Source organism: Lactuca virosa, chromosome 7 (genome assembly GCF_052849685.1).
Source record: "Lactuca virosa cultivar CGN04683 chromosome 7, Lactuca_virosa_CGN04683_v6, whole genome shotgun sequence".
NCBI classification, from domain to species: domain Eukaryota; kingdom Viridiplantae; phylum Streptophyta; class Magnoliopsida; order Asterales; family Asteraceae; genus Lactuca; species Lactuca virosa.
This window is the reverse complement of record NC_136432.1, coordinates 286321386-286393474: the sequence shown is the minus strand read 5'-3', so window position 1 is coordinate 286393474 and position 72089 is coordinate 286321386. Positions and strand designations below refer to the sequence as shown.

The 72089-nt window shown below is 37.1% G+C and overlaps 3 protein-coding genes and 1 pseudogene across 3 annotated transcripts; 3 read left to right on the top strand and 1 right to left on the bottom strand.

The window, feature by feature from the left end:
- Positions 1-20879: 20879 nt before the first annotated feature.
- On the top strand, positions 20880-22292 carry LOC145127806 (uncharacterized). The gene is made up of 3 exons (XM_079062934.1): positions 20880-21013; positions 21215-21878; positions 21942-22292. The coding sequence occupies exons 1-3, from the start codon at positions 20880-20882 to the stop codon at positions 22290-22292; spliced, it is 1149 nt and encodes a 382-aa protein (XP_078919060.1).
- Positions 22293-39592: 17300 nt separating this feature from the next.
- On the top strand, positions 39593-40797 carry LOC145124566 (GPI-anchored protein LLG1-like). Its single transcript, XM_079059968.1, has 3 exons — positions 39593-39806; positions 39904-39963; positions 40232-40797. The coding sequence occupies exons 1-3, from the start codon at positions 39737-39739 to the stop codon at positions 40606-40608; spliced, it is 507 nt and encodes a 168-aa protein (XP_078916094.1). The 5' UTR covers positions 39593-39736; the 3' UTR covers positions 40609-40797.
- Positions 40798-40895: 98 nt separating this feature from the next.
- Positions 40896-42552, top strand: LOC145124565 (pentatricopeptide repeat-containing protein At5g66520 pseudogene; annotated as a pseudogene).
- A 24295-nt stretch (positions 42553-66847) lies between these two features.
- Positions 66848-70343, bottom strand: LOC145125872 (actin-related protein 8-like). The gene is made up of 12 exons (XM_079061279.1): positions 69880-70343; positions 69571-69650; positions 69382-69452; positions 69161-69228; positions 69020-69081; positions 68849-68946; positions 68685-68766; positions 68454-68596; positions 68169-68317; positions 67921-68057; positions 67666-67784; positions 66848-67169 (listed from the first exon to the last, which is right to left on the bottom strand). The coding sequence occupies exons 1-12, from the start codon at positions 70236-70238 to the stop codon at positions 67092-67094; spliced, it is 1446 nt and encodes a 481-aa protein (XP_078917405.1). The 5' UTR covers positions 70239-70343; the 3' UTR covers positions 66848-67091.
- Positions 70344-72089: the final 1746 nt, after the last annotated feature.

The following is a 72089-nucleotide window of genomic DNA, read 5'->3' as shown; positions in this document are numbered from 1 at the left end:
TTTTCCTACCTTTTTTATGAGTTGTGAAGTTATAATCGGATTTTGTGAGTGTGTTTGGAGTTACACTTCAGATCTGGAACCATTGATGGTTCCCATGGCATAAAGGTGCCAACTTTATGGCCATGGGAGACCCATGCTTCTTATATACCTCTTTTTATGGCTTTTGAGTCAAAAACCCCCATGTATGGACGTCAAGATTGGAACTTTACGTATAAAATGGACCCTAGGAGGCCATATCTATGGTTTTGATGCATTAAGACCCATTATAATCGACTGAATAGTTTTGGACAAATAGGGACTCGGCGAGTCGCTTGGGTCAATCGGCGAGTCGGGTCGCATGTTCCCCCAAATGTCTTCTGGAAATGTTCTTTGGTTGAGTGAAAGGAACACTCAGCCTGTTAGGGGGTTTGTTATGGACTTGAAGATCGAAGAACTCGACGAGTTCAAGGAGGAACTCGGCGAGTTCAAGGTAATATCCCAACCACATGAAGACGGACTCGACGAGTTCAAGGATGAACTCGGCGAGTCATAGACTGAACACCTTTATATGGATGAAGAGGAACTCGACGAGTTCAAGGACGAACTCGGCGAGTTGGTTGAAGACAGTCTGATGTGTTGTTGAAGGCGAACTCGTCGAGCTCTTGCTAGACTCGACGAGTAGGGACGGGATGGTAGCATTTTTTGGACATGGGGACTCGGCGAGTTGGTGGACCAACTCGACGAGTCGAGTCAACCATATGTTGACTTTGACCAAGGTTTTGACTTTGACTTTGACTTGGACGTGAGTGGCCCTTGTAAGGGTTATGAGTATGAATTGATAACTTAGAAAAGTTGTCGTGTAGGGATTGAGGAGTTGAGGAGAGTCGATTTCCACACCGAGGACAGCGCAGGCACTACACGACATTGAGGTGAGTTACCTTCCAGTAGAAGTGGGTCTAAGGCGCCAAGGCCGACCCACTAGTAGTTGATTACATTTGAGATGATTGTCTTTGTGATAATTGTCTGGTTTGCTATTACTTTATATGTTTTATGTGCCAGTATGATATGTTCTATGTGATAGTGGTAATAGGAGGGGAATAGTCCTCAATTCGGTCGTTAGGACCGAAGGGTAGGTCGGACACCCCAGACCTGTCTGACAGCATGATTATGACATGTTATTATGTGATAGTAGTAGGGGGTGAAATAGTCCTCGTGACCGGGTGAGATAGACCGGAGGGTAGGCAGGCACCCCAGAATGGCCTGACATGGGTAGGTCAGCACCCCATACTGGCTTGACATGGGTAGGTCAACACCCCAGAATGGCTTGACATGGGTAGGTCGGGCACCCCAGAATTGCCCGGCAGTATGTATGTTGAATGGTATGGGGTATGATGGGGGAACTCACTAAGCTTCGTGCTTACAGTTTTTAGTTTTGGTTTCAGGTACCTCTTCAGCTAAGGGGAAGGAGCCGACAGGGTAGCAGCGCATCACACACATATGATTTCCGCTTTGAGAACCCTAGGATTGTACTCTGACATTTTACTATTTGATGATATGATTTTCGAGACTTGTGATTTGTGACTTGATGTTTTGAAATGATAGCAACGATGTTTTCCATAAACTATTTTTATAGGTAATGTAATTAAACAAAAAAAATTGGGTCTTGATTTTGGGATGTTACATGTTCTTGCCGTCTTCATCGTTTTCATCGATTGTAGACGTTGGATCTTGATCCTTATTTTGCCCTAAACTCGATTTTAGTTTTACACATCTGATTCTTTATAGGTTTTAGTGAATCAACAACATGCAGCACGAAGATCCACACACTCTATCTATCAATCTTTCTAGCCGCATCAGATCTACAACTAAAATCCCTATCCTTTTCCCTCAAGACTATGAAGTATGGGCTTTACACTTCGAAGACTATGTTTTGGGTATCGAAGACCATGGAACAACAATATGGCAAGCCATGACAGAGGGAACTTTCATGCACATGGGAACTAGGAGAGTCATCAAAACTCAAGCAGAATACAATGCTCTTCTTATTGACGTTAAAGACATTCCTCAGGATGAAAAGGATAAATTGCTAAGCAACATCAAGGCAATGAGAATAATCAAGTTCGCTCTACCTACAGACACGTTTCGTCTGGTGAGTTCTTGTGAAACAGCGAAGGAGATTTGGGATAGGCTGAAAGAACTATGTTCTAGTGATGTTGATCTTGAGCATTCTGTTCAAACACTACTTCTGTCGGAATTTGGTGCCTTTGCTCAAAAGCCAGATGAGAAACTTGATCAAACTTTTAATCATTTTAATCATCTTCTAACCAGGATGTTAAAACACAAGATCAGACGTGAAAAGATAGAGCAAAAGGTGACGTTCATGAATAGTTTGAGATCGGAATGGAAAGCAGTAGTATCAACTGTAAAAGCTCATGAACAGTTTAAGAATTATACTTTGGCACAGCTGGTGGGTATTTTGAGATCCCACAATGATGAAGTGACGAAAGACGTTAATCTTGCTTCAAGTATGGGCTCTTTGGCCCTAGTTGCGAAGGGCAAAAAGGCAGTAGAAGAAGTTTATGAGTCTGATCTTTCAGATTGCAAACTTACGAAAGAGGAATACGCTCTAATGGTGTCAAATCCCAAAAAGTTTGCACAAAAGAACTTTGGACTTCTCAAAAATAGGAACTGGCAAGGGAATTACTGTTCAGACAAAGCAAAGGATGAAAGCCTCAACAACTCGCAAAAAGATGAGGTAAAGAAAGAAAAGAAGCTAATGGGAGATTTTGGCTATGACTGCAATTATTGTAATGGAAATAATCATTTGGCAAAAGAGTGCATGTTAAGGAGAACGAGTGAGAAGAAGGACGAAGAAGACGATGAAGCTTACTATCTTCAAAAGATAGAGGCGATTAGAAAGAAAAAGAGTGTTAATAATGCTAAGCCTGCTTTGATTGTGCAGGAAGATGACGATGAGTTTGGAAGAGTTAAAGTTTGGTCGACTGACTCGGAGGATGAAGAAGTTCGCAAGCCTACACATGGAGAATGTTTTGTAGCAAAGTATGAAGTCCCTGAGTACGAGGGAACGTGTTTGATGGTTCGCAGTGATTTCTCATAGCAAAAAGGATACGCTACTGATGGCGGCCAAGTCTCTAACAACTGCTTTGCTGCAAGGCCCGTTTCTAAGCAGATCAGTGAGTGCGAGAAAGTAATCAACAAGGTACAATTTGTTCTCGAGTCTCTTAATATTCCTGTTGCTTGGTATGAAACTAAATTAGATGATTTAAAATTTATTGTTTCCAGTTTTAGCGATAGCTTGAAAAGAACCCGTTTAAGTAATTCTAACTTAACTGATCAAATCAGCAGGGTAACAAACAAGAGTGAAGAGAGACGGATGTAGATTGAGAAGTTGGAGTTAGAGGTGTCTAGGTCTAGGGATGATGCTATTTATTTACAACGAGACAATCTAGGGCTTTTAAAACAAAGAAATATTTTCTATTTGATTGCTAAACGTCTTTATTTCAATATTACTCAACTGCATCTTGACTGTGAAATAGGCAAGAATATACACAAAATGATTTTGCCATTCTCGAATTGAAAGAGGAAGAAATCGATGTAGAATGTTATAAATGCGAATCCATTGTTTCCTCTGACGATGTCTCTGATTCTTACAGAATTGGACTGGACAAAATTAAAGCTTACATATAGTCCAAAGAACACAAGGATACGTTGAAACAAATTTTGAGTGAGAAAGATAAAGAGTAAATTAAATCTGATACTGTACAGAAATTTGACTCATTATGCACAAAATTGAGTTTTTAGAAAACATTATCGATGTTGAAAATGTATCTGAATTTGATGATGATAGTAACATGAGTGAAAAATATGTGGAGGATGAGATTGATTGCTCAGAATTTGTAAAAAGTGAATCTGAACCAAAGAAAACTTTGACTTCTGAAAATTCAGTTGAGTATGTTCGTTTTTATGAAAATAAAGGTTCATACGTTTTAAAAGAAAAGGCAACAGTTTTTCCGAAAGTTCAAACTGTTCCAAATCAGGTTTTCGCAACTTCTGGACTGAACAAAAATCAGACCACATAATTATCGTCCCTTGTAGAAGAAGATAATGCAAATGGATGCGATGAATTCTTTTGGTCGGCTCCCATTGATAATGCAGATGACACCAGAGGTCTTTCTGAAATGACCTCTCGGAAAACGAAAGGGAGATATGTGGCAGAACCATTGAACAAGATTAACTCCAGTTACGAGAAAGGCATTCTGAGTGGTACAAAAGTTGTACCGACTCAAACAACATCTGAACAGTCTGACACACCTGTTAGAAAAGCGAAACCTAGGGCTAGTATTCATAAGTCAGCTGAGGAATTTGTTGCTAAGAAACGTCAAAGAAATGCTAGATATCAGAAAAACTTAAAAGAAAGAAATCATTTCTAGAAATCCAAAAATTACAACTCTGTAAATCAAGAAAGATCTGCAAAACAGAATGCAAAAGTCTCTTCAAATCCGAATTCTAAAAGGTTTTCAAAAACACAGTCTTCCTATCCACAGGTTTCAAAATCAAAAGTTTTTACAAAACCATTGTTTTCAAAACAAACGAAACCTTTGGAAAAGACTAAAACCAGTTTTTCTCCAAAAACAAGCATTTTAAAATCTATCATTACATCGAAAGATGTTAAAGGAAAGGTGGTTTCGGAACCTAAAACTTCCATCAAGAAGTCCGAAACTCACTTAAAAAAGGAGGAAAAGAAGTTTGAGAAAAAGGTTGCCAGGCAACAAATTGCAACTAAACAAATACAACTTCCTTCTAAAAGAGATCCCAACGATAGAAGGTTAATTGTTTTTAAAGTAATGAAAGGAGAGAATTCAACTTTGATAAAGCGATCTTACTTGGTTGATGAAGCTATTGATGAGTTTTATACAAACAATCCTATGTGTGCATGCAACCCTAGAGTTGGATCTATGTTTTCACTATTAGTTATACAACTTTATGAACACAAAAGAACCCTAGCATACATCTACTATTTTCGAAATTGACATAGGAGAATAGAATACATACCTTTTGTTGTTGTGTAGTAATAACAACTAGTTCCTTGAATTTCCTTAGCTCTTGAAAGCAAGTACCACAAGTGTAGTACCTCTAATGGCTCACAAACACACTAGGTGAAAGGATGAATATGGGAGAGAGGAGAGAAGGATATCTTGCCCTAAAATTCGTCCTTTTTAGGGTTTCCCAAGGCTTTGACGAATTCTAGTGCCTTAGGGTGCTATTTATACTTGAGGCTAGCTAGGGTTTCAAGGTGGAAACCCTAATCCCTTAGCTTAGGGCCTAAGCAAGTCCATGGACTCCTTTCCTTAAGCCCTTGGACGAAAACTCCTAGATCCTTCTAGGATTTTCATTCAAGCCTTAATAAAGGTGATCCAATAGCCCAAAGTCTCAACTATCAAATAATTACAAAACAGCCCCTGTACTTTTAATTAATTCCTTTAATCCCAAAATTAATTCCTGATTAATTTCTGATTAAATACTAATTAATAATATGATTCCAAATTAATATATTATTCATATAATATAATAAATAAATCATATTTATGCCCTAATCAACCTCTCTCCTCAATTGTCATCCTGTCTAGTCACCCGTGTGAAGGCAACCCAAAAGGACCATGCTCACAATCGGGTCAAGTAAATACCAAAATAGTTATGGACTTAGACACTAATCCAACAGTCTCCCACTTGGATAAGTCTAATAACTATTCTGCGTATGACTTCAGAACCTGATCAGCAATCGTAGCTTCCAAAAGCGCTGTCAACTCTGATCTTATCAGATACGCGTGTCCTTTAGATAAGGGATCATATATTCCTCCATTCTACAAGATATCGTATAGACATGAGACATGGATTGAAATCATTCTCTCAGTCTATGTGTCGTTTCCCGATTTCCGATTTATGACGACTGACTAATTGAACAAATCAAATCAGTCCTGGCCCGGCCGAGCACTTTCCTTTGTCATCACTAAATCATCGAGGGGCCCACAGATATCGCTTTTATCCCACCTTGGGTAAAAGGAATGGATAAACTTCGACTCAAATGCTTGCTTGCACCTACTAATCGAATCACACACAACAATAAGTTTTATAACACCAAGTTACTGGTACGTTTACTTATTGTCAATGTGCAACCGACCAGCAAATAACAACTCACACGTCTCGGTTTCAAGAATATACAATGTTATCGTCTCACCAATCACTCGTGATAAAACCATGAAGTGATTCAAATGAGCGTGGGTTTAATCCAATACTCTAATCTTATCAAAGCACTCATGAACTCTGCAGCAAACTTGTGCTATGTCTAAACACTTTAGACAATCTACAGACAGATTCATGACAGTCTTCCTTCATACCTACTTCCAACGTATGACCGACTGTGGATGTTTGAATAACCTAGTCATTCTGGAAGTCAAAACATGCAAAGTGAAACGCAATAATAATATTAATCCTATATGGCCCCAAAACTTTTGAGCGTAAATAAAAACACTTTTATTTAAACACCATATTGATTACTCATTATTCATTGTTTACTGTTTCAGACAATCAACTTATTACTCGAATTATAACCATAATTGTCCCATGCTCCAAGCATGCACACTTTGGTTTCCTATGGTCCATACTCTGTGAAATAGATCAATTGAAAAACTTGCCCAATGAAACTCATTTCACAATCCCCAATTTTTTTTTATTATTAGTATAAGAATACCAAATTCTTGCCACTTTTAGAATATGTCAGATTCTAACACTTTATGCAATGATTCTTTCGTAATGTCATAGCACAAAAGTCACAAAGACCCGGCTAATGAAATTACTAAGTTCTCTATCAGAAATTGTTACAAAACAATTTTATAGATGTGATGTCTCTCACTCAAAGTACATTCCTTTGAACATCCTTTTGCATAAAAGTTTCTAATCTACATAGAGTCTTAATATCCAACTCCTATTAATGGAAACATTTCCATATTTGCTATATGACAACTTATTCTTAATAGAATCTTATCTATTCATAATAATGTCAATATAGTCCATCCAGTACTATACTTCCAACTACTCACAAGCGACAAATCCTCAGTGAACCTCAGACCGTCCTTTGATAGTTGTTTAATTATTTTAGTCAAAACCGATTCTAGTCCTTTTTCCCTCTTAATGCCCTAGGCATTTGGAAAATTTAGAATGGTCAAATATTATAACATATGCAATCGGTCCCATACCCGAAGCGTATTAGACACGATGCATAATGTCTCATATAAAGACGTGATACTTTATCAGCCTTCTGCCATAATATTTTATGTGCCATGTTCCCGCAATTCGAACTATGAAGAGGGATGCCGTAATCATAATCGAATTTTGAGAATGCACTATGTATCCTTGACTAAATTTATTAACATTTCTCGATCTAAGCTTTAGAATTTTGAAACGAAGTATAATATTCTCTCCCTTAATTATAGCAAAACAACTTTTCAACCCTTGCAACTTTGCAAAGTGAATCTTTGTTTTCTATAATTAATATTGCTAACTTGCAATACTTACCATAATAATCATGCTCCCACTAACATGATGATTATTTTCTTACCAGCATAACACTTATGCTCCCACTAGCTTTGATATGTATTCAGAAAACAATTGGACTTCTAGAAAACAATGCTTATTGAATTCCTTAAGTTCATATTTCTAATACCTAATGCTTTGATAAGCCTTTATCTAAGCTTTTTAAGCTCATACACATTTGCCTTAGATAGCTCACATGTGTGTCTAAACAATTCAGAATTTATGTTACTAAGTCCCAAATGTTCAGATCAATTGCCAAATCTCACAATTCGAACTATGAAAAGGGATGCCGTAATCATAATCGAATTTGAGAATACAATTTTCACAATTGCTATCTTCTTAAAATCTCTCTTAGTGAAAGCATTTCCTCACAATCATTTTCATGAAGGAGGAAAACCTTATGACACTTAGATTTTATGATGTATGTGTTCCTATCCATGTGAATTTGTCAAAACGAAAGTTTGCGACAAATCCAAAACATTATGGACTGAACTTGTTCAATCTTGATTTCTTGCCTCATGGTAACATGAATGCCCACCATGTCTTCCAAGCAACTCACCCTTTCATATCAATGTATTTTCCATTGATCGAGGTGCTTTGTCTTTATGCATTCAAATGAGAACTCATAGAACTCACACGCATAATTAACTCAATTGGAATGGCACAAAAAAAGAGTATGTCATCCACGATAGGCTTTAAACCTCAAGTCGTGTGCTAGTGATGATCAACTAGGTTTACTCTTGATTTGTTCTTGAAACTTTTCAAGACTTCCACTGACTCCTTGACATATAAGATTCTCTTGTCAAGAACCATTTCTTGACAAACAAATATTCAAGAGTTAGTGTAGCCTTTTGTCAAGTTCAACACTTCACACAATTGGTCCTGGTTGGTCTTTGTCTTATCCAAGACATCACAACTTACCAATTTCAAATGTGCAAGAATAAGAAAACTTTTCCAAATTCCACATTTGTCGAGTGTTATAAACCTACTTAAGACTTGTCACTCATGTCAGAATCTTGACTCTACGACTTGATATTGGAACGAAGTATGATTGACTTCTTGATTTAACCATTTCTACAATTCTTGATTCCTCTTCTTAGACATGCAATTGCACTAAGACTCACTTAGAGGATCAATTGAGATATGGTTCTTAATCATTAAGACTTATCATGAAACACAATAAAAGGTACTCTCCCTTCTTCTTAGAATAGAGAAACTTTTATCTTTCTGCCTACTTAATTCTTCTTATTCGTTCTGCTATTGATTTAAACTCTTTCAATCAACTCAGAATTATACTTAATCTTATAAGTATAATCATATTTACTAACCTATAGTAAATCATGACGAATATCTTTATCACTCTTGTGGTGGACTTGATCAACGCACAACCTAGTGTACTCGATCTCCTGGTCCTTCTCTTGACACTTTGCCAAAGAATTAGTCTAATTTCCAAAATATGAAGTTTCTCATTCATCACGCAACCAAGTTGTATGATTCCAAGTTTCTGTCCAATTGAAACTTGGGTGATGAGAATCTTCCTTTATTTGGCAAATCCTCGACATTTCACAAATAACATAATCAAGAATCACATCCAATTCAAGATTGCTAAAATTAGAAATACATAAACATCCATTTTCACATATGCCATTGCAAGGATAAATAAATAGGACGAAATCAAAATTCATTCTATTGCGGAAAAACTTGTCCTTACAATGCAATTCAAATGAAAACTATGCTATTTCAATTTCTAAGCAATCTATTCTAACTCTAAAGTAGTAGCTCAAAAATCCGATCTTCAAGCAATGCGATCGAAATCCATTTCTTCACGATCAGATTCAGCTTACTTCTTCCCTTAAGCTTCCTCTCTTTTCTTCGATCCTACAAAACATCAAAATGTAATCTTATCACATCATGTATTGAAAATCAAAGAATAGGAACTTATAGAGTTAGTTATTGGATTTTACCTGAAGTAGAGCCATACGTCTTGACTCTCCCATCTCTTAGATCTCTCAGGTAAAAAGGGCAGCTTTGTCTCCAATGCCCCTTCTCTTGGCAGTAGAAGCAGATGGACTCTTTTGAAATGGCACAAGGAACTATCTCAGAATTTACCTTTTACTGGATTTCCAATGTCACTATTTTCAATTTCCATTGAAGTTTGAGAGTTTGATTTGCCAGACAAATTTACTCGATTAGCACGCCAAATCATTTCTGATTCAGCAGCTATAAGCAAATAGGTCAAATCAATGAGGGTCACGTCATGGTCCATCATATAGTACTCTCTAACAAACTCACTATATGATTCAGGAAGTGACTGAAGAACCCAGTCAACAGCCAACATTTCTGAGATATCGACACCCATCATCCTTAACCTATCAATGTGTGACTTCATCTCTAAGATGTGTGCACACACAGGTTTCCCATCTTCGTGTTTACTTGCCAATAGGGCTTGAGTGAGCTTGAACTTTTCAAGCCTTTGAACTTGTGGGTTAGGGAGAATAATTGGAGGAGGTGGAGGAAGTGAAGCATGACTCTCATTTCCTTGATCGTATCGTGGAACGTCATTTTCATTTGGAAAGCTTGTTCCAAGGGATTTGGGAAGACCATAGTTGTCATACTTTGACATCTACAAAACGGGAGAAAATCCAAGTTAAGTTGATTAGAATCCTTGATGTGACACCCAAATGAAACATCAAGGCTAGGATCCAACACAATACTCTACAACCTAGAAGAGGGATGCCGTAATCTAGTTGCAGAATATTTGAAGGTAGGTAAATGACGATTTACCAATTCCCACCATGAAAAACGAAAAAGAAATTTAAGTTTTAAATGAATTGAAAACTCCTAGATCTTTTGAGATTCATTGAACCTTTCAATGGCATGTTTAAATCTCGATATGCACTTCAAATTTTGCGACTGGGATGCCGAGGATCGCAAACAAGTTTGTGAATAACCATGCGAACCAACATGGTGCACTCAATGTCTTCTTCACCTAATCAATGTGCCGGTTAGCCACACACGCTCCATTGATCTATGATAAAACATCGAACCACCCTTTGTCGCCAATGTCAATCCCAAATTAGTGTGCCGGTTAACCACACGCGCTCCACCAACGATTGACAGGGGCACAAAGTGTAATTCCATGGATTAGCATCACTTTCACATTTTATCCTAGAGTAACTAAGATTTGGGAATTTGTAAAAGCATTTAGTTACTTTGTACTTCATTATACTTATAATGGAAGGTTTCTGTCCTATCCTACCTCTTCGGCTAACGACCCTCCACTAGTCAAGAGTGCGGTGGGTAAGAGTGGATACCCATTCAATCGCCATTTTATAGGCAATTTCCTTAAACACCCCTTATAGACCAGCTTCGTGAATGAGGCCTAATAACGGTAAGACTGACTTTTACTCATATATAATATTAGACTTTTAATGTTACATATATAGTATAGGGTGTATTTTATACTTTTAAAATACTAGGTGGTTTTATTAACTTTCCAAAACCATAAGGGTGTAATTTGAACTTATTCAAAATACGAGGGTTTTAGAATTTAACATTTCAAAATTAAACTTTTAATCAACTTTTAAATTCCAAAACTTGAGGGCAAGTTTTGAAACTTTTCAAAACATAAACAAGAACATTCTAGATCAAATTATTAATAATAATTAACCAATTAATTAGTAATTATCTTAATATGACCTAATTCAATTTCTTGCAAGATAATCTATCAAATAATTCAAATAAATCAAGTTTATCACCTAAAGAAATGATTATCTAATTAATTTGACAATTATCTTTTACTTTGGTAAGGATATCTCTTAAATTAAACAATTAATTTAACCTAATCCCTTAAATCCCCTAGAATTCGAAATTATGGGATGGGATATTCAAAATCTTTAATTACCAAATTTAAACATTTAAAGGATAATTACAAGATATGGCAATATCCAAATCCCTAAAATTTAGGATCTAATCATGGGGAAAGAGGCAATTTCGAAATTCTAGGGTTAGACAACCCTAAAATCGAAATCTTGGGGCCAAAGAAAAAAGGTTTAGGAAATCTTACCAAAAATTTCGAAATCTAGGGTTTAGAAACCCTAATTTCGAAAATCAAGCCTCCAGGGTTTATTAGCCATAAACCCTAATATGTCAAGTTCATACATTTGAATAAAGCTAATTGAAAACAAAAACCAATGGCTCTGATACCACTGATGGGTTTTATACAAACAATCCTATGTGTGCATGCAACCCTAGAGTTGGATCTATGTTTTCACTATTAGTTATACAACTTTATGAACACAAAAGAACCCTAGCATGCATCTACTATTTTCGAAATTGACATAGGAGAATAGAATACATACCTTTTGTTGTTGTGTAGTAATAACAACTAGTTCCTTGAATTTCCTTAGCTCTTGAAAGCAAGTACCACAAGTGTAGTACCTCTAATGGCTCACAAACACACTAGGTGAAAGGATGAATATGGGAGAGAGGAGAGAAGGATATCTTGCCCTAAAATTCGTCCTTTTTAGGGTTTCCCAAGGCTTTGACGAATTCTAGTGCCTTAGGGTGCTATTTATACTTGAGGCTAGCTAGGGTTTCAAGGTGGAAACCCTAATCCCTTAGCTTAGGGCCTAAGCAAGTCCATGGACTCCATTCCTTAAGCCCTTGGACGAAAACTCCTAGATCCTTCTAGGATTTTCATTCAAGCCTTAATAAAGGTGATCCAATAGCCCAAAGTCTCAACTATCAAATAATTACAAAACAGCCCCTGTACTTTTAATTAATTCCTTTAATCCCAAAATTAATTCCTGATTAATTTCTGATTAAATACTAATTAATAATATGATTCCAAATTAATATATTATTCATATAATATAATAAATAAATCATATTTATGCCCTAATCAACCTCTCTCCTCAATTGTCATCCTGTCTAGTCACCCGTGTGAAGGCAACCCAAAAGGACCATGCTCACAATCGGGTCAAGTAAATACCAAAATAGTTATGGACTTAGACACTAATCCAACAGCTATAACTTTTCTTGTTTCTAAAAAGGCTTCACGTGGACCCAAACAACTTTGGGTTCCTAAATCTCTCTGATTTTTGTAGGTGATACGTGACGAACAGTTCGACTCCAAATGGTGTATTGATATTGGTTGTTCACGTCACATGACGGGAAAGAGAGAAGAATTGAGGGAATTCAGATCGTTGAAAGATGGAGGACAAGTCAAGTTTGGAAGTAATTCACTAGGGGAAATCAAAGGATATGGCATGATTACGAATGGGGAATTCTCGATTCGGAAGGTAGCATACATGGAAAGCCTGCAACATAACCTAATTAGTGTATCTCAACTGGTTGTAGGTAATTGGCTGAAAGTGTCATTCGACGATGAAGGATCTGAGATTATTGAAAAGAAGTCCAAGACAGTTCTTCTAAAGTCCAATAGAAAAGGCGAGATGTATCCGTTGAATCTAAATCCTATCAAAGGGAAGCTAACCATTTCCTTCTCACAAAGGCATCTTCAGATGATAGTTGGCTTTGGCACCGAAGGCTTTCACATATGAACTTCAAGGACATCAACAAACTCGTACTTGATGACCATGTGCGAGGACTTCCACTTTTGAAGTTTGATAAGGAACATCTATGTGTTGCTTGCACGATTGGGAAGCAGAGTAGGAAGAGTCATTCGACAATCATCAACACCAAAGTGATTGAGCCACTTGAACTACTTCATATAGGTCTTTGTGGTCCATCGGCTATCGAGAGCATTGGTGGTAACTAATACATACTAGTTATTGTTGATGATTTTTCCAGATTTACCTGGGTTTATTTTCTTAAACAGAAATCAGAAGCCACTTCCAAGCTTGAAGGACTTTATCAAGAAAATCGAGCTTCAACTACGAAAGTGTTGGATAAGGTGTCTAAGTCCATAACAATATTTGAGATGCACTTGACCCGACCCGGCATGGTCCATTTGGGTTTCACTTCACCCGAACAATTTGTATGGATAATCTTTTGAGAATAGTATGTTCATGATTTATTAATATATTATAAGTTATAATATATTAATATGAAATCATATTATTTAATTAGTATTGATCATAAATTAATTTAGAATTAATTTGGTGATCAAAAAGGTGACTAATTAAATATGGGCTCTTGTATTTATATATGTGTGGACTAATACTCATTTGGAATGGGCTTGGCATGCATGGGAGTCCATGGAGTTTTTAACCCATGGATCCTTGGAAAGGAAGAGTCATGGGTATTAGGGTTTACATGGGTGTAACCCTAATCCTCCACACTATATAAAGGAGCTTATGATGCTTGAAATGGTACTAGTTGTGTGTGAACAAGAGTGGTGGCCGATTTCAAGAGTGTGCATTATTCTCTCAAGAGTTTCCAAAGTTTGTGGTGATTTGTGATTTCCATTTGAGGCATCCACACTATTGGTGCTAGGCTCTCAAACTCCAAGCAATCAACCACTACTAAAAGGTATGTCATTCTACTAGTAATTTTATGATTCAAGTTCCCCATGCCATGCTAGTTAGGATGTAAACCTTGGAAATTCTTATTTGCATGTATTTTAGAGAAAACATAGATCCAAGGTTTATAGGGTTGCATGTACACCATAGGAGTGTTAGAATGCTCAAAACCCTTTAGTGGTATCAGAGCCTAGGATTGTTTTCTTGAATACTTGATGCAAACTGTGAAAAAAAATCGAAATTCTTGCTGTCTGGTCAGTGGACTCGCCGAGTCCATGGGGGGACTCGACGAGTCCATGTGTATCTTCAACTAACTCGGCGATTCAGTTCATGCACTCGACGAGTTGGCCAGTCAGAGTGCAGATTTTCGACTTTTGCTGCTGGAAATGGACTAGAAACATTACCCTAAACTGTTTTGGTGTTATAAAACTTGTTTTAGATGGTGTAATGGTTGTGCTAATCCATTTACAATGGCCAATATCAAAATTCCATGTTTATATGTGTTCATATGTTCTTGAAATTTTGATATGATATTCATGTTCTTATGAATTATTGTTAGATCATAGGAATTACTTGCTAAATTGTTTATTAATTAATTCTTGATCATTTATGTGTTTTAATGGAGTCCATAATTTGTCCTCAAGTTATGGATTTCCAAAGGTCACTTTCTTTTATGCACATTTAAAACACATAAGTTACATAAAAATAAAGAGTCTTCATTTTTATGAACCATTAATTCATAAGTTATGAAATGAAAAGTTTTGAATAATTTCAAAACTCGCCCTCAAGTTTTGGAATTTGTAAAGTCCCACACACACTTTAGTTCCAACCCTTAGAGTTTTAAAAGTTAAAACTCAACCCTTATACTTTATAGTATAAGTTAATAATATATATATATATATATATATATATATATATATAAGAGCAAGTCAGTCTTACCGTTAGTAGGCCTCATTCACGAAGTCGGTCTATAAGGGGGTATAAGGTTGTTGCCTATAAAATGGCAGCTTAATGGGTGTCCACTCTCACCCACCGATTCCTTGATCGGTGGAGGGTCGTTAGCCGAACGGGTAGGACAATGACTTTAAATTCTCATTAAAAGTATAATGATTATTATGAAGTAACTAAATGCTTTTATAAATTCCCAATCTTAGTTACTTTAGGAAAATGTGAAAATGGTGCTAACCCATGAAATTCACACTTTGTACCTTATCAAGTCGTTGGTGGAGCGTGTGTGGTTAACCGGCACACTAACTTGCACTAATAAGGATGGCAAAGGGTGACTTAATGTTTATCATAGATTGGTGGAGCGCGTGTGGTTAACCGGCACATTGATTAGGTGATAATATTAAGGGTACCAAGTGAATTCGCATGGTTATTCACACCTTGTTTTGTGATCCTCGGCATCCCAGTCACAAAATCTGAAGGGCACAATCGAGATTGAAACATGCCATTGAAAATTTCAGTGAATCTCAAAAGATCTAGGAGATTCAAATCCAATTAAAACCTAATACATTATTTCGTTTTTCATGGTGGAAATTGGTGAATCGTCATTCGCCTACCTTCAAATATTCTATAGCTTGGATTACGGCATCCCTTTTCCAAGTTATAAAATATTGTGTTGGGTCCTAGCCTTAATATTTCATATTGGGTGTTATATTAAGGACTTTAAATCAACTATCTTGAATATCTCCCAAAAGGTGTCTGGTTCAGACAATTATGATATTCCCAAATCTCTTGGAACAAGCTTTCCTAATGAATATGATGTTCCGTGGAAATCATATTTCTCTTCCTCCACCTCCTCCAATTATTCTCCCTAACCCACAAGCTCTTGAATAGTTCAAAGTCACTCAAGCCCTATTGGCAAGCAAGGTCTATGTGTGCTCACATATTGACAAGTTGGGAGAGTTGGGTGTCAAAGTCTTGAGAAAGTTGGTTGTTCAATCACTTCCTAAGTCACACAGTGAGTTCCTTTGGGACTACTATGTAACAGACTATAACATGACCCTAATGATCTTATCTATTTGCTTGGTGCTGCTGAATCAGCAATGATTTGGAGCTCTGGTAAAGCAAATTTGAATAGTAGATCAACTTCCCAAACTACCATGGACATTGACAATTGGTAACATTGGATATAAAGAAAAGCTTTTCTTCCCAATGGAAAGGGATTGGCCATAGTCAACTCGGTTGACCAAATGGTAAAGAGAAAGGCTAAGTCTGAGATAGTCCAGTGTACCATTCCCAAAGGGTCCATTTTGTTCTATTGCCAAAGGAATGGGCATTGGTTGCAAAGCTGCCCTAACTACCTGAAAGATCTAAGAGAAGGTCAAGTCAAAAAGTTTGACTCTGCTTCAGGTAAGTCCACTATCTAACTCTCTTAAGCTCCTATTTGAAGATTCTTAATACATTTTGATGTATGGCAGGATCAAGCAAAGGGAAGGAAGCTTAAAATAAGAGTATGCTGAATCTGATCGCGAAGATGGATTTCAATCGCATGGTTCGAAGATCGGATTCTTGAGCTACTACTTAGGAGTTATGATAGATTGCTAGGAAATATGTAATAGCATAGTTTCCATTTAAATTTGCATTGTAAAGAAAGAGTTTTTTCCGCATTTTATAAATAAATAAAAATTTTGTTTTACTTTATTTTATATCTCCTTGCAATGGCATTTATGGAAAGTTAATGTTTGTATGTTTCTAGCAATAATGAATTTGATTCTTTCATCTGTGGTAGTGTGTAAATTTACCAAATAAGGAAATATTCTCATCACCCAAGTTTCAATTGGACCGAAACTTGGAATCATGCAGGTTGTATTGCATGATGAATGAGAATTTTCATTTTTGGAAACTTAAGACTAATTCCCTGACCACATGTATATGTGAGTCAGGTGAAAGACTAAAGGATCGGGTACACTGGGTGTGTGCAGGTCAAAGTCCACCACAAAGATCGATAAGACTATTCGTCGTGATTTACTAAAGTTTAGTAAATATAGTTGTACCTACAAGTGTAAGTACAATTCTGAAACATTGGCAAAGTTTCAATGTATTCCAGGGCAAATGGGAAGAATCAAATTAGGTAGAAAGATAAAAGTTTCTCAAATCTGAAAAGATGGGAGAGTACTTTAGTATCATGTTTAATGATCATCTTAATGATTATGGAACCATATCACAATTTGATTCTCTAAGGCGATCGTAGTGCATTTGTATGGCTAAGAAGAGGATTCATGAATTGTTGAAATGGTTAAAATCAAGAAGATGAATGATACTCCATTCCAAAACAATTCTTGGAGTTATACTCCAAGATGGTAACCTTGAGTGACATAAAGAAGGGTTTAAAACACTTATCAAATGTAGAGTAAAATGTTTTCTACTCTTGAACATTTGAAATTGGTAAGTTGTGCTGTCTTGGATAAAACAAAGACCAACTAAGACCAATTGTGTGAAGTGCTTATCTTGATAAGAATCCGCACTGATTCTTGAATATTTGTTTGGTTGTCAAGGAATGGTTCTTGACAAAGAGAAACTTATATGTCAAGAGGATAGTGGGAGTCTTAAAGTTCTTGAAAGTTTCAAGAGCTAATCAAGGATAAAACCTATAGTTTATCACGAGCACACGACTTGAGGTTTGTAACCTATCGTGTTGACATAATTCTTGTTTCTGTGCCTATTCCGGTAAAGTTGACTATGTATGTGAGTTCTGTGAGTTCTCAATTGTGTGCATAACAACTTGGAAGCAATGGTGGGCCCTTGGGCTACCAAGAGGCAAGAAATCAAGATTGAACAAGTTCAATCCATATGGTTTGAGTTTGTCACTAACCTTGTCTTGTGATTACGGTGTTGACAAATTCACATGGATAGGAACACATACACCATAAAATCTAAGTGTCATAAGGTTTCTTTCCGATTCATGAAAATGATGGTGAGGAAACGCTTTCACTGAGTAGATTTTAAGTAGATAGCAATTGTGATATTTTCATTCTCAAAGTCGTTAGTGGAGCGTGTGTGGTTAACCGGCACACTAACATGGACTTGTGAGAAATGGAAAAAAGGTCTAAACATTATGATTACGACATCCCTCTTCATAATTGTTTAGACACACATGTGAGCTATCTAAGGAAAGATGTATGAGTCTGAGAAGCTTAGATAAAGTTTTGTCGAAGCATCTCGTATCTTGAGTCAAGGATATATATATATATATATATATATATATATATATATATATATATATATATATATATATATATATATATATATATATATATATATATATGAATTTTATGTTGGAATGGTTCAACATAAGGGAATTCTATATATATTGTGTTCTCAAATTCGATTATGATTACGACATCCCTCTTCATAGTCGATTTTTGAAAACAAGGCAAGTAAAAAATATTGTAGCAAAAGACTGATCTAGTATCAGGTCTTTATGTGATACATCATGAATCGTGTCCCATATGTTTCGGGTATAGGATCGATCACATGTGCTATAATATTTATTCGTTCTAAATTTTTTCAAAAAATGCTTAGAGCATTAAGAGGGAAAAAGGAATAGAACCGGATATGACTAAAATGATTAAGCAATTGTCGAGAACAATCTGAGGTTTACCTAATATTGGTTTCTCATGGACAGTTGGAAGTATGATGTTGGAAAGGGCCATATTGACATATTCTGAAAAGAGGTAGCTCTTGTTCAGAAGTGATAGTCAAAATGGGAATATGGAAATGTTTTTCATATTGGGAGTTGGATTTTAAGAAACTATGAGAACGTTAGAAACTTTTATGCAAGAAGGATATTCAAGGGAATGTACTTTGAATGTGAGACTTCGTTTCCATGGAATTGATCTCCACTGGAATACTTTGTAATGTCTGTTTCCAGGTCTCTGTGACATTTGTGCATAGTCATTGCAAGAGGAACAATGCATATGAGTTTAAAATCTAACAGATTACAATAAATGACAAGAATTTGATATCCTTACATTTACGGTAAGGATTTGGGATTGTGAAATGAGCATCATTGGAATCGTGTTCAATTGATCTACTTCACAAAGTATGGATCATAGACAAACATAGTTTTCATACTTGGAGTATGGCATGACTATTGTTTAGAAAACATAGTGTACATGCTTGGAGCATGGGACAACTATTGTTTTAATTCAAGTGTTAAGTTGATAAATCGAAACAGAATAATGTGGAATCAATATGGTGATGAATAGAAGGTGTTTTATTTATATTCATAAGTGCTGAGACCATATTGGATTCAATTATTCTTGTGTTTCACTTTGCATGTTTTTTACTTCCATAATAACTAGGTTATTCTTTCCGAATGACTAAGTTATTCAAACTTCCACAGTCGGTCATACGTCGGAAGTAGGTATGAATTAAGACTGTCATGAATTGGTCTTGTAGATGACTAAAGGTGTTTAGCCATAGCAATGGTTGCTACAACATTCATGAGTGCTCAGAAGTTCTGAGTATTGGAATAAACCCACGCTCACTTGCATCACTACATGGAATTTATCTCGAGTGATCATGAGATGGTAATATCATATAAGTCTTCAAACCTAGAGATATGAGTTGTTGCCTATGAGTTGGTTATGCATTGATTGCACGAAAATGCATCGGTAACTTGATGTTATAAAACGTGCCTTTGTGTATAATTCAACAAGTAGTAGAAACAAGTATATGAGTCGAAGTTTATCTGTTCCTTTTAGTCCTTGGAGGATTAGAAGCGATATCTGGGCCCCTCGATGATTTTGTTTTGACCTATGTAACGGGCCCGGTCAGAACCTAGTTGATGTGTTTAATTTAGTTCTATGTCAAACAAATCGGAAATCGGGAAACAAACAGCTGGACAATAAGTACGACGTTGTTCCATGTATTTGTCCGACTGATATCTTGAGAACAGAGGATTATATGATCACTTATCTAAAATGGCGCTTCATAGTTCAACAGAGTTTTGAGAGCTACGATTGTTGTTTGGTTCCTGAAGTCATATCTGCAAATATGTTATTAGACTTATCCAAGTGGGAGACTGTTGGATAAGGTGTCTAAGTCCATAACAATATTTGAGATGCACTTGACCCGACCCGGCATGGTCCATTTGGGTTGCACTTCACCCGAACAATTTGTATGGATAATCTTTTGAGAATAGTATGTTCATGATTTATTAATATATTATAAGTTATAATATATTAATATGAAATCATATTATTTAATTAGTATTGGTCATAAATTAATTTAGAATTAATTTGGTGATCAAAAAGGTGACTAATTAAATATGGGCTCTTGTATTTATATATGTATGGACTAATACTCATTTGGAATGGGCTTGGCATGCATGGGAGTCCATGGATAGTCCGTGGAGTTTTTAACCCATGGATCCTTGGAAAGGAAGAGTCATGGGTATTAGGGTTTACATGGATGTAACCCTAATCCTCCACACTATATAAAGGAGCTTATGATGCTTGAAATGGTACTAGTTGTGTGTGAACAAGAGTGGTGGCCGATTTCAAGAGTGTGCATTATTCTCTCAAGATTTTCCAAAGTTTGTGGTGATTTGTGATTTCCATTTGAGGCATCCACACTATTGGTGCTAGGCTCTTAAACTCCAAGCAATCAACCACTACTAAAAGGTATGTCATTCTACTAGTAATTTTATGATTCAAGTTCCCCATGCCATGCTAGTTAGGATGTAAACCTTGGAAATTCTTATTTGCATGTATTTTAGAGAAAACATAGATCCAATGTTTATAGGGTTGCATGTACACCATAGGAGTGTTAGAATGCTCAAAATCCTTCAGAAAGATGGTTCAGAACGTTCGCAGTGATAATGACTCGGAATTCAAAAACCACATGTTTGAAGAATTCCTGACTGAAAAAGGAGTTGCTCATAACTTTTTTGCTCCTTATACTCCTCAGCAGAACGGGATCGTCGAAAGGTGAAACCGGTCTCTGTGCGAAGTTGCGAGAACCATGCTGTCTTTTGCAAACTTGCCACTTTACTTCTGGGCTGAGGCTATCGGGACCGCATGCTTCACTCAGAATCGATCTCTTATCAATAAACGATTTTTAATTACTCCCTATGAGATTCTGAATAAACAAAAACCTAATGTCAAGTTCTTTCATGTTTTTGGTTCTAGGTGTTTTATCTTCAACTCTAAGGAACAACGGAACAAATTCGATGTAAAGGCTGACAAGGGAATCTTTCTGGGCTATTCTCTGACTTCTAAGGCATACCGGGTTCTCAACAAGAAATCCAAAAGGATTGAAGAAACCTACTATGTTACATTCGACGATAACTATCTAAAGCAGTTTCAGACATCAAATCGTCAATCTGAGGAGATCTATCCGGTGACAAATCCAATGACGATTCCTCTATCAAATCTCTACGAGGAATTCATGAACCTATTTGAAGAGCCGGAAAAGGCAATCTCTTTGGAATCAAAAGCAGTAGATAACAAGAAAGATGAACTAAAGAAGATCATTGATGATGCTGCCAAAGACCTTGAAAACGAGCCACAAATTCCGCAAGGCTCTGAAATTCCGCCAGCTGCGAATGCTCCAGTTCAGGGGGAGGATTCCACTTCAATCTCCACGTCTACACCTGTTCAGGGGGAGCATTCACTTCCTCAAGTTCACAATGCTATTCTGATACAAGGGGAAAATAAAAACCCCGAAGTCAGCCTAGAACCGCCATTTGAGGGAGAGAATCCAATTCCGAACGATGATTCACATATAAATTCCCAGGGGGAGAACGACAATGAGAATAACGACTCCGAAGACGTTCAATCAGAATTCGAAGATGTCAATGCTGAATTAGACCCAACTTATGATCCAAACTACCCACCATTAATAAAATGGACCAAGGATCATCCCAAATCGCAAGTGATTGGTTCGACCTCTTCTGGTGTTATCACTAGAGCTCAGCAAAAAGCGAATAAGACTGCATTATTTTCAAAAATGAAATTTTGCATGTTTCATTCGTTCATCTCCAAAATTGATCCCAAAACTGTGAAGATTGTTCTTGATCATTCTGATTGGTTGCAAGCCATGCAGGATAAGCTAAATGAGTTTGAGTGTAATAAAGTTTGGAGGCTGATTCCAACTCCGAAGGATGCATCCGTGGTAGGACTGAAATGGGTATTCCAAAACAAGCTTGACAAAGAAGGAAATGTAATTCGGAATAAGGCATGTTTAGTGGTAAAGGGTTATTGCTAGGAAGAAGGCATAGACTACGAAGATACATTCGCACCGGTTGTAAGGCTTGAGTCTATTCACATTTTTCTCGCCTATACAGCTCACAAGAATTTTGAAGTCTATCAGATGGATGTCAAATATGCTTTTCTGAATGGTGAGTTAGAGGAAACGGTCTACGTAGAGCAACCACCAGGTTTTTTGAACAAGAAATATCAAACCATTGATACATTTTGGATAAAGTTGTGTACGGTTTAAAACAAGCTCCTCGAGCATGGTATGAAACCCTTACCCGATTCTTAAAACAATCAAAGTTTAAACAAGGCTCAGTCGACCCAACCTTCTTTCGTAAGAAAGATGGTGACCATCTGATGATCGTCCAAATTTACGGATCAACCAATCCTATATTGACTGCTAAATTCTGAAAGTTGATGGAGACTAAATTTGAGATGAGCTTAATGGGTCCTGTTAACTTTTTCCTTGGTTTAAATATTAGACAGAGTTTGGAGGGGATTTTTATCAACCAGGAAGCCTACACCAAGTTGTGACTTGCGAAATTTGGAATGGTAGGAGATTCACGAGTCAAGGTACCGATGGCATTCGGAATGAGGCTAACACCGTCCTTGGACAAACCTGCAACGGATATTACTCTCTATCGGAAAATGATTGGATCATAAATGTATCTAACATCTAGTCGACCAGACATAATGTTTGTTGTTTGTTATTGTGCTAGGTTTCAGGCGAATCCTCGTGAGCCACACATGACTGTTGTGAAGAATATTATGAGATATCTCAAAAGATCATCTTCTCTCGGATAATGGTATCCGTCAAACTCCGGATTCCTTGTGCATGCATTCTCGGATGCTGATCTAGGTGGATGTGGTCTCGATCGTTAAGCACTTCTGGGGGATGTCAATTTTTGGATGACAAACTAGTAAGTTGGCAATCAAAGAAACAGTCTTGTGTGTCCCTATCAACTGCAGAAGCCGAATACATCGCAGCTACATCATGCACTTCACAAGTCGTTTGGATACAAAGCCAACTTCGAGACTATGGCATCAACATGAAGAGCATTCCACTCTATTGTGATTCAGAAAGTGTTATTCGGATTTGTCACAACCCAGTGCAACATTCCAAGATGAAACATATAGCACTGAGGTATCATTCCAAGATGAATCATATAGCACTGAGGTTTATGGTTACACAAATTCTATGTTTATGATCTTTAAATTGTTATCACCACGATTTGAGTGAAACCCAAAATCCGAATCCTATTTATGTATTGACGGTGAACAATAAATATGTTTTAGACTTTTTACCATGGAATTGACGACATTCAACCCTCGCGGTTTGTACCTTGAAATCTCATTTTTTTTTGCGAGATCTTAATGGAATGCTCTCCACCTAAGACATTTCTTCCCAATAGATCCAGTTTTTATTTTGAGATTTCGATCTTGTCTAGCCACTTAAATGAATCCTAAGCATACTTGTTATTATGGCTACACTGGTCAGACAAGTACTTCTTCCACACTTTCAGACTTATGTTGAGTTTCGTAGTTTGGTTGAAGAAAAGCCACCCATTAAAGCCTAATGAAAATAAGCCTTTCACTATTCCTCAACAAATAGATGACCGTAATTCAACGGGAAGCCATGCAAGCACTTCCGAGTCTCTCTTGACTCTGAAGGAAGAGATCGTTGCCCGAGATCCATCTGCTTTTATGTTAATTTTATATTGACATCACAGAATCCCATATATATTTGTTTTATTTCTTTATCTTCGGCACACTCTTGAACGAAAACCCTTGTAATTTTCCAACAGTCTGGTTTCACTTATTTCGAATGATTACTTTCAGATTTGGAGAACAGGTATTGGCAAGCTCTTACGAATGTGCAGAACTTAAACGAAGGTTTTTAAGGGATAAGATTTTGATTTGGGCGTGTGAAATTTTCAAACGGCTCCTGACGTCACGCCTGTCAGTTACGCTGCCTGACACACTCTAGTTGTCACGTCTTTTCAGGCTACTTTTGCAGGATTTGGAAGCGCCAAACGCCCGATTTCTCTCACCTGTCACACCGTATAAAAGGAAAATCGACGCTTCATTATCATTTACCACTTTCAAGCTTTCACATTCTCCGGCAAGAAAAAATCTCTCTCTCTCTCTCTCAAACATTGTTCATCTTCTCCGTCTGCATCAATGGCTGCTTCATCTGAAACTCCATTTATGGCTGACCAAACCGCTTCATCGGGATTATTGAACATCAAAGCAAACCAAAATATCATCTTGGATCTTGACTCATCCAAATACGTTGTCTCTCTCCAGCCGATGATTGAGTGTCTTCGTCACTCTCATTTGGCTCCGGCTCTCACCATGGCGGATAATGTCCCCTTGGTTCATCTATCTAGGGTGTGGCAACCGTCAAATTCTGGTCAAGTCAAAGTCAAATAAAGTCAACAAGTCAAACTGGTCAACTCAATTAACCTTGTATATTAGGGTTTACATTATGTCATTACTGTACAACTCGCTATTTTAATAAGAAGTTATCACTTGAAAAATTCATATGTTCCGAATTCTCAAACCCTAATCAGGGTAAGTGATGAGACTACTTGGTAAAACACTATCCCGTACCCCTCGGGGACGTATAACATTCATAACGAGGCTTAACGAGGGTTACACACCTTGCGTAGCGAAGCTAAACATCCAAAAAGGTCTCAAACAAAGTCTCTCTCAAATCTCTCACGCTATGTCTCTCTCCACCTCAAATCTCTCCCAAATCTCTCTAAGTATGTGAAATTTCTCCCAAATCTCTCTAATTATGAGAAATCTCTCCCAAATCTCTCTAATTATGAGAAATCTCTCCCAAATCTCTCTAAGTATGAGAAATCTCTCCCAAATCTCTCTAAGTATGAGAAATCTCTCCCAAATCTCTCTAAGTATGAGAAATCTCTCCAAGTATGTGAAATCTCTCCAAGTATGTGAAATATCTCCCAAATCTCTCTAAGTATGAGAAATATCTCCCAAATCTCTCTAAGTATGAGAAATCTCTCCCAAATCTCTCTAAGTATGAGAAATCTCTCCAAGTATGTGAAATCTCTCCCAAATCTCTCTAAGTATGAGAAATCTCTCCCAAATCTCTCTAAGTATGAGAAATCTCTCCAAGTATGTGAAATCTCTCCCAAATCTCTCTCAAAATCTCTCTCAACTTTTTATAATCACCCGGGGCATCCCGACCCTTGATTTAGTCAAAAACAACTCGAAAACGGAAGTTTATGCAAAAAACAGCTTTAAAGAGCCGAACCCTCTTAAGGAGCCGAACCCTCTTAGGAACCGAACCTCCCTTAAGGAACCGAAGCCTCCTAGACCCGAAACCTCTTAGAACCGAACTCCTCTTATAGGGCCGAACTCACCTTCAGTTCAGTGTACCTTCGGTCCTTCTTCCATGGTTCGCCTGCGAGACTGCTCGGACCGAAACCCCCCTCTCGGTTCTAATCCATCAACCGAACCAGCCTTCGGTTCTAACCCTCTAAGGACCGAATCTTCGGCCAGACTTCGGAATTTTCCATTTTCTTCCCGGTTTTCGACCCCGACCCCATTTTAAGCCCGTTTTTTGTGATTTTAACGCGGGATTTTCACCCAAACTCGTATTTTAATCCTATTTTGGGGGAAATCCTTATCCAATAATAAAATCTATTAAGTTAGATTTTGTGATAGAGTGTTGACTTTATCTAGAGTATGACACAAGTTAACACACATACCCTCATAGGACAACCCTCAGTCACTATTCCTCCTTACCTAGCCTACTATTTGTCCTTTGACACCCCTCCTCCAGCTGCATAGCTTCATCAAAAGCTGGAAACACTCAAATCACTCCCCACTTTACTCATTCACTCTCACCCAAAAAGCAAACACCTCTCTCTCTCTTTCCCTCTCTAGAACTCGAGATTTCAAGGTTGCTCTTGAGCTTTTCACTTCAGTCTTGGTAAGTAAATTCATCCTACATTTGAATACTCTACACTCTTTCACTCAAATCATGAATCTCTTATACAAATATCATCATATTTGTGCTTAGGATCTTCGAATCTTCAAGTATCTCCCAAGTGTTCTTGACTTGGAAACTTCTTCTTTTCATCATCCATCTTAAGAGATCACTCAAGGTGAGTTCATACCCCCATATTTTCATATTTTCTTCAAGTTTTAGGGGGAGAATACAAGTTAAAATGCCAAAAACTCAACTAAATTCAAACAACAGCTTTCATCAGAAAAGTTGAGTCCTATTCACGGACTGTTTTGGTCATCTTAAACTCAATATCTTTCAAAACTATTTAATATGCAAGTAGTTCAGGTTCATACCTTTAAAATGACTACTTGCACATATCCATACGATTTTTCTACAATTTATGGTGATTTTTACAAAACTGCCTATCATTTCAGAAACGAATTCAGACCAGTCTGTGAATATGGATATTTTCACACAAGTTAGAGACTTCCAAAAATCATAATAAAATTTATGAACAAACTAGACACGGTTCCTAAACTCTCAGAGTTTACGGATTTGGTTTTTGACTTTGTATGATTTTTCTATGACTTTTCTAAAACAGTGTAGGAAAGTTAAAAATAAGTTAACAGTTTACAATAGTCATGACACTTTGTAACATGTTGAGCAAAGTGTAACCTTTGATGATTTTGTATTTTGCATGTGTTTATCTGTTGTGATATGTTATATAGCAGAAAATACTCTATAAATTATAAGGGTCCTTTGTAATTAGAATTAATGCAAGATGAAATATACAAGTATAGTTATGCATTGGTTAAATTATTACATACACAAGAAGGGTCTTACTATAACACAAACGGGTTTCAACTACTACATGATAAACTATGATAGGTATAGTTTAATAAATTCATATCACTGTTTTAATACACAAAAGGGGGAATTCCACTCCCACCACAGAAAACGGTTTTTACTCAAACACTACACGTAAACTCGTTAATGTAACTTGTGAGACAATTCTTCATTGTACTCTTAGAGTGCGGGTTAAAAATTCATGTAAGTTATAACCAGAATCTCTTGTAGGGAGAGCGTGATAATTGTGTATAGATCTATATTGGGTTTGACACCCCACACCTTGCTGCTAGCTACAGCGGGACCTGCAGGTCTACAGGTGACAAAAGTCATAACAAAATTTTAACGTCTGACAGACGTTGTAACAGGTCATCCGGTTGTAGTATGGTTATAGCGACTCACATAGGGAGTTAACATCACTTAAAGTTTACGGGAAATTCTACTTTAAAAAGGAAAACAAAAAGGGGTTCTATCTATTTAAAATTGTATTCTTTGTTTAAATTACGAATACACACTCATGCATTCGGTCTTGGGATTTAAGACTACATGATATTTTATAAGGAAAATATTGGATTTTTCTTGTGTATACATTTCATTTTACCAATAAAGTTTTTCCAACATTTCACCCAAAAGCTTATGAACTCACCAACTTAATTGTTGACACTCTTTCAAAACTACTTGTATTCTCAGGAAACCAGTGAAACAGGTAATCAACTGCTTTTGAGGATGGGACGCCAGACGTCAAACTATATATTTTGTCATCATAATGTAATTGATTTTGAAACATGTAAACTCATACTATGATGTAACTTTTTCAATTATATTTATGATGGTTGTATTTACTATGCGCGCTATTATACTCGTTGTTGTGATACTATACATGAAGTCCTCCACCCCTAAACGTTTCCGCCATCCTTGGTTTGGGGGTGTGACATAGGGCATACTCAACTGCAAGTTATCAGGAAGGTGAGTCTGTGATTACCTTTGAGATCGATTCCCATAAAACATCAATCTCCAAGTTTCGATTCAGCCGATTGCTAGGGTTTTCTCAAGCTAGGGATCTGGTTGATCCAGAGTCAATCTCTTCTTCTGCAATTCTAGAGATGTTTTACCAGATGGGTTACTTGGGAAATCTCGCCATCTTATCCAAATTCAAGAAGCCCAACCTTCCTCCGATGTGGAATGGCCTCTTTACCCTTATTTTCAAAAGTTTTTCAGAGCGGGTCACAGGCTCAGACAGTGCAAGTAAGCTTTTCTACACTATTATGTACGAACTCTACCATGGAATCAACCTAGATTATGGTTCCATCCTTTGGGTACAACTTGTTTAGAGTACTCTTTCTACAACACGGCTATCCCGATCTTTCATACCTTAAACTTCATCGTATCCGATCCTACGAAGTTTGACTTTATTGGATCTCTTCCAAAGGCAATGCTCAACTGTGTTCCAACAGACAACGAGCTCATCAACAAGTATCGGAAGAAACCTGCATCAGGTCCTCGTCCTTTAACACCTGAAATGCAAAAGGATTTAGAGGAAGCGAACAAGCCTAAGAAGGGGGGGTAAGCGAAAGGAGAAGGCTGGTCCTTCCGAACCAGCTCAAACTCTAAAGAAGAAAGTCAAGAAGGTCGCTCGTAAGCCGCGATCATCCTCTCCAGTCGTTGAAGAGGATTTAGAGTCTCACATGATTTTCGATGTTCGGAGAACAGAACAAGTACAACATGAAACTGAAGATACAAGAGTCGGTTCGCAACCAATGGTATCGGAGCCCATTCCCACTCAGACTGCTACGAAGGTAACATCTCCGATTCATACTTCTGTTCCCTCACCAAATGAAACTTTTCATGTTCCTTCTCCTCCACCTTCTCCTACTGCTACTTCTACACCCATTTCCACACCGATCACTATTGCTCCATGTCCGAATGTATTTATGGGAGTCTCGCAACCACAGATCTCTATTGCTCAAACCGCTCATCTTTACACCGAATCCACCGCAACAACCACCACAACCACGAGTACACCACCAGTAACTGTCAGCGTATCTGATACGGGGGTAGGTGCTTCTGGTGTTACGATCGGTCCTAGTTCTACCCCAATCTCACCTTTACGCAATGATGATTCTGATACGATTTTTGGTGACGATCGGGATGATTTCCAAGACTTCCACTACAGCCCATTCAACGTTCAACCATCAAGTGATGACGAAGATGCACCTATGATGAAGGGGGAATTCAAAGCCCTCAATGAGAAGTTGGATACTTTACTTAAGTCTTCCAAATCATCATCTGGCAATGACTATTCCTTTGAGTCTGTCAAGGTGTTAATCGATATAACATCCAAAATTTTAAGCCAATTTAAAACTTTTTCAACCATTCAAAACCATTAAGTTATTACAAAGTGTTTTCAAAATAGTTTAGACATCAGAGTATCTCAGAAATCAAGATCATAAAAATCTGAGGAGGTGCACGATCACGCCTTCGACTTCCCGCGATCATCTGAGGTACCTGAAACAAAATCCAAAAACTGTAAGCCCGAAGCTTAGTGAGTTCCCCCAAAATACCCGCACAACAATAACACACATATAATAACAACATACTATGGACCCAATCAAACATCGGGTTGGAATGCCCCAGGCCCTCAACCATCAGGTTGGAATGACAACATACTACGAGTGTAATCATCCTCGGGATGGTATACCCTCGGCCCACAACCATCGGGTTGGAATGCCCACATACTATGAGTCCAATCATCCTCGGGATGGAATACTCTCGGCCTACAACCATCGGGTTGGAATGCCCTGGTCTGTTGGCTCTCACACAAAGAAGATAAGCCTCAACCCTCAATCAATCATGTGCACATATATCAGATAATCACATAACAGTCTACAGACAGACAAACCGATCTACAGATCACTAAGCATAGCAACATCCTATCTACCAAGATACCGATCTAACTGATCATAACCACATAGAACATCCTATCTACCAGGATACCGATCTAACAGATCACACTAGCAATAAAGCAGGATAACAATCCAAAGGGCCGGCCTTGGTGCCTTCGACCCTTGAGTATAGTGAGGAAAACTCACCTCACAATGTCGATCGGAACTGAAATATCAAACTCCCGGAACACGGCTCCAAACACCAACACCTATAACTACCAATGATCCACTTCCATAAATTCCCAAATTACCAAAATACCCTCAAAAGTCCAACTGGTCAACCCTTAGTCAAAGTCAAAGTCAACAATCAAGGTCAACAGTCCATGTTGACCCAACTCGTCGAGTGCAGCTTACTGACTCGTCGAGTTCCTTCAGAATTCAAAGAATCGTGAAAACTCAGTTGACTTGCCTAGTTTCCAGATAACTCGTCGAGTCCATGTAATGTCCAAAATGTCAGGAAAACCCTAACTAACTCGTTGAGTCATCTCACTGACTCGCCGAGTCCATGAAGAAACCAAAAGCGGCCAATCTTCATCCGACTCGTCGATTTGACCATGCAACTCGTTGAGTCCCTTCAGTCATTTTCTTATCCAGATGCTTTTAAGCAAAACCAAGGCCCCAAGTTGTAGATCTAGCCTCCTAGGGTATGGTTACCACGTAAAGTTGCACACTTTACGTGCATGCAAGACCTTAAATGCCAAAATCACGCTAAGGAAGAGATTTAAGACAAAGGGAAGGGACAAAGCTTGATAAATTCGATAACCTTATGACTATAGGGGCTTAGAGGAGTCCAGATCTGAAGTTACAGCTTCAGATCATGCTCAATACCAGAAATGACCCACAAATATGCTAAAAATGGCCTTAAACCCTTGAATAAGGAGATCTAACACTAGAATGATCAAGGTAACAACTTGGTGCCTTCAAATGGAAGCCAAGACATAGTAGGTACTGGATCTACAAGCTTCTCCTTAATCCAAGCTCTTGAGTCTTCAAGTTTCTTTCACTAGAACCACCTTTCAAGCTTTTACACACACAAATGAGGAGTATAACACGATTAGGGTTTTCCGAGGTTGAGGGGGGACGATAAGAGAGGCAGAGGGTGACTAATGAGCCTTTAAATAGGGTGCAAAACCCTGGAAATTAGGGTTTCACATTCCAGCTCCAAGTCGTCGAGTAGGCCCTATAAATCACGCGGCCTGATCAGCTTCTACATGACGATTTGGGGCATCCAACTCGTCGAGTAGGTCTAAGAATGTGAATATAAAGCTTTAAATTTTATACATGGGAGTCGGGGTGTTGCAATCGAGACTCTCACTAAGGAGCATTCCAAAAGTCGTGATGCCTCTACCAAAGCTATGGAAAATTCAGAAAATACTATTCGTGAGGCGACCGAAAAAGTCGAAAAACTAGTAAATGATGTAACTGAGTTTATGGTGGACTTTCGTCATTCGCCAGACAAAAATATTGAAGCTGCGAATAAGGTCATTACGAGTCTTGGCACGACTCTTCAAACCGATAAAGTTGCTCTTTTGAAGGTTTGCACTGAAATTCAGGCTGATAAAGCTGAGCTGCAAACTTCTATTACTTCCCGACTTGATAAGCTTCAAGAGGACCTTGCTAATGAGAATTCGCGTATGGATAAACTTGCGGTGAAAACCGAGAAGCTCAAATTTCTTTCTGTGCAACTGTCGCATGCACAACAAAAAGAATGATGAACTCAAGTCTGAAAAGGCTGTGATAAAAAGTTGTGTTGGAGAAGTTAACCAATACTTACTAAGTATCATCGAGACTCGTGATTCTTTACTCGCGGTCTCAGTTCGCCAACATCTGGCTGATAAACTTAAACCTGTCTTCTCAATGCTCAATCGTTAGAGGGTGTTTCAGAGTCTAGCTCTCTTCCGAAACAAGGGGGAGAAGTCAAGAAACCAATTGATGGTTTTGGTGAACATGAACAGAAACCGAATCCAAACGATCCGAAGGGTAATGAAGCTTCAGGATCAAAAGGCAAACGAAAGTTGATCGATGGTGATGAAGAAGAAGAAGAAGAGGATGAAGGTGACAAGCTCAAACGAAAGTCTCGTGATAAAGAGCTTGACGAAAACTTGCGAATTGCGAAAGAATCTGATGCTCGTGAAAAAGAGCTTCACGATGCACAGGTAACACTAGAAACGCAAAAGTCTCTTTTCCCTCCCTGGACCATGGAGTGGATTATGAACGAGGCTATCGACAATCCGAGTACTTACTGGTTGGAGCCAGTTGTTTCATTTGATCTGGAGAACACTTTGGATTCGCAGCGTGACCTACCAATAACTCCGAAGGCGTTCCTGTTTCGCTGTTTTGATAAAATTGAGAAAGCTCCCATTACAGACTATGCTGTCAACCATTCGCTTTTATCTTTCTACCTCAAGCATGGGAAGCCTCAATATTAAACTTGGAGTTCAAAGAAAATTACAGCTGTGAAAGTCATCGGGCCAATTGAAACGGAAAGCTTTATCAATGCTAAATTCAAAGTTGTCCGTGGAGCAAAAAGTTCAGTTTTTGAATTTACACTTGCAGACTTACTGTGCCTTAACCCATATGACTGAATTTCCTTGTTACATCTCTTATTAAAGAATGAAAAAAAATTCTAACCCCTCGTGGCACATCTAAAAAGGATGTTGATCTCCTACATCACAAAGTTGTGAAAATGGATGTGGAGATAGCGGTTGTTTTACGAAAGAAACCAACTGTACTACCAAAAGAAGCTCTGAATGATGTCTCCAAGATGAGGCTGGAAAAGATTGAGAAAGATAATTGGTGTGTGGTGTTCCAACAAAGTTCAAGAGATGGTACGAATGTTCAGAAGTTTTTATTCTGTTTACTAGACAAGCATCTTTATTCCACACACTGTTTGAACTATGTATTGGGAATAACTGAACAGTACAGAACGAACGATGTTGCCGCCAAGAAATGCTTCGCAGACATGATCAAATGGTACATCTCAGTTCGCAACACCTTTCTTGGTTTGATGCCGAAACTTTTCAAGGTTCGGAAGCGTGTTCAACAATGAAGAATCTTCCTTCCTTAATTGACACAAAGGGGGAGATTGTTGGGTTATTTTATGATTGTGTCAATTGTATTGTATGATAGAATAGTACATTTTGTAATGGGTTGGGTCTGTCCACCGCTTATTAATGATTATAGGGTTAGATTATTTATAGTGCATGCATGCACCGTAATTAGGTATCGATTGTATTTACCCTACTTTGCCTTCAATGAGATGTTCATATCGAGCTCTTCTAAGGCATTGGTTTTTAATCATTAAGCACAACTTTGATCATTGCTCTTACTGTTTTGATTCATATTACTGTTCTGAATCTATCGATCTATTCTTTATTGTCTCAACAGACACGACTCCGCGTATCGTAAAAAGTAATTTTTTGACAAAATACTTTTTAGCCTTAGCGACCTAAACGAAACTCGTAGTAGACGTTAAACCGAGAGTGCACATATAGAGAACGTCCAAATCTAACTTCATTAGAGGAAGTTATGATTTTTCTAAGATTTAGCGTAACAGTATACAGCCCGGATATCGAATTTTAGATCGATTGAATATTAGCCGCCACAACCTAAACGAGAATTGAATATCTCGTTAATAAGATCTCAACGATATAAAGTCAGTCGAAAACGGACGTCGGATGACAAAGTTATGAATTTTTAACGGACTTTAACTGTCTAAGCCTGTTAAAATACAACTTTAAAAATAAAATCAAAAGTAGTCGACGGAGTCTAAACGAAAGTTGTAGATCACGTCGCTACCTACGAGTGGATATAAAGAACATCAAAAATGGAGCTCGTATGCGAAAGTTACGGATTTTAGAAAATAAATAATTTTTGGATTAAACCTCGAAGTGCCACGTGGCAAGATCTGGGCCACTACTTCCTCCCTACGACTTGGAACAAGATTGCAACACCTGGAAAATTACGACTAACGTATTGCTATTTTACTCATTACGCCCCGCGTAATGTTGAGTACGCCCAGTGTACTGGGCACTCGGCAGCCTATAAATAGAGCTCGTTTTTCACTCATTTCTCCACACCTCTTCAACCCATTCTCTCTCAAACATCCCCAAAGCCTCTATTTCTTTACCTAGCACCTCCTAGGTGTTATTAGCGAAGCCCTGATCCAGAAGGCCCCAAGAAGAAGAGCTTTCGGCTCAGAAGTTCTGCCCGCGCAGAGCCCGGTTCCTCGCTAAACTCCCTTGTAAGTGAGTTATGCTTACCATAATTTAAATTCATTATCGTTATTATGAACCTATAAACAAGATTTATCAGTGATTCCAAGTCGTTATACTGATTGATCTACTTATCGGGATGATGTCTAGGTTGTGATTTAGTGAGGTGTCAAACCACTGCTAGGCACGGTTATCTAGATAACCATCCCTGACTTAATTTTCTTGTTGTTTTTACGAACTGAGGTTCGTGATGAAACTTATTCCATTCCCCTCATTTGATGTATTTATATGAAAGATACATTTTGCTGAGAGATTAAAGGGGTATTAGGCCACTAGTTTAATTACTGTAAGACTTGTAATATTTCGTTATGCTTATGTTTTTGTATTGACGATGACATCCCAATGTTTTAACATAAATACATTTCTTCGAAAATGCTTTGATAATATCATTATCATGTTTTCTGGTAACAAATTCCGTAATATTATTCTTCAAAAATGATACTCTGATTTTTAAATAAGCATAAACAAATTGGTCTTTTCTCGCCGTGAAAATAGGGATGAGACAGAATCCCCGAGCTATCAATACCAAATAACATCAAATTAATAGTTGGATTCCAATCCATAACTATTAGTCCATAATTAGGGTAAAAAGACCATTTTACCCCTTACCTAGTTTGGACCAAGACTTAGGCCCAAACCTAGAATCCAAAAGGCCCAAACTACAACTAACCGTTCAAGGCCCATGCTTGGCCCAATTTTCCAAATTGGGCCCAAACCCTTACATGGGCCTCACCCTAAAGCCCACCAATTCTCCTAGTCCAAAACATTTGCACTCAGATGGCCCAACGAGACCCCCAAAATCTAAGCCCAAAGAATGGCCCAAACTCGAAGCCCAAAAGACTGGGTACGCGGGGCGTACTCAGTTGTACACTAAGCGTACACACTAAATGGCTTGTACGAATCGCGTATAGACTTGTACGCCCAACGTACTCACCCATTCAGTCAAAGCTCACTTTTAGCACTTAATACTTAAGACCAGAAGTCTAAACCACAAATCAAACCCTTAATAAGCACCTACAACCATAAAGTCACTGACTTGGTGACTTTGCATGCCCCAAAGGGAGCCAACTTCAAGATGTAGCACTCTACTTTCATTAAATGGACATAATCTCATGCATGGATGATTCTAAACCCTAAAGATGCCAACTTTATGGACCTTGAACCTTAGAAACACCAAGAGTGGCAACTCATAGCTCCTGGAGTGGTGTCAAACCACTAGATCTCATTCATGGGGCCAAAGAGGGTCCAAAACTCATATAAACTAAAGCTAAGCTTCTAATGAACAAGATCATAGCTTTTTACCTCAAACAAGCTAGAAATGGAGTAGAGAATCAGGATCCACAAGCTCTTCCTTGATCCATAACCTTGTACCAAACTCTTTCTTATTGATAATGAGCCAAAACACACTAAAATGCACACAATGAGCTCAAAAACACAATGGAAAGGTCTTGGGTTTCAAGATGAGGCTATATGGACGATGAAGGCTGAGAAATGAGGGTAACATGAGCCATAAGTGTGATTATATAGTGTCCAAACTCTCCAAATTAGGGTTTAAGTCAGACGTACTACACTGGGCGTAGTTTGACATATGTTGGGTGTAGTGTCGTAGCCAACCGCGTTCATTAACCCATTATGCTGGGCGTACCCCATACTACGTTGGGCGTACGGAGCCAGACACACGTTTCTTGCATTAGGGTTTCTGGAAACCTCCTGAAGCTGATAAGGATAATTGTTTCGAATAAATAAAAAATTTGAATATTTTATTATTCAAATAAGGGTAAATCCTTGTGATCCCTAGCTATAAATATGACCCCTTGGGACTTTAAATTCGTGGTTCTCACTTCCCTAAAGGCGCCGAACGAAAAAAAAAAGACCTCTTCTCCTCTATCCTCAATTGTCTTCTAGTTCTAGGGTTTAGGAGTGAGCCATTAGAGGCATCATCTTTTTGGTGCTGGTTTTCCAAGCTTTTCAAAGGAAGGATTAAAGTAACTTGTTTGCTATAACAAGTTTGAGGTATGTAACCTTGATTTCTTAATTTCGAAATTGCTAGGGTTCATGTTAATTTTGTTATTCAAAGTATGTTGCCTTCAAAGTGTAAGACGTAGATCCTTTTAGGTTGCATGTTCCCTTTTGTAACATCCCGATGATGAGATATTTTCAATTTTAACCCTATGTATGAAGGAATATTCCATTTTGACCCTTGTGCTTGAGAAATATTGCAAGAATGACCCATAGTGGCATTTTGGTGATTTTGGCCAAATCAGTTAGTGCGTTGGGCGTACGTTGTGTACGTTGAGTGTACTGGGGCGGACCCTAGTACGTTGGGCGTACACCGCGTAAGCAGGGCGTACGTGATAAATCCTCAAACCCTAATTTTTAGGGTTTCACCCATATATAAGCATCATTATCACCTCATTTCTCATTTCTTCATCAGCCTCCACCTGAGAAAACAAGCCTCTAGCAAACTCTAAGGGAGAAGAGTGCATTTTGAGCTCATTTGTGTGCTTTGGTGGTGTTCTTGAAGAATAATGAGTTAGTAGAAGGACTTTGGAGCTTGGGAGAAGCTTGGATCTGGGATTCTCCACTTGCTAGCAACCTCGAGGAGGTAAAGCAGGGACGAAGCTAAATAGTTACATGAGTGGGCCTTGGCCCACCCTACTCCAACTTGAGGGTATATATAATTATGTTAGTAAAAAAAATTTGGGCTATAAATTGTAAATTTGTAACGTGGCCCACCGTCTAAAACATTAAATTATGTTTATTTTTTTTAGCAGCAAAATCTATTTAGCATTAGGGATACATCTTGCCGTCATCTCCGTTAAATAAGGGTATTGAAACCTAATCGCAATTTGTATCAATAAGGGTATTGCAACCTAATCGCAATTTGTATCATCATTCTTATGTTCCTATTGCATTAAAACATTTTAAAGTTTAAGCTCTAATTCACCGAGTGTTACCGGGTTTGTATTTTTTTTTTTTTGTTATCTTAATTAATCAGTTTGTTTTATTTATATCTTATGCAAATTTTAATTGACTTGGTTATGACCAATTTAGCAGTAAGGTTTGCGTTGATTTTATACTTTTATCGTATACATATTTTATAAAATAGGTTGTTAATTGTTGTTATGAAATAATTATTTGAATAATTGTACTGTTTTATTGTATTACATATAAGTTTGCTTTGTATAATAATATAAGATTATGTTTGTAATTGAATTTTTATGTGATTAGTAAATTTTGTTGAGCAATGGGAACAAAACAAAAAAAAATTAGATTTACTTTTCACGCATAATGTTTTACCAAGAGGTGAAGAGAAAAATACATCATCGTCATCTTTACCGATTGGGAAACCTTCAGAAGATAGTAACCCTTTATCCTCTTCAGGAAATTGATACAAGGTTCAATGAAAAAGTTGTAGAGCTTTTAGAACTTAGTCTTGCTTTGGATCCAAAAAAGGGATATAAACGCTTCAATTGTGATACTATTTGCAAACCTGCAAAAAAAATATATTATTATCTTGATTTCACAGAACAGGAAATAGATGTTCAAAATTTTCAGTTGAAGCACTTTGAAACTTATGTGAAGGATCATCCATTTTTGGGAAACTTCTCAACTATTGTTGAAGTATGTCGAGGCTTAGTAGAGACAGGAAAAGCAAGTCATTACTATCTTGTTGACAGATTGATTCAGCTTGTGTTGGCCCTTCTGGTGTCTACTGCACAACTACTGAGCGTGCATTTTCCGCTATGAAAATTATGAAGAATAGACTACGTAATAAAAGATGGATGATGATTTTATTGTTGATACTCTAGTTCTTTACATCGAAAAAGATATCGCTAATATTTTCAGTTTAGACTCTATTTTAGATTATTTTAATGATGTAAGAGAGCGTTGTGTGCAACTTAAATGAACAATTTACGTTTAAAATGCATACATTGTTACATTTTGTTACTGTTTGAAGTAGTTTGCGACTACTTTATATTTTGTAAATTATTTGGCATGCCCTAAAACAAAACCCTGACTACGCCACTGAGGTAAAGCTTATTGCTTGATCATATTATCTTGTAGATCTAGCCATTTCTTTATTTAGGGCATTTTAGTATTTTACTCTTGCTACATATCTTCTATTGTACGACCACTTCATCTCCCACTATTATAGATATTTTTGGCAACAAGTTCCATATCTTCTTAGACAAATTATAGATATTTTTGGCAATGAGTTCTCCATGACTAATCTTTGGGATATGAACTTCTTTCTCGACATTTTTGTCTCAAGGGATAAAAAAGGGTATGTTTTATCGTAGGAAAAATATTCTTATAAAATTCTAGAGCGTGCCCACATGTTTAATTGCAAACCTGCACGCACTCTGACTAATACCTCAACAAAACTCGACCATATCTCCCCTGTCTCTCTCTGACATGACATTATACAAAAGCCTATGTGGTGCTCTGATGTACCTCATATTCATCGGTCATGACATCACTTACGCAGTTCAACTGATATGCCTACATGAATGATCCTCGTGAGTCCCACATTACTGCTTTAAAGCAAATCCTACAATACATTTAGGGCACTACACACTTTAGATTGCAACTCGTTGTCTCTCTCATGCGACGTCTTATTACTTACTTTGATGTTGACCGGACACGTTACCTAAATACCAAGTGATCCACATTGAGCTATTTTGTATTTCTTGGCCCAAATTTGCTTCATTGGTCATCGAATAGGCATGAAACCATATCTAGATCTAGTGTCGGGGTTGAATATCGTGAGGTTGCTAATGTTGTTGCCGAAGTAAGTTGGGTATGAAACTTGAGGCGTAAACTCTATCAACGTATGTCCATCAATACCATTGTCTATTGTGACAATGCTAGTGATGTGTATCTTGGTGCCAATCAAGTACAATACCAACGGACCAAAACATTAAAACAGACATCTAGTTTGCTCGGGATATGATTGCAAGCTACTTGTAATGGGTCATGTTTGTGATCTATATGTTGCCTCCTTTTATGTTGTTGATTGATATCTTCATCAAATGGCTTCCTTTTACTTTATTTTTCTTGATTTCCGGTCAAATTTGAATGTCATGCCGTTCAAACCGCAGGGATGTTAATATAATTATTTGTAATTATCTATGTATAATCCGTCTAAAATCGACAAAATGAGATATATTTTAGTTAGAATTAAATTTTGTGCCGAATTGAAAAAGTCCTTCCGCCACACCGCGTGAAACACTACTGGCTTCCATGTCCATTTCCTGGATCTGACTGTGCTTCGCTGTCTTTCTCAAATTCCTCCTTTCCTCTCTCTCTCTCTCTCTCTCTCTCTCTTCCCGTAGTTGAAGTAGAAGAAGACTAACAATCATAATATCAATCTTTTTGCGGGAGTTCAATTGGTGCATCTTTAAACATGAAGATTTCGATCTCACTTCTTCTTCTGCTCTTCTGCATCTCTACTTGTTTCTCTTCTCCCGTTTCAGGTTTGTTTCTTTAATTCCGATTTTCATTGTGATTTAATGGTTCTACGTCTGATCTTCACCTTTAACCCCTTCTTCGTCGCTTGTTTTCTGTGTACAGATGGTGTATTCTCCTCTGATTTAGCTTCAATTGGAAGAAACCTTCTCCAGGCCAAGAAACGTATGCTCTTTTTATTCTGCATAATCTGTTTTGAACTCATCAGCTTGTTCTTACTTCTAGTTGTTTTCTCTGGTTTTCATTGTTTTAATCACCAAATCATCTGGTTTAATTCGATTCTCAAAATTGGAGAATGAGGATGAATGATTCGGGTTGATCTATAAGTTAGGGTTTTGCAGCACGAAATTAGCTCAATTTCGATTCAAATCCATGCTCTTGATATATTGAATTTGGCTTTGATTGAATCGATTGGTCTTACTTTTACTTGCAGCTTGTCCTGTAAACTTTGAGTTCATGAATTACACAATCATCACCAGTCGTTGCAAAGGACCACGCTACCCTGCTGATCTCTGTTGTCAAGCATTCAAAGACTTCGCATGTCCTTATGCAGCAGACTTAAACGACTTAGAAAACGAGTGTTCTTCAACAATGTTCAGCTACATCAATCTGTATGGCAGCTATCCACCTGGCCTTTTTGCTAGCTTGTGTCGCGATGACAAAGTAGGCCTCATCTGCCCTGCTTTAGCACCAGGAACAGCAAGGAATGGTGTAGGAGCTGATACCAACAACAGCCACATCATCCGCAACCCATCCTTACTACTCTCACTAACTGCAACTTTTCTTATCTTATTCTTCCGGTGGTTTTGAAGGCTCAAGAATCAAGATTGCCTCTTCATGTTGCCAAATTCCTGTAAGTTTGTTTTGAGTTATTTTTTTAATGTTGTATCATCGATATTAGATAGCCCACGAAGGAGATTCTTTTTTTTATTTTTATTGTTGTATAATTATTTAATATCTTCCCTTACCCACTAAGAAAATTTGGTATTTTTTTTACAACGAATGCATCTATTATTACAATTGGTCTGTAATCAATCATGCTATATATGTGTGGTCCTACTTTGCTATATATAAAACGATCTTTCATCTTTTTGATTCTTGGATAATGTTTTATGTTTATATGGCTGTGAACGAATAGCAATACTTTAAATACCAAAATAAATTTCCCCTTAGAAAGACTAAAGAGAATAAATAGTATGACAACATGCGTAACAGTGCCTGTCAGGTTGTTGCAAATGTGCAACAACGTGAAAGAAACCAGACAATTACACACCCAGTTTGTGGTGTCAGGATTGATCAAACGTAAGATTAATACAACGAGGTTAATCGAATCATATTCTGCGTGTGGCGAAATCAATGAAGCTTTGTCTCTGTTTGAGAAAATCCGTTTTCCAGATGTATATGCCTACAACATGATTATCAGATGCTTAATGTTAGTTAATCGCCAACATGAGTCACTTTTACTTTACAACAAACTCTTAGAGGAAACCCTAACACCCGACAACCACACATACACTTATGTTCTTAAAGCTTGTTCCCAATTAAAAGCTCTTTCCGAAGGTAAACAACTACATGCGCGAATCATCAAAGATGGAATAAAACCCGACACTTATATCCACAGCTCGATGATAAAAATGTACGCAAATTCAGGCGACACGGGGTCGTCTGAACGCGTTCTTTCCCAATTCCCCGACGAAAACGTGTCCGCAAACAACTCCATGATCACTAGCTACATGAACCTGGGAGAAATTCAGTTCGCCCGCCAACTGTTCGATAAAATGTCTACAAGAGATTCAGCAACTTGGAGCGTGATGATAACAGGGTACACCCGAAACGGTATGCACGAGAACGCATTAGCCGTCTTTCAAGAAATGGTAGCGTGTAAGATTCCAATGAACGAGTCGAGTCTTGTGAGCGCGCTTTCTGCATGCGGGCGTTCGGGAGCACTTGATCAGGGTCGATGGATACATGGTTATATCAACCGGACGTGGGGGGAAATTAGTGTTAATCTTGGAACATCAATTGTTGACATGTATGCGGGGTGTGGATGTATTGATTTTGCTTATGAAGTCTTCAAAAACATGTCTTCAAAAGACGTTGTGGCCTATGGAGTTATCATTTCAGGGTTTGCGAAACACGGGTTGGCTCACAAATGTTTTCAACTTTTTGATGAAATGGTTGATAATGGAATACAACCGAATGGAGTTATATTTGTAGCCATACTCACCGCGTGTTCTCATGGAGGATTTGTAGAATTGGGTCAATCATATTTCAACCAAATGACAAGTTTATATGATATTAGACCATCGGTTCACCACTACGGGTGCATGGTTGATCTTTTGGGGCGTGCGGGTAGGCTAGATGAGGCGGAAGAGGTTATAGCAACAATGGTGGAAGAGCCAAATGTGGTTATTTGGGGTGCATTGCTTGCGGCTTGTAGAATCCATAAAGATTTTAAGTGTGGGGAATTGGCTTTTAAGCAGATAGTGGCGTTGGAGCCATGGTCTGGTGAGCGGTATAAGCTAGCAAGTCACGTGTTTGCAGACACAGAAGAAGAACAAGAACAAAAACAAGAACGCGTACATAAATTGAGAAAACAACTTTTGGATAGAAATTTAGAGACAAGGCGAGGGTCGAGCTTGATTGAGGTTGAGGGCCAAGTTCATGAGTTTGTGGCAAGTGATATCGATCATGGAATGTATCAAGATATATATGGTTTGTTCCAGGGATGAATTTTAGATGTTTCTTTTTTAACTTAATGGGTTTAACGGTGACTAATTTTAATTATGGACTTTCTAATTTCTATAGATATTCAAAAATACTCTTATATCCTCCTTAATAAATAAAAGTTTTTTTGTCACATGTCAATCTCTCATGAGTTTTGACACTTGTCATTTTGTGGTATTTTTGAAATAAATATTATCCACTTGTCAATTTTTGGTTTGTTTCAATTTTTAAAATTAAATTCATATACTTATATATGTAAAGTAATAAATATCATATTAAATTGCAACAAATACGTTTTCATTTCTTATTTTAAAGTTGTACATTAAAAAATATTTTCCGTTTACATTTTCATTTAATATTTAATATTTTTTTAAATCAACTCGTGTAATACACGGGTCTCACAACTAGTTTATTAACTTACAATTTAGATTAAAATTTTTATTTACACCAATTTTATGAATTGGAATGAATATAGCACGATAAAAAATTTACACCAGCTTTATGAATTTGAATGAATATAGCATGATGAGAATTTGAAATATCAATTGTGTAATTCTTGTTTTTTCTAGAAAAACAGAAATTTCATTAAAAGCTAGCAAAAAATGTACAATGATCAGTTACATATGTGTGATTTTCGTTGGTGTATTTGAATGAATATGGACGTAGTAAATAGCTCGTTTCAAAGTATTTTATCCTTTAACTATTTTTGTTTGTTTTACTTGGATTATTATTTAACTAGGAAAAGGTCCGTGCGTTGCACGGGTCATTCTTTTTAGAAAAAGACGGTGAAAGTTGTGTGACGAAATTAAGAAACAATAAACAATAGGGACTAATATTATCAAAACTTGAAAATTATATGGCCAAACTCTAAAAGCAAAAACATTCATGTTGAAAGATTTCTTAAAAAAAAAAAGACGGTGAAAGTTGTGTGACGAAATTGAGAAAAAATAAACAATGGGGACTAAAATTATCAAAGCTTGAAAATTATGTGACATTTTTAAAAAAAGACGGTGAAAGTTGTGTGACGAAATTGAGACTATACATTTGGGTTTTAGTTACTAATATTTAGACAAGGTAAAATCGTCATTTATTCTTGTTCGGATAGTTTGGACAATTGTTTGTATCCATCATTTTATTCATACACCAAACTTTTTTATATACATCATTTCATCCATACAACAAACCTTTTGTATACATCACTTAATGCATGCATATATCATTTAAACTCATTCAACACTTTACCATACAAGACTTAATGGGGAAAAAACACGTCTTGAGAAGATTTACAAAGTTGTGCTATAGTTTATTTTTATTTTTTTCATACCCGAACATCCAAGACTTGACTATAACAGTTTTGCTAATAGTTCATTAACTAATCATATCATAATATAATTTTTTTTTAACTTAGCAGCAAAAGACTAATTAAAAACATCTCTAAATTACATTGGGAATATAAAGCAAACGAATACTAATAGAGATAACTAAATAAGTTAAAAAACTTGAGAGGCCTCAATGTTTTCTCATTTCTTTTCGTCAGCGTGCTTGATATAATGTATGCGGTGTTTGGCACAATGCCTCCGGTGCTTGGCGGAATGTCCATAGTGATCGACACAATGTTTGCGGTGCTTGATGAGCATATATGTGAACGGACCTATGGGCCATACCAGTTGATGATATGTAGAGTAAAGTCAAATATGTAGATGATAGTATTCGTAAAATTTACACAAATTAAATTTAGTCGGACTCATTAATAAAGTCATTCCTTTACGTTAAGTATGAATGGTCACACTTTAACTATAAGATTTCATTATTCTAGAAATGAGATTTTGATTTGAATCTAGTATTTGGATATTTGAACATTAAGATGACAACTATTATATTGTTTTGATATATTGGGATATGATCATCATATCAATACTTGTTGTATTATATATTAATATGTTTAATCCATGAATAATATTATTATTTTGAAAGTTCATAGTCGGTTATAACTGTGGGAGCAATTATGAATTAAGACTAATATGAATTGGATTGGTTGACTCTCACCAGATGAAAGTAGGCAAGTGGTTGTAACAAATATTCGTAGGTACTTGTCAGAGAACTAGCACTGAACAGGCTTGCATCAAGGTCACCTCATATATCGTTGTTATAAGTGATATTTGATTAAAAATGTACTATCTTTGTATCTTTAACACCTGAGATACATAGTGAGACTTAAGTGTAGGGAGTGTTGTGCTTTAATATGGTCAAATGTTTATCTTTAATTGGGTAGTTATAAAAGTCATTTCTAGGTATGGTGTGAACTATGCAAGATGCTTATATAGTCAATATGAGATTTGTTCCTCTTATGTGTTAAGGTTTAGAAATTTAACGGGTGTTACCCAAAGTCGAACACCAAATGAGATTGATTGTGATCCAAGTCTCATGCTCAACAAGATGTTTGTAACAAAGGAATAACTGATAAACTTACCTTATACATCAACTAAAGTTTTGATCTTTTGGGAATTAGATGTTGATGAATGACATTCTTCTTCATGTGTTATTGGGGCGGTGAAATGTTGATAGACGTTCACCATTGTCTATATCAATCTGTGATGAGTCTTGTGTAAGTGGGAGATTGAAAGATCTTATATGCCCACGAGTCATGTTAGAATGATATTGTGAATGACACATGATCCTATAAGGTCACACATTATAGCAAGTTACTACTAATTAATTAGTTATTAGAGTATTTTTGTTATTAATAAATATCAACACTTGTATTTAATTGAAAAAACATTGTTTTATAAAAATAATATTTTCCAGCATATTGAGAATTCTAGGAAATAATAATAATAGAGAACAAAACAAGCTAAATATCATATGTTATGAATATAAATGTTGTGTACAACTTTTTGGGCACTTGAAATAACCATTTAGTTAAGATGCAACTAGCTAGTTATGGGTTAAGTAATGAACACTCCATCTTTTAAATTTAAACTAATAGTTTAAATAAATAAATAACTAAAATAATTGGATTCAATTTAGAAATTTAAAAATTATAAAGAAAGTTGCATTAATGTATTAGATATACATTTATTATTATATTTATTACATTTATGTAAATGAAATTTAATAAAATGGAAAAAACCACAAAATGACACATGAATATAATTTAATCTAAATTTACCACAAAATGACATGTGGCATAATGCATAAGAGGATGACAAGTGGCAAAATTATTTTCATTTATTAGGAAGGATTTCTATGGTTCATTAAAAAACTAAAAAACCAAACAAAAAATTAGGCAATATATGATACACAATTAATAACAGAAAACATTAGGGGGTTGGTGTTTTTTTAGGAAAATAAGAGCAACAATTTTATAACTTAAGTAACTATTCCAACCTGTTTTTTAGGAAAATAAGACACAAAAAACAACTATTTTCAACCCTTTTTAGGTGGATGATGAGCCCACATCTTTCTCCCTCTCAAAGTAGGTCCACAACAACTTCATAATTCCAATAACTATTCCAATGTATATACCATTTTACCAAACGGTTGTATTTATCAACTAGAATTGAATAGCACAATTGGATAGAGATGTGATTATTCATCATGTTTTACGATCAAAAGGGTATCTAAACAGTCAATGGCCTAAATTCAAACAACAAAGACCCAAAACAGGGCAAATATTATATGATGGTGGCGCATCTAAACAAAAAGTTGCTCATAACAATGTATGATATGCTATCCAAACACGCAAAAGTTACATTGTTTGACCAGCAGACAACCAAATTATTTAACTTCATGTAAATATGAGGATACTTGATGGCCCTATCATCACTTTCTTTCCCCATGAATCCAACATGTGGGAAATTGTAAATGATCCGATCAAATTTTTACATTTGAAGATCAATGGTGACATCTAAACAGAAAGTTGCTTATAAGAATGTATGATATGCTATCCAAATAGGCACAAGTTACATGGTTTAAGGATACAGTTTCATATTGATCTTCGGTTGCAAAAGTTTGATCGGATCATTTACAATTTCCCACATGTGGGATTCGTAGGTAAAGAAAGTGATAATAGGGTCATCAAGTATCCTTCTATTTACATAAAGTTAAACAATTTGGCTGTATGTTGGTCATTTTTACCTTCTAATATTCAAAAGAAATATGTAATTATATTGATCATCACTTATAAAACATTTTTTCCCTTTTCCATTTCTCATTGTAGGACACATAAGTCTTGTTCATGGTTTTCTGAAAAATGCTAGTGGTATGTTGCTTGCGGATTGCGAAATACATATCAGCCACAAGCCCACATGCTCCATTTGAGTGTTGGGATATTGAAGGAACGGCTACTAAAAGCTACCTAAAGTTGCTTGAATGTGTTGACTTCAACATTGAAGACTATCCCTCTTATAACAAGGGAGGGGATGGTAGAAATTCTTACCAGCTGTTTCCTTGAGAAACTCCAGCACGTTCAGGTTCATTATGTGTTTAAAAGCCAAGAACTCAAGCATTTCACATTATATTCAAACTTGAGAAAAGTCATCAGAAATAATAAATGCATTAATGATGGCTAAGAATCCTTCCTGGGTTATAACAAAGAGCAAGAATGGGGATTGTTTTAGGATTCTTAGAGACTACTTTCATCGTGTGTTGTCGACGAGTGTGAAAGCTGGTGACCATGTGCAAGATATGTTGAAAAGGGATTTCAAAGGAATGTTATGACATGCCGAATGTTATTCCATCATGCAATTCATAAATCATAACGATCCTTTCAAATCCCCTTTTCGGCACATCTTGCACATGGTCATCAGCTTTCGCACTTGTTGAGAACACAAGATGGAAGTAGTCTCTAAGAATCTTGAAACAATCTCTATTCTTGCTCTTCGTTATAACCCGGGAAGGATTCTTAGCCATCATTAATGCATTTTTTCTTTCTGATGACTTTTCTTGAGTTTGACTACAATGTCAAATGCTTGAGTTTCTGGCTTTTTAACACATAATGAACTTGATCGCGTTGCATTTTCTGAGAGGAAACCGCTTGTTGTTATTGTCTCTTGTAATGAAATCACTTGACGTTGTCTAATAGTGTGAAGGGCTTGATTCTTGACTTTTGAAGACAATATGAACTTGAAATTAGAACACTTCCCTAGTCAGATTTTCTACCATCTCCTCTTTTATTGTGTTGTAACGAGGATCATCTTCAATCTTCAACTACTGGGCACATTCAAGCATTAATTTTAAACAACTTAATTTGAGTTTCCAGCTCTTCCATATGCCAAGAGTCTAACAGGTGTGAAGTCTTATGTATTACATGAACTTCACTATTTGGAAGCAACATGCCACTTGTGTTGAAGGTGAAACCACATACTAAGCGTTTTTTTGCCTTCTACAAGCAACACCAAGATGGTGAAACGAAAAGGAAAAAGAATGTGCTATAAAGGCGGAGTAGTTTACAGATGCATGTTTAGACAACAATAATGATGGATTGTTTGAAATAGAGAGTCGGATTTAATTAAAAGTTTGAAAAGCCAACTTGCATTATATATGATTACTTAATTAGGTCAAATTTCATATGAAACTTCATATTGATAGAATACACTCAATGTAACAAAAGAGCTTAAAAGTTACAAAAGATTTCAAACCTTATATTTGCTCTCTCGTAGTTCTTGGTTAGAACACCTGGTAAACTCGACAGTATGAGAATAATTGATTAATTGCACCAGTAAAAACAAACAGTAATTGCTAAACGGTTTCTCATTCTTCCTTACCCTCCTTTCTCCCTGTTGTTCTTTCTTTGTTCTTACTAACGTCCATTGACTATGATTTGCAATACGTAAACTATAAATTTTAAATTTAGGAGCAATTAACTAGTATTACCTTAAATAGTTGTGCATCGTTCTCGTATCCAACCATGTATTCGAACATCCACGTTGCTTTCTCTTTTATGGTTTCTTTAGGGTTTTTGCTCACTTATAATCCTTTTTCCTTAGGCCACAAGGCAAACAAGCGACGTTTTGAAATATGGACCGGACCAGTTGGCCCGGGAACCGATTTTTTAGTATTAGCTAAAACGCAATAAGTTGATAAGTTAATTTTGAACATTATAAATTTTGTTTATACATGTAAAATGACTAAAAATTTAACTTTACATATCCTCGTACTTCCTTTTTCGTTTGTATGCATAACAGTTAGTTTTTAAATTATGTAATGATATATTTTACCACATTGTGAATTAATATTGCAAGCTCCATGAAAAAATTATACTAACTAATGTCTTAACTAATAAGAAAGCTGGATTGGATTCATCGGAAAGACTTTTCTCTCTCAATGGGAGACGGATGGACGGAAGTTCGGCACCGGAAAAAACCAGGGATTCATCGGAACGATTCTGACATAACAAGCTATTTCGTTTCCAACATTCCCAATGGTACGACAAAAGAAGAGTTCAGGAGAATATTCAAGACATTTGGGACGCTGTCAGACGTCTACTTTGGAGGAAGAAAAGGAAAAAATGGGAAGAACTTTGGCTTCATTCGATTTGAGAATGTTACAGACAAGAAGTTACTAGAATCAAAACTGAATGGTATAATTTGCAGGAACTATAAACTGGAGATAAATATAGCGAGACATGAAAGGACAGAGAAACTGCAGCCACCCAGTGGGGTGAGAAGATGGAGTCGTACTCACGTGCCGATCCCAGTCAAAGTTAGAGGAGGATTCACGGGTGAAAAATCATATGCAGAAGCTCTTAGTGGTGGTGACAAAGTCAAAATCCTCCTAAAGAACCTACCACCCAACCTTGCGCCTGTTCGTCTAGTTATCAATGAAAATATGGTGCGTTGGTTGAAGGGGTCCACTCTCATCGGTGAGGTGAAATCATTAGACCATCTCGGACATCTGCCGGCATTGCTCTCTATTCATTGTGACATGGATATGAAGGTCAAATACGCGGGAGGTATGAAGGCCATTCTTGAGTTTGGATCATCGTCTAAAGCTAAGGATTTCCTGTCGAACGAAAAAAACTGGAAAGATATATTCAACTCTATCAAGCTTGGTGGAGAGAATGATTATAAATTTGATCGTGTTGCAAATGTAAGAATTGTTGGATTGCCTATAAGGTTATGGAGTGAACCAAATTTCTCTGCCATTGTGGAGAAGTTCGGGAAGATAATTATTCCGTTTGATCATATTGGGGATAGAATGGACCTCTCAGTAGTAAAAATCGGCATCCTTACGGAAGAAAAGAAAAAGATCAATGAAGTTATTAAGACTGAAGTTGGTGAGGAAACGTTCGACATTGGTGTGGTTGAGTATGAAGATGAACCATGGTTTCCCTTCAAGTTCGATGATGTTGATCAACCATATCAATCTGAACCTGAAGATAATTCTGACGGGGACACAGAAGTTGTTGAATCCGACAAAGACGACGGTGTGCATGGTTCTAATGAAGATGAAGATGGTATTTCAGATACATGGATGGATGATATTGAAGATGGTGAAATAGTTGGAGATGTGAATAGGAAAAGCAATGGAATCAGATGTTGTGGGATCGCCGGTGAAGAAGTCTCTTCCGATGGCCCGGACGCAGTAGCAGTCCCGCACCAAGCGCCTATGGCGATCTTGGAATCCGAAAAGGCGTTTACTTATTCCAATGAAGTGAAAACGATTCTGATTCCCACTGATACTGGCCTAACTGATGATAATGAAGCATGTGGAGATAAGCCTAAGGAATTCGATCGGGGCACAGTTGGCCTGGCCATACAGGATGCTTGTAAAATGGATAATCCGCTATTGGGCTCCCCAAGGCCCACTTCGCCCACCTCCTTCCCTTCCATATTAGCCCAGTCAGGTTGTTTTGGACCTTTTCCATATAACAAGCAGACCCCTTCCCCCACTTGTCAAACATCCCAACTGCAAGGTATCAATATTGGGCGTTCGTAAAAAAAAAGGTGATTCTCTCAAGTCCTCTCCCCGACAAGAGACTTATGACAGTACCCTGTCCAAGCTTTATTTCGCGATGGAGATGGAAACGAATCAACGCCTGACTCTCATCGGACTGAGATGGTACCAATCTCTTCCCTCAATCAACCTCCAGATGCTAATAAATCTATTCAAATTAACGAAATCGAAGCAACAGCTGAAATTGGGGCTATGCTTGGATTTGAGATCGATGCCAACAATGAATTGTTGGCAGGAATCCTAGGAGTATCAGGTGAGACAAGAACTTCCAAATGAATTTTCTATCCATCAACATCAGGGGAATAGGGGAGAAATATAAGGTGGATTGGATTCGAAAATTGAAATCAAAGTATAGAATCTCCTTCTTAGCAATACAAGAGACACAGTTACTTGAGGCAGAAAACATCAATGTCCAAGCTTGTTGGAGTGCAGAAAACTTTGGAGATAGTCGTGTAAATTCATCAGGTAGGTCTGGGGGTTTGTTGAACTTGTGGGACAGGGACTTGTTTAATTCGCTTGAGGTTATTTCATCTAGACATTACTTAATCAACATTGGCACTTGGAGGGGTATTAATGAGAATGTGATTTTTGCTAATATTTATGGGCCTCAATCCATTCTTGAGAAAGATGCATTATGGAAAGAATTAATTGGCTTAAAAAACTCTAAGACAGGAATTTGGATTATGATGGGCGACTTTAATGTGGTAAGAAGGAGTGAGGAGAGGTTAAATTCAGTCTTCTGCCCAAGAGCTGCTAAGGAATTCAATAATTTCATACATGAATCAGGCCTCATAGATCTGAAAATGGGGGGCCGTCGCTTCACATGCTTTCGTAATTTAGATCTTAAACTTAGTAAGTTAGATCGATTCCTGGTTTGCCCAAGATTTTTAAATCTTATTCCTAATGTCTCGGTTACTGCTCTCCCAAGAGAAATTTCGGATCACTGTCCTATTCTGTTGTCATCGGCTCGTAGAGACTTTGGTCCTTCCCCATTTAGATTCTTTAACTCCTGGCTGTTAAGGGACGATTTTGAAAAGGCATTCATATCCAGTTGGAATAATTTCATTGGATTTGGTACCCCTGACTTGTATCTAGCTGCTAAACTCAAACACGTCAAGAAAGGATTGAAAGAATGGAGAGCATCTGCCCATCCTAAAGAGGAAGTTGAATTGTCTCGACTCAAGAAACTGATGGACCATCTTGATATGGCAGCCGAGACAAGACAATTAACGGAGGATGAGATCAAGGTTTGCAGTTCGGGGTATAAATCAATAGTTGAGCTGGAAAAACTCAAGGCCCTTGACCTTAGACAAAAATTCAGGATCAAGTGGGCAATAGATGGGGACGAAAACACCAGGTTTTTTCACGCACATATAAACAAAAACAACCGTAAGAACTTGATTGATGGTCTGCTGATCAATGGGGAATGGTGTACAGATCCAGCAGCTATAAAACAGGAGGTATATTCATTTTTCTCTGAAAAATACAATGAAAAGTTCCCTCTCAGGCCGAAATTAAACAACCACCGCTTCAAGAAAATTTCTAGCGAAGAAATGCAACAGTTGGAATCTCCTATTTCCCTGTGTGAAATTAAGAATGCAGTGTGGGCGTGTGGTAATGAAAAGGCACCGGGGCCTGACGGTTTCACGTTTAAATTTATTAAAAAATATTGGGAGGTTCTCTTGGGAGACATTGCAGCGGTTGTTAAATATTTCGAGAGTTATGGGAATCTTGACTCGTCATGTAACTCTTCCTTCATATCGTTGGTTCCTAAAGTCAAGGATCCCCTTCTAATTAGTGACTATAGACCGATCAGTCTTATAGGCTGCGTTTACAAAATCATCTCCAAACTTCTTTCACTGAGACTGAAGAATGTCGTGGGGAAGTGCATTGACGAGGCGCAATCAGCGTATATTGAAGGTCGGAATATATTGGAAGGGCCCCTGGTTGTGAATGAAGTTTTCTCCTGGGCAAAAAAGAATAAAAAGAAGATACTTCTTTTCAAGGTTGATTTTGATAAAGCCTTTGATTCATTAAACTGGGATTTCCTTGACTCAAATTTAGTGAACATGGGATTCGGCAACAAAATAAGAATGTGGTTAAAAGGATGTCTTGTTTCCTCCAAGTCCTCAATACTTGTAAATGGCTGCCCAACCGAAGAATTCTCTATATCCAAAGGGGTCAAACAAGGCGATCCACTCTCACCGTTTCTGTTTATTATAGCCATTGAGGGTCTTAGTGTAGCGATGAAGTCGGCGTGTGAACTAGGCATCTTCCATGGGATTAATTTGCCAAATGGGGGGCCAACACTCTCCCACTTGCTATATGCGGATGATGCTCTTTTCTTGGGGGAGTGGTCAAAGCAAAACATCAAGAACCTATCATGCATCTTACACTGCTTCCATGTTGCATCAGGGCTTAAAGTCAATTTCAATAAATCTAGAGTATTTGGAATTGGTGTTGACACTCAGGAGGTGACAAATTGGGCGAGACCTCTAGGATGTGAACCATCCTCCCTTCCTTTTACCTATCTTGGTGTCCCGGTTGGAGCCAATATGAAGTTGAAGAAACATTGGATGCCGATTATAGACAGATTCAAAGAAAAACTTTCAAAGTGGAAATCTAAAAATCTATCCTTCGGTGGAAGATTGACCCTCATCCAATCAGTCCTAGGCAACCTCCCAACTTATTATTTATCTTTATTTGTGGCTCCAGAGGGCGTCATCGAAACTCTTGAAAGGTTGAGGAACAGATTCCTTTGGGGTGGATCAGATGAGAGGAAGGTTATTCATTGGATTTCGTGGGACAAAGTGACAGCCCCTAAAGACTCGGGTGGACTTGGCGTTGGCACGATAAAGGCCCTGAACATATCCCTCATTATGAAGTAGTGGTGGAAGCTTAGAACCAAACCTGGCCAATTATGGGCATCAGTCATATACAGTGTACACAACCTCCGTTCCAAACCTGACGACTGTTACTCGATGAAGACTTTACCCGGGGTATGGAACAACATTGCAGGTATAAAGAATGATCTCATGAAAAAGAACATCCCTGTTTGCTCGGTGTTTTCCAAGCATCAAGGCCCCACAGGTGAAATCTGGAAATGTGGCTTAACTCCGGATGATTCATATTCAGTGTGTGCCCTGAGGAATAAATGTGACTATAGAACCCCTACCATTGATTCTAATTTTCAATGGATTAAAGAAATACCACTGAAAGTATCCTGCTTCATCTGGAGGGCGCAAGCGGGCAGAATTCCAACCGTAAATGAACTGTCAAAAAGAGGGGTATATGTGGAATCATTGACATGCCAGATATGTGAGGAGATAGAAGAATGTCCAGACCATACTCTTGTGGCATGCTCTTATGCAACGATGGTCACAGAGGGGATATTAAGATGGTGTAGGGTGCAAGCTGGAAGCTTTCATAAGGTGAATCAAATTCTAGAATTTGCTGCCAAGTGGGGATCGTGTTCCAAAAGAAGGAGGATTTTTATGGCCATTTGTTACTGTATGCTATGGTCTATTTGGAAAGCAAGAAACGATAGAGTTTTCAATAACAACCGGCTGCCACCTGATAAAGTCATAGACATTGTCAAATCTATGAGCTTTCTTTGGGTGAAAAACAGGGGTAAAAGAAAGGAGTTAGCCTGGGCAAATTGGTCTCTGTTGAGTAGGTGAAGCCACTCAAATATTAGTGGCAGAAATCATGATACCACTCAAATATTAGTGGTTGAAAAGCAAGTCAAAAGTGGAAAAGGAGAGGTGATTCAGTTTTCCCGTTTGCATGTTTCATGGTCTGCTTTTCTTGTCTAATTATCATTTCAGACTCTATATATATGAATCTCATTTGTATTGTAAAATGTGTGAAAGAAAAAACACAGAGTGAGTGCAGATTAGCACCAAGAAATATAAACTCCTAGTTACCGAGAGTGGACGTAGGTCGGAGATTGGACCGAACCACTATAAATCTTGTTGTTCTTGAGTTTAGCGTGTGTTGTGTGTTGTATGTTCGTGTGATTCTCGTGTGTCGAGCCTATCAATTGGTATCAGAGCTGTGGCTCTTGATCGTTTCACACGAACCAGCTGAGGTGAAGAAGGAAGTCGCTTACCTGTGAGAATCGGAACTAGTGCTCCGATCAGAAACCATCGTCAGCCGCTGCCGACCGTTCAACCCGCCGTAGGTTCCGTCGTCGTGAACCAATTCTGACTCTCGAGGAAGAAGGAAAGACGGTGTTCTTTTTTTAAGAAAGAAGAAAAGAAATGGATTGTAGAGAAGCAGTTTTTTCTTGTGGAGAAGAAGACTGATTCTCGTGGTGCTCAGTGGAAACAAAAGAAAAAAAAAATAATAACAAGTGGATCTTTCCACCAAAAGCTACGCATGCAGTGGAAAAGCATTTGAAAAGCAAAAGAAACGCACACGCAAAGCAAACGCACGCTTTGTCTAGTTTTTTTTTTATTATTTTCAGAAAATTGCAGTTTAGCCCCTGAACTTTCAGAAAATTGCAGTTTAGCCCCTGAACTTTCAGAAAATTGCAGTTTAGCCCCTGAACTTTCAGAAAATTGCAGTTTAGCCCCTGAACTTTCAGAAAATTGCAGTTTAGCCCCTGAACTTTCAGAAAATTGCAGCTTAGCCCCTAAACTTTCAGAAAGTTGCAGTTTAGCCCTTGAAGTTTCAGAAAATTACAAAATGGCAGAAGATGGTAAAATCAAGATTGACAAGTTTGATGGAACCGATTATGGATTTTGGAAAATGCAAATTGAAGACTTGTTGTACCAGAAAAGTTTGCATTTACCCATGTTGGGCGAACAACCAGATGAAATGTACGATGACGAATGGAAGCTGTTGGACAGACAAGCCTTGGGTGTAGTTAGGCTTTCATTGGCGAAGAGTGTTGCGTATAACATTGTCAATGAAACAACTACTTATGGAGTATTTAAGGCTTTGTCCAACATGTACGAGAAGCCATCCGCTTCCAACAAAGTGTTTCTCATCAAACAATTAGTTAACACCAAGATGAAGGAGGGCATGTCAGTTACCGCTCACATAAATGAGTTTAACTCGATTATCTCTCGTTTAGCCTCAGTTGCAATAAAGTTTGAAGATGAAGTACAAGCACTCCTCCTTTTATCATCTTTGCCCGATAGTTGGTCAGGCACAGTCACAGCTGTTAGTAGTGCATCCGGCACTATCAAACTCACTTTCGAGAGCATTCGTGACTTGATTGTAAATGAAGATATCAGACGGAGAAGCAATGGTGAGACTTCTAATTCTAGTTCTTTATTGCATACAGAAAGTAGAGGAAGAAGAAACGAAAGAGGACGTAGTCGAGGCAGATCAAAGTCCAGAAAAAGGGGGCAGTCCAAAAACCGGAAGGATATTGAATGTTGGAATTGCAAAGAAAAAGGTCATTTCAGAAACCAGTGTCCAAAATCAAAAGCTGAAAAGAAAGAAGTAAACAGTGTATCCTCAGAAGAATCAGGAGAATTTCTCATATGCAGTGTTGAGAATTCAGAGGAATCCTAGATTATGGATTCAGGCGCTTCTTTCCACGCTTTCTCATGTCTAGATACGGTCAAAAACCTACGAACATGTGATTTTGGCAAAGTTAGTTTGGCCGATGATCAAGTGCTTGATATTACGGGTATTGGAGATGTAGATGTGAAGACCTCTATGGGAACCACGTGCACATTGAAAGATGTCAGGGTTATCCCAAACTTGAGGAGAAAGTTGATTTCAGTTGGTAAATTGGATGATGAAGGGTTTCATGTTCACTTTGGGGGTGGACAATGGAAAGTGATCAAAAGTAACTTGGTGATTGCAAAAGGAAAGAAGAAAGGTACTCTATACATGGTAGAGATACCCAGTGATGGTGTTCATGCCGTAACTGCCAATTCGAGTCCATCTAAATTGTGGCATCAACGACTCGGACACATGAGCAGTAAGGGATTGAAGATGTTGGCTCAAAATGGGAAGTTTCCAGACTTGAAGAAAGTGGAAACAGAATTTTGTGAATCATGTGTTCTCGGGAAACAAAAGCGCGTCACTTTTGTTAAGAAGGGGAAGACACCGAAAGCTCAGAAGTTGGAGCTTGTTCACTCAGATGTATATGGACCAACATCAGTTTCATCTCTAGGAGGTTCAAACTACTATGTTACCTTTATTGATGATTCAACACGCAAGGTATGGGTCTATTTTCTTAAAAATAAATCTGATGTATTTGATACTTTTAAGATATGGAAATCTGCTGTTGAAAATGAAAGTGATTTGAAGGTAAAGTGCCTGAAGTCGGATAATGGTGGTGAATACATAAGCAAGGAGTTTGTTGACTATTGTGCCAAGCAAGGGATAAAGATGATCAAGACGGTCCCAGGAACCCCTCAGCAGAATGGTATTGCTGAAAGAATGAATAGAACTCTAAATGAAAGGGCTAGAAGCATGAGGTTGAATGCCGGTTTACCCAAGACGTTCTGGGCCGATGCAGTTAACACTGCTGCCTACTTGATCAATCGTTCACCGTGTTTTCCCTTGGATTTTAAATTACCAGAAGAAATGTGGCAAGGGAAGGAAGTAAGTCTCAAACACCTGAAAGTCTTTGGTAGTACTGCTTACAGTTTGTTAAAAGATGGTGACAGGGATAAACTTGATTCAAAGACCAAGAAGTGCACATTCATTGGTTATGGGTCAGATGAAATGGGTTACAGGCTTTGGGATAGTGAAAGCAGAAAGATAATCCGAAGCAAGAATGTCACCTTTAACGAAGCCGAGTTATACAAAGACAGAAACAACAAAAGTCCAGAAGATCAGAAGGAGTATGTTGAGTTTGAAGGTGTTGAAAAGAAGAAAGAAGCTCCAGTCGAAATCCCTGAATCTGGGGATGATTCAACTGACAGTGGGAGCTCAGGGGATAATTCCAGTAATGATTCTGAAGATGAAGAAACTAGTCCTCCAACTCCAGAATCTCCAGTCACACCTCAAGTCCAACTAAGAAGATCTTCCAGAGTCATCAGACCACCACAAAAATACTCACCATCTGTCAACTATATTCTCCTGACAGAAAATGGTGAACCCCAGTGTTACTCTGAAGCTAAGAGGTTAAAAGATTCATTGCAGTGGGAGCTAGCAATGAAAGATGAAATGAAGTCGCTTGAGAAGAACAAGACCTGGCACTTAACAAAGCTTCCAGTTGGGAAGAAGGCTCTTCAAAATAAATGGGTTTTCAGGGTCAAGGATGAACATGATGGTACCAAACGGTACAAAGCCCGATTAGTAGTCAAGGGGCTTCAACAAAAAGAGGGAGTTGATTTCAATGAAATTTTTTCTCCAGTGGTGAAAATGACTACTATTCGGCTGGTTCTCAGTATTGTAGCAGCAGAGGGCTTGCATCTAGAGCAGCTAGATGTCAAGACAGCTTTCCTACATGGTGACCTAAATGAAGACATTTACATGATACAACCTGAGGGTTTTCAGGTTAAAGGCAAAGAAAACCTAGTATGTAAACTGAAGAAGAGTTTGTATGGTCTGAAACAAGCACCCAGACAATGGTATTTGAAGTTTGATAACTTCATGAGAAGAGTTGGTTACAAGAGATGTGACAATGATCATTGTTGTTACATCAAGAAGTTTAAGGGTTCTTATATCATTCTACTACTCTATGTAGACGATATGTTGATTGCAGGTTCAGACATGTCAGAGATCAACAAGTTGAAGAAACAGATGTCTGAAGAGTTCGAAATGAAAGACTTGGGAGCTGCAAAGCAAATACTCGGGATGAGTATATTCAGAAACAAAGATGGTTCTTTAACACTATCTCAAGAAAAGTACATTAAGAAAGTATTAGAGAAATTCAGCCTTAAAGATGCCAAGATCAGAAGCACACCTTTGGGAAGTCACTTTAAGCTTTCTAAAGCTCAGTCACCCAGATCAGATGATGACAAGAAAGAAATGGCTAAAGTTCCTTATGCATCCGCAGTTGGTAGCCTCATGTATGCAATGGTATGCACGAGACCAGATATAGCTCATGCAGTGGGAGTTGTTAGTCGATTTATGTCCAATCCGGGGAGAGAACATTGGGAAGCAGTTAAATGGCTGCTAAGATATTTGAAGGGGACTTCAAAAGTGGCATTACATTTTAAGGGGAAAGATGTTATTCTGAAGGGTTTTGCGGATGCAGACCTTGGTGGTTGCAAAGAATCATACAAAAGCACCACCGGATATGTCTTTACAGTGGGAGGCACTGCGGTAAGTTGGATGTCCAAACTACAGAAAAGTGTTGCCCTTTCAACCACAGAAGCAGAGTATATAGCAGTTGCTGAAGCAAGCAAAGAACTTATATGGTTGAAGAATTTTCTCATCGAACTTGGCAAAGAACAAGATAATTGTGAACTATTCTGTGACAATCAAAGTGCAATTCATCTTGCAAAGAATCCCGTCTTTCATTCGAAGACAAAGCACATACAGCTGAGATATCACTTCATCAGAGAAAGAATTAATGATGGCACTCTGAAGTTGAATAAGATCAAAGGAACTGAAAACCCAGCTGATATGTTGACTAAGGTTGTCACCTTAGAGAAGTTGAAGCTTTGCATAGCTTCAACTGGCCTTCAGGATAATTGAAGAGAAGGTCGGGTAACTAGGATGGAATCAAGATCAAAAGTGTTTTACAGAAATTCAAATGCACAGTTGAAGCACATGTGAAGATTATTCCCTGGCTTCAAGTGGGAGATTGTTGAGTAGGTGAAGCCACTCAAATATTAGTGGCAGAAATCATGATACCACTCAAATATTAGTGGTTGAAAAGCAAGTCAAAAGTGGAAAAGGAGAGGTGATCCAGTTTTCCCGTTTGCATGTTTCATGGCCTGCTTTTCTTGTCTAATTATCATTTCAGACTCTATATATATGAATCTCATTTGTATTGTAAAATGTGTGAAAGAAAAAACACAGAGTGAGTGCAGATTAGCACCAAGAAATATAAACTCCTAGTTACCGAGAGTGGACGTAGGTCGGAGATTGGACCGAACCACTATAAATCTTGTTGTTCTTGAGTTTAGCGTGTGTTGTGTGTTGTATGTTCGTGTGATTCTCGTGTGTCGAGCCTAACAGTCTCAATGCCCGTTTGTTAACCTGTACTTTCATTTGTTTGTTGTTGTTTTATTTTCGTGTTGTTCGTGTTTCTGTGTTTTGCCACTAGCTTTATGTGGCTTGTACTGTTATTTTCCCTGTTTTCTCTTTTCTAATATTAATCTATTGGTCGGTTCCAAAAAAAAAACTAATGTCTTTATGTTATCAAAACTACATCGACTTCAATGATCAATGAAAAACATAAATAGAAAAATAAGTATCATCATATTGCCAAAACAATATGTGAATCAGGAACTATTATAGGCAATTTAATGATGCAACAACTAGCGATAGGTAATTTACGATTTATGAGACAATTTTTGGGGTTTCTCATAGATTTTTGGTGTTTCTCATAGATTTTTGCTGTTGCAAAATTCCTTAGTGCTGTTTTTTCATTTAGTTCACTGTATGGTTTTTGGGGTTGTTCATTTTGTCATGTATTAAGAACTTTTTGTCTAATTTTTTCTGAGTATCTTTGATACGCAACTCCAGCTGGTCTCTTTTTAATAAATTTCGTCGTTCAAAAAAATGAAGAATTGTTTTGTATTTTGTACATGTTGACTCGATGTTTTATAAACCAGTTCTTTAGTTGAACCGATCTGTGGCGGTTCCTGGTTCAATCCGGTTTCCATAATTTTTACATAGTGGTGTGCGTCAGCCTTTGAGTTGTGTACACTTCATCGATCGAGTTATTCAATTTGTTTTAGAAATTGACTGTTTTTTTAACGAGCAAAGTGAAATCCAACTATCCAAATAAAATAAACTGGTTCAAACATTTTTTGCTAGTTTTGTCACACCATCTCAACCTGGTTTTTCAAGAAACCGTCTGATCCGATATAGTAATTGGTATAAAACCGGCCGTTGTTAAACCGCTCTCGTCCCCGGTTTCCAGGCCGACCACAATTGAGGAAAAAAACTCCCGGCAATGATAATGACGCAATTAATGATAAGTTAATTAAATGATACACAATTATTAAAAGAAAACATTAGGGCATCTAAACATGCAATGGTCTAAATTCGAACAAAAAAAACCCAAAACAGGGCAAATATTGTATGATGGTGGCGCATCTAAACAAAAAGTTGCTCATAACAATGTGTGATACGCTATCCAAACATGCACAAGTTACATTGTTTGACCAACAGACAACCAAATTATTTAACTTTATGTAAATCCGAGGATACTTGATGACCCTATCATCACTTTCTTTCCCTATGAATCTATCATGTGGGAAATTGTAAATGATCCGTTCAAATTTCTGCATAAAATCAATGGTGGCATCTACACAGAAAGTTGCTCATAACAATGTATGATATGCTATCCAAACAGGCACAAATTACATTGTTTAAGGATCCGGTTTCACATTGATCTTCAATTGCAGAAATTTGATCACATCGTTTACAATTTCCCACATGCTGGATTCTTAGGGAAAGAAACTGATGATAGGGTCATCAAGTATGTTTTTATTTACATAAAGTTAAATAATTTGACTGTCTTTTGGTCATTCTTACCTTCTAATATTCAAAAGAAATATGTAATTATATTGCTCATCCCTTATAAAACATTATTTTTCCCTTTTCCATTTCTCATTGTAGGATACACATAAATCTTGATCATGGTTTTCTGTAAAATGCTAGTGGCATGTTGCTTGCGGATTCCGAAGTACATGTGGGCCATAAATAACACATGCCCCATTTTGAGTGGTTGGATATTGAAAAGTTGTCTGAAGTTGCTTAAATGTGTTGACTTCAACATTCAAGATTATCCTGATTATAACAACAAGAGAGGAGATGGTCGGAATTCTAAACAGCCGTTTCCTCTCGGAAAATCAAGCACATACAAGTTCATTCTGTGTTCAAAAGCCAGGAACTCATGCATTTCACATTGTACACACACCCGAGAAAAGTCATTAGAAAGAACAAATGCAATGATGGCTAAGACACCTTCCCGAGTTATAACAAAGAGCAAGAATAAGGACTGCTTTAGGATTCTCATGAGATTACTTCCATCGTGTGCGCATTCGACATGTGTGAAAAGGGGATTTGAAAGATATGGTGGAGAACTCATGCACAATTACAAAGATCTATTTGAAGAGCTTGAAGAGTTGAATAAACAAAGGGTTGATTTTTTTTGCAAAACAAGTTGTTGAATTTCGATCACCAAAACTGCTAAGTGTAGGGTTTAGCTTCTCTTTTTTCCCTTCACAGTTCACACCACTACACTTAGTGGTCTGGTGATCGATATTCAGTAATCAATTTTGCAATAAATCCATCCTTTGTTCATTCAACTTTTCAAGCTCTTTAAAGATATCTTAGTATTGGTGCATGGGTTCTTACAATTTCTATCACCGTATCTTTCAAATCCCCTTTTATCACATCTTGGCACGATCATCAGTTTTCACACTTGTCGAATGTGTACGATCAAAGTAGTCTCTAAGAACCCTACAACATTCACTATTCTTGCTCTTCGTTATAACTGTGGAATGATTCTTAACCTTCATTGCATTTGTTCTTTCTAAAGACTTTTCTCGAGTTTGACTACAGTCTGAAATGCTTGATGTACTGTCTTTGTCTTTTGAAGAGAGTATGAACTTGAACGTGTTGCATATATTATCCGAGAGTAAAAGGCTGGTCAATCTCCTTTTTTATTGTTGTAACAAGGATAATCTTCAATCTTGAACTCGGCACATTCAAGCAATGTTAAACAACTTAATTTGAGTTACCAACTCTTCGATATTCCAACATTGGAGCTGTGTTCGGTCTTGTGTGTTACATGAACTTCACCATTTGGAAGCAACATAAGCCACTTGTGTTCACGATGAAACCACATACTAAGTTTTTGTGCCTTCTACAAGCAACACCAAGATGGAAAAATGAAAAGGAAAAAAGAATGTGCTATAAAGGTTTAGTATTAATTACAAGACTTCTGCTTAAAACATATACTCCTATGATGTCCAACAGAGAAAACCATCAAGTGGGATATTATACATATAATTAGGTCAGACTTTCGTATGAAACTTCATATTGATTGTAACGAAAGAGCTTAATTAAAAGTTACCAAAGATTTCCAACCTTGTATTTGCCAATGTTGTAGTTCTTGGCAAGAAGACCTAGTAATATCGACATGAAGAAATTTGCTCCTCCCTCCTCCCTGCTGCTTCTTCTTCTTCCCTCTTACTAACCTCCATTGACAATGATTTGCAACACGTAAACTATAGTAAATTTTAAGTCTAGGAAGAATTAATAATGAAGTATTACCTTGAATAGTTGCATCCGACCATGCGTTCGAACATCCCTTGCTGCTGCTGTTTCTTCTTCTTCTATGTATTCGAACAATTAATTAAGTATTCCCTTTCTATGTTTTGTTTAGGGTTCTTAAATGGGGCTATTTATAAGGGTATTTCGCAAATTTCGTCGGTTAACATTCATCCAGATTTGTCTCGGAATAAATTCATTTTCCTTTTGGCCACAAGGCATATACGGCTTTCATCGTTTGGGCGCCAAAGTAATTTTTTCACTCCTGATTTTTTAAAGGAGATAAAAATACCCATATATGATGTATCATATATCAACCTTTTTAACTTTTAACAAAACATTATTATTTTTAATATAAATAATACTTATTATTTTTAAACATTTAAACTAAAATTAAAATTAATACAAATAATACATAATTTCTTCGTTAAACTTAAAATTAAAAAATTACATAAAAATAACATAAACCAGACTTAACTAAAAATGACAAAACATAACTCCCAAAGGGCATTTGGGTAAATGTGTCTCTTCCTTAAGGGTTGAGGGTTCAAGTCATCCTAATAAACAAAAAAAAAGTTTAGAAGTATGATTTAAAAGTGTGTATGTTAGCAGTTCAGGGAAAAAAATAATAACAAAAATTAAATTCCGTTGTTTCTCGGGTTAAACGATGGATATTCGTTTTTAATATTTTCAAATCCCCTTGTTCCTCAGGTTCTTGTGTCTTTGATCATCGAAACATTTCTTTCTCGAACTGCAAATGTTCATCGTACGTGTAAGTAATTTTTTTATATGTTCAAATAATTCTTCATTTATTTATCATATATGACCGAACTTTTTGACAATGAAGCGACCTTCTTTGCTTTATCCCTTCCGATCGAGGACTAGGATTCTTCAATCTCGTCATCATCCTCATCGTCGTTGAGGTTGAAGTAGCAACATGCATCTGACGAGGATGTCTTGCTTTGTTTCGAACTCCTCCATGGAAGAGGTGTCGTCGACCATTTTAGAGAACATTTTACAACATCTCAAGCTTCTGCATGTTTAAAATTCAACTTGTTACTTTTCACATGGTATTCCTCGAGTGCCGCCTTAAAATTAATCTCATCTTTTGCCACTTTTTCGAGTCACTACCTTGTAGTTGTAGATGCCGTAAAATTTAGATAACTTTTGTTGTAAGTCCCTCTATTTTGTGTTGAATAGGTGTTTTGTGATCCTTCGAGACGTCGATGAAGGCGGTTGTTAATGCGACTCTTCTTCTCGGGTCTATGTTTGAGGGGAAGCCGGTAGGATAGTCTCATGCATGAAAGCTTGTTCTTTGGTTTTGACCATTCGAAAATATTTGAGTAAATAGGAAGCTACTATAGTGTGTGATGGTCTCGTGCATGAATTCAAAAGGTTTTAAGCATTTTGTTACATATTCAAATTTCAAAATAAAAATAACAAGTTACAACAAAGCCTTGAAGGCTTTCACAACTTGATGATTTCAATACTAAAATCAAACTTATTTTCAATATAGACTTGATTCATGTACTCTAACAAGGATGTTTTGGTTTAATCTCAATCTCAAACATATACTAACTTGTGGTTCTAATGAAAAAAAAACTTTCAAAATCTCTCTCTCTCTCTCTCTCTCTCTCTCTCTCTCTCTCTCTCTCTCTCTCTCTCTCTCTCATTATTAAGAAAAGCTTGGTCAAAGCCTCTCTAACTTTTTTTTTGAAACGGAAAACTATTTAAACCTACTCCTAAATACCACCTATCTCTCTTAAGAGACTTGAACTCATGACCTCTCATTTGAGAGGATCACTCCTTACCGTTAGGCCAAAGGCCTTTTGGTAAGTCTGAATGAAAGCAAGAATAAGTGTTCAAATCTATAAAATCTTTTCTTTTCTTCACTCTTCCCTTTTTTCCATCTCTATCGATACTCGTTCTCTATATAGGCCTCTTTCATATTTCATCTCCCTTATATGATATCAAGCTTCAATAATGTTGGTATGATTATAAAGTATAAAGAATAGATAGGAAGAAGAAAGATGTCAAGAACTTACCACCGATATCACCTTTTCCCTCTCTTTTCTCCTTCTCGATTATGCCTTGTTTTCGATAAGGAGTTCTGTCTTTTTTTTTCCGGGTAAAGGAGGACGACACCTCCATTAAATTTTATTAATAAGAAGAAAAAATATAACTGCAGGTTGGGGACTCCCAACCTAAGGGGAAAAATAAAAGGTTCCTGGGACATACCCGAGACCAAAACAACCTAACTAACTAAAGAACAAACTTAAAAGGGGAAAGAACATGATGTAAATCCCGATACAAAGCATAATCAAACACAAATACAAAGATAAGAAACAAACATTAGGCACAAAGTCAAGGCTAGTGTTGAGTGACGATATCTTCATTCTTCATAGGAAGCCTCCAAATGATCTTGGTTTTAGCAACATTTGGGGAGGACTTGAATTCAGATATGGAGTGTCATGGGATCTTACTAAGTGTATAACTAATGGATTATAGTAGGATTAGAGGTTGGAAAGTCATTCATTGTTCCCCCTCTTTCTCTCCAAATTTATGCTCTCTCAGCCTTCTGTGAAGAAAACACACTCCTTATTTGTTTGTTTCTCATTAATGAATTAACATTTTAACCATTGAAAAGAATCTTAGGGAAATAATAGAAGAGACCCAAGAGGATGGAAGTCAATGAAACCAACTCAATCTCTTAGTTTCACAAGTGCCAAGGGTGTCTCCTAAGTAAAACTTGACGTTGTACTGTGCTTTAAAACCAACTCAATCTCTTGGTTTCACAATTTCTTTGTCTTATACTCAATTTTTTCCATCAAAGATGTATTGCAACTCGTATGATCGGTGGAAATTTTACACTTGTTACCATACAATAACGCATTTGTGCCTTCATGGCAAAAATCATTGCAACTCCAACTAAGCTTATCTCAAGCGCTACAAAAGTAAAGTTGATTACTCACAAGTTTTGTATTTGTGTATTCTCAATTCTACATTGATCCATCTTGGCATTGTGTCCATCGTTAAAGAGGTCATTAGGAATGCCTCAATCAGAAAACCAACTACATCACATCAAGTTCCACTCCCCTACTTTTGATCATTCTTTATCATTAAAGCATTTTATGATAGAATAAATGGCATTTTGTCATCACCTGCTGTGCATGTCATGTTTGTTGCAAATATTCAACAACGTGAAGGAAACCAGGAAATTACACACCCAATTTGTGGTGTTAGGATTGATCAGACATAGATTAACATGACAAAATTAATCAATGAAGCTTTGTCTATGTGACACGGTTCATTCTCCCTCGCCCGATGTATATGCCTACAACACTATTAATAGAGGCTTAACTTTGGTTGATCGCCAACATGATTCACTTTTACTTTAGAACAAACTCTTAGATGAAACCCTAACATCTGACAACCACACATACACATATATTCTAAAAGCTTGTTCTCATTTAAAATCCCTTTTGGGAGATAACAACTCCATGCACGAATCATCAAAGTTGGAATAAAACCTGCCACACATATATACACAGCTCGATGATAAACATGTATTTAAATTCAGACAACATAGGGTCGTCTGAACGCGTTATTGTTGATGGCCAAGTTAAGATCACACACCAAGTGTTCGATAAAATGTCTACCGGAGATTCTACAACTTGGAGTGTAAACTAGAAATGGTACGTACAAGAACACATTATGTGTGTTCCAAGAAATGGTTTGATTTTCTAGTTGGGTCAATCATGTTGTTTCAGGTGTACCCTTATGAATTGAAATAGTATGGTTGAATTTAAATAAATATGAGAATTAATTAGAGCTAGTTTCAAGGTATTTTTCTAGAATTTTTTTTAGTTGGATTATTATTTAATGATGTTGTGCCCCCATACATTTGGGTTTATAATAATTTATTCAATCAAAGAACGAAACAAACTTTTTGTATACATAATTTTTACACACAACAAACATTTTGTATACATCATTTTATCAAATACAACATACTTTTGTATACATTATTTAATCCATACATACATGATTTACCAATGCATAACCTAATGGGGGGAAAAAGAAACATGCCACAAGATGATTTCTGATTAGCCTTAGCCACATCAGGCATATATAATTACATACACAACTAGCATAACAACACGATCCTATCATCCTAGATGCCTATTGGCGGCTTATGATTATAATAAATATCAAAAAGCAAAAGCAAAAGCAAAAGTTCACCATATGAAGTTTCTTCTGGACTTTGGTCGGAAATCCTTCTTTGTGATACACCAAGAATTCGGAAAGGTGCTTAGCTACATGGAAATGAAATGAGAATTTAACGAATATGACTCCATTAGAATATACCCCTTTGTTATACTTTGGCATTCCGTTGTATGATTTGGAAAATAATAGTATGTAATTTTGTTGTATAAACTAGTCATTGACCCTTAAATTAAGATTTATATAGAAAGTTGATGTAGTAACGACTAAAAACTTTTAACTGTTTTCTAACTTCCCATGAGATTTTCTAAGAGTCATTTGGTTCAAGAAAATGTTTTGGACAAAACTGGAATCTGTCAAAAGGAATTGAAATTTCCAAACAGAGGATTGGAAATTTGGAATGGAATTAAAATCCAATTCTGGTTAAATCCAGCAAACCTAACACTTTCTATATTAAGTTGATTCAACAAGGACCACAATCTATGTAACTCAAAACATGCATCACATCATATCAAAAACCAAAGATTTGGTGATTAAAGACGGAACCAGAATGAAGGAAATGGGTGCACAAGAAGAAGAAGAAGTTACATTGCTGAGAAGCTTTGCCCCATGCCATGCAGAATCTGCACCATGTGGAGGTGGAATAACTCGAATTCCATTGGATATGGATGGAGGAAGAAGAACATGCAATTCCTTCTCTAATCTTTCTGCATTACCAAAATACTTACTAATCCATCACTTTATTACACGCATCATCATATAACACCATCATATGTCTGTGTGTGTGTGTATATATATATAAATAAAATAGCAATAGCAGACAGCAGTGATATGTTAATGTACCTACAACTCCAGGTAAACATGTTGTGCCTCCAGCCAAGACAATGGTCTTGAACCAAGTTTCATCAGGGGTTAATCCTGCAGCATGGCAATGCTCAAGGCAAATTGCCACTGCTTGATGCAAACCATTTGCAGTCCTCCTGTATCAGTATTTACATAACAAAAAGACCAAAATACCCCTTCAATCATATAAGTAATAAACTTTGATTGATTGATATGATGTATGTATCATATGTTTAAGGAGTACATACAGTCCTGCAATGCGTGGCTGGAATAAAATCTCTCCTGTACGAAATCTTTCTTGCTTAAGAGTAAACAAACCCTCAACAGGAACTTCATATGATGCTTCTGTGTCCTTTCGTAATTCACCTTCATAGTCAATAGCAACATAACAAAGCTTCTGCAATGCCATTTTATTCCAACAACATTACGCAAAATACCATCAATGCTCTTTTAAAACAGTAATATATATATATATATATATATATATATATATATATATATATATATATATATGTATATATATATGTATATACCTCTTTCAACGTGCGCACTGTGTATAATGAGGAAAAATTAAGATTTCTCTGCTGCATTTGTTCCCTAAGGTATCCTGTAAGCTTTAAAGCTCCAACTCCCATACTTTCCACACCAACTTTGTGCATAATCTTACCATTTAAAACTGAATAACATAGAAATAAAACGTTTTGATGAGACTTCAAAATTACATGCAAATGGTAGAAAGATGAAGAAGGGAAGAGATAGCATACTTGGTACAACACACGTTTGATGAAAACCAATATTCACAAGAATTCCTGAGGTTTTTTTTGCTGCAAACAAAGCTAAAGTTGCCTGCACACATTGATTATACAACATCAACTTTTTAGGGATCCGAATATATATTGTATTATGAAGTCAACAAACATGGTCAAACCTGGTTGATTGCACAGACAGAAGGAACATTCAAGTCAAACAGTGCTGAGTAGACAGCTTCTTTTAGTTGTCGTCTAGCAGTTTTAGCAGCTTCTCTATCTGAAACACATTCACAAAATCACATCATAAATTGTAAAAAATAAAAACTCATATTATTTATCAGAAAGTATACCGCCATATTGGGAGATTGGAATTGAGACAACAGTTGGTTGTGAAGATGGTTTCACCTGCATTCTGAAGAAAATTTACAGATTCAACTAAGGGAAAAGAAAATATTAAATATCATGTGGAAAGTAAGTAATGAGAAGAACACCTGCTATACATTGTTGCAAAAAAATGGCGAAGCCTAGAGTACACTGGAGACTCAATGTTTCCAAATTCCTACACATACAGACACAGATACAATCCATCTTTTAGAATATCAAAGAATGGAAGTAGATTCTTTAATTTACCATCTAAAAAGCAAGAAAATAGATTGGAAAACCCAAAGTCATCAAATTAAATGCTACTGAAGTTGCAGTTGCAGTTGCTTACCATAAATGTTGATGCCCGCCCGGATGGAGAACCATATTTGCTCCAACCAAATTTGCAATAGCCAGAACCACCTTTTATCAGGATATATAAGAATAAGAAACTTAATAGTTTAGAATCAATATCAAGGAACAAACAGAATTCAACTAAAATAGTCATAATTAATAGTAGTTTAAGTTGAAGCATACACACCATCAATGATAATAGCTCCAGGAACCTGAGCTCGTTGCCCATAAATTTGCATAAATGATTGCATCTGAGAAGGATAACTTCTGCAGCAAAAATGAAATTTAAAACAAACAGTTTATTTGACATTTGAATGTAATACCTAATTGCAATTTCAGCACACATATTTTCTCAATACAATTACATTTAAGAGGAATCTGAATGAATATCCCTAGGAATAACTTGTAACGCGTAATATGAGAATTTTAATGTGCAAAATCCTTCTGTAATGAACTCATATAGTTCAAAAATTCATAAGTAGCGAAAAAAATGTACCTAAGAGGATAACCGGATCGTAAGTTGCTTTCAGCGAAGAACATCGCGTCCCAGGGATCTTTCTTGTTTTGAAGATAATATATCCACAAATTATTACAAGAGACGATTAATTTCCATGATTTGCAAACAACTATGAGCTTCGCCGCCTCTTTAGGTCCAAGTAATTTGAGAATTTGCATAAATATATCAATAGGTATTCGGTCAAATTCCCCAGTTGACGACGAACACACGATAATCTGATCTGATACAGATGCATGACTTGAAATCGAGAAGTTCAAATTCAGTGATGAGATCGAACTGGAATTACTCGAATTCAAACGATTTGCAGATTCCAGAAACTTCTTCAAGAAATACGCCATTACGAATCTGATGTGGTACTGGCGGAGATATTGTGTCCGAGTGGAAATCGTGGCGGGCGCTGACGCTTCTCTTTTGGAGCCGTACTCAACTACTCATTCCATGGCTTGACTCGTAACTACTAATTGTTTGTAACTATCGATGTGTGTTGGTTTGAATTTCACCTTCTAATTTCATTTATTCAATAACTAACCCTGAGATTTTATCTATTCACAAAGTTAACCCTTACACTGTTACACACATACCAAATCCATGTGTATGTATGGACAAAATAAAAACGTGTCACATTTTTGTACTATTAAACTTGATTTTAATTTTTTGTATTATAATTTATACAAAGTATAACCTTGTGTATTTTAACATCTTAAATATAATATATTCAGTACAATATATTTAGGGTTAAAAGATTATCTTCATCGTCTTCTTCGTTCGGGATTCAATTTTGCTGAAAACCGAAAAACCCTATTGTAATCACAAATTTGATGAAAAAAAATTCATAAGCAAACACCATTCGTCGAAGAACGCAACTTCAATGAATATGGTTGAAAAGAAGATGGTGACAATGAATAATTTTGGGTCTTGAACCTATAAAAAATTTGTTTTGAACCCAATTTTTTTTTTTTTTTGTAATAATATTTTATCGATAAATACATGGATACTTAGTTGCAATTTTTAGCTTGAGCCCCAAAAAAAAATTTGTGAACCCTTCGTCGATGAATACACATCTATAATCCATAATTTTTTGTTCTTGAACCAAAGATACGAAGAAGATGAATATATATATATATATATATATATATATATATATATATATATATATATATATATATATATATATATATATATATATATATATATAAAAGTCTTAATATAATACAGTAAATTTTAAAATATTTGAAATTAAAAATAAAATCCATAACAATGTCATGTGGCATTAATGTGACTTAAATAAAATCCATAACAATGTCATGTGGCATTAATGTGACTTAAATATAAAAGTCTTCACAGAAATCCAAATCAACAATCTTTTGTTGACCAAGTAAACCTCTTCGACTCAATTCTGACATGCCGTGAAAACTCATATGGCCGAGTCGAAGGTGCCAAAGACGGGACTGATCTGGATCAGAAAAAGACTTTGACACAACAGCAGCATCACTCGAAATTGTTTGCCCGTCAAGAAAGTAAAGATCTGAGGTTTTTCGTTCGGCTCTCAGTTTGTCGGAACCGTCTTTGAATACCCTGAGAACTCCACCTTTACCAGCAAACTCGTATCCCTTTTTGTCAAAGGAACTGAGAGATAACAAGTTTCTTCTGAGGTCAGGAACATATCTAACATCCCCCATGGTTCGAATAACTCCGTCAAACATACGGATCCTGACTGAACCATGTCCAAGAACTGGACATGTAGTATTGTTACCCATCAACACATAGCCCTGGTTAACCTTTTCAAATGTGTAAAACCAACTTTTGTTGTGACACATATGAAAAGTACAACCAGAGTCGAGTATCCAATCACCAGTGGAATCCAGTTTATCTTAATAAACTGTCAAAAGTTCTCCAATACCTTCGACCTCAGCTAGATCGGCTTCACCCGAAGTGCTAGCTTGTTTACCATTTGCTGCCGTCTTCTCTTTTTCTTTGTTCTTCAACTTGAAGCATTCTTCAAGCACATGTCCCTTCTTGTGACAATAGTTGCAAAACTTTCGTTTGCCTTTTGACTTGGATCTGGTTCTGTTTAAAGATTGAGAAGTTCTACTTCTCTCTGTTGTTCTTCCTCTGGCATTCAAACCTTCGGCTTTAGCATCACTTGAACCACCACCAGTAATATGCTTCATCTTCTCTTTTGAATCCAA

What these genes read in the sequence shown, in the direction of transcription:
- LOC145127806 (XM_079062934.1), top strand. Translation starts at nt 20,880, where the DNA reads ATGGTTCAGAACGTTCGCAGTGATAATGACTCGGAATTCAAAAACCAC. An exon ending in CAGAACGGGATCGTCGAAAG is followed by an intron (nt 21,014 to 21,214) that starts GTGAAACCGGTC and finishes TTTTGGTTCTAG; the next exon opens with GTGTTTTATCTTCAACTCTA. An exon ending in TTCAATCAGAATTCGAAGAT is followed by an intron (nt 21,879 to 21,941) that starts GTCAATGCTGAA and finishes AAATGGACCAAG; the next exon opens with GATCATCCCAAATCGCAAGT.
- LOC145124566 (XM_079059968.1), top strand. Translation starts at nt 39,737, where the DNA reads ATGAAGATTTCGATCTCACTTCTTCTTCTGCTCTTCTGCATCTCTACT. An exon ending in TTTCTCTTCTCCCGTTTCAG is followed by an intron (nt 39,807 to 39,903) that starts GTTTGTTTCTTT and finishes TTCTGTGTACAG; the next exon opens with ATGGTGTATTCTCCTCTGAT. An exon ending in CCTTCTCCAGGCCAAGAAAC is followed by an intron (nt 39,964 to 40,231) that starts GTATGCTCTTTT and finishes TTTTACTTGCAG; the next exon opens with CTTGTCCTGTAAACTTTGAG.
- LOC145125872 (XM_079061279.1), bottom strand. Translation starts at nt 70,238, where the DNA reads ATGGCGTATTTCTTGAAGAAGTTTCTGGAATCTGCAAATCGTTTGAAT. An exon ending in GGCGGGCATCAACATTTATG is followed by an intron (nt 69,229 to 69,381) that starts GTAAGCAACTGC and finishes CTGTATGTGTAG; the next exon opens with GAATTTGGAAACATTGAGTC. An exon ending in GGGCAAAGCTTCTCAGCAAT is followed by an intron (nt 67,170 to 67,665) that starts GTAACTTCTTCT and finishes ATTTCCATGTAG; the next exon opens with CTAAGCACCTTTCCGAATTC.